The sequence below is a fragment of the Helianthus annuus genome, chromosome 8 (assembly GCF_002127325.2).
Source record: "Helianthus annuus cultivar XRQ/B chromosome 8, HanXRQr2.0-SUNRISE, whole genome shotgun sequence".
In the NCBI taxonomy this organism is placed as follows: domain Eukaryota; kingdom Viridiplantae; phylum Streptophyta; class Magnoliopsida; order Asterales; family Asteraceae; genus Helianthus; species Helianthus annuus.
This window is the reverse complement of record NC_035440.2, coordinates 36,191,842-36,263,930: the sequence shown is the minus strand read 5'-3', so window position 1 is coordinate 36,263,930 and position 72,089 is coordinate 36,191,842. Positions and strand designations below refer to the sequence as shown.

General features: G+C 37.8%; 4 protein-coding genes and 1 long non-coding RNA gene across 7 annotated transcripts; 4 read left to right on the top strand and 1 right to left on the bottom strand.

Moving 5' to 3' along the window:
- Positions 1 to 633: 633 nt before the first annotated feature.
- LOC118481252 lies at positions 634 to 1,236 on the top strand. Its single transcript, XR_004865040.1, has 5 exons — positions 634 to 692; positions 786 to 842; positions 920 to 976; positions 1,064 to 1,111; positions 1,194 to 1,236. It is a non-coding gene; the product is annotated as an uncharacterized LOC118481252 (long non-coding RNA).
- A 126-nt stretch (positions 1,237 to 1,362) lies between these two features.
- On the top strand, positions 1,363 to 4,851 carry LOC118480946. Its single transcript, XM_035975965.1, has 12 exons — positions 1,363 to 1,379; positions 1,495 to 1,551; positions 1,627 to 2,386; positions 2,483 to 2,686; positions 2,779 to 3,037; positions 3,142 to 3,180; positions 3,598 to 3,672; positions 3,748 to 3,810; positions 3,889 to 3,951; positions 4,173 to 4,235; positions 4,525 to 4,663; positions 4,782 to 4,851. Exons 3-11 carry the CDS (start codon positions 1,964 to 1,966, stop codon positions 4,629 to 4,631), a joined length of 1,296 nt encoding a protein of 431 aa, XP_035831858.1. The 5' UTR covers positions 1,363 to 1,379; positions 1,495 to 1,551; positions 1,627 to 1,963; the 3' UTR covers positions 4,632 to 4,663; positions 4,782 to 4,851.
- On the top strand, positions 4,805 to 6,604 carry LOC110869879. The gene is made up of 8 exons (XM_035975964.1): positions 4,805 to 4,853; positions 4,944 to 4,982; positions 5,079 to 5,262; positions 5,427 to 5,489; positions 5,585 to 5,765; positions 5,927 to 6,193; positions 6,287 to 6,429; positions 6,475 to 6,604. Exons 1-8 carry the CDS (start codon positions 4,805 to 4,807, stop codon positions 6,602 to 6,604), a joined length of 1,056 nt encoding a protein of 351 aa, XP_035831857.1.
- An 18,930-nt stretch (positions 6,605 to 25,534) lies between these two features.
- Positions 25,535 to 27,820, bottom strand: LOC110869878 (protein FAR1-RELATED SEQUENCE 5-like). Its single transcript, XM_022119083.2, has 4 exons — positions 27,293 to 27,820; positions 26,957 to 27,215; positions 26,303 to 26,872; positions 25,535 to 26,203 (listed from the first exon to the last, which is right to left on the bottom strand). The coding sequence occupies exons 1-4, from the start codon at positions 27,610 to 27,612 to the stop codon at positions 25,535 to 25,537; spliced, it is 1,818 nt and encodes a 605-aa protein (XP_021974775.2). The 5' UTR covers positions 27,613 to 27,820.
- Positions 27,821 to 51,037: 23,217 nt separating this feature from the next.
- On the top strand, positions 51,038 to 53,197 carry LOC110872650. Of its 3 annotated transcripts, none has more exons than XM_022121494.2 (7): positions 51,038 to 51,314; positions 51,515 to 51,722; positions 51,940 to 52,038; positions 52,147 to 52,236; positions 52,329 to 52,483; positions 52,567 to 52,668; positions 52,873 to 53,197. In XM_022121494.2, exons 3-7 carry the CDS (start codon positions 51,949 to 51,951, stop codon positions 53,030 to 53,032), a joined length of 597 nt encoding a protein of 198 aa, XP_021977186.1. In that variant the 5' UTR covers positions 51,038 to 51,314; positions 51,515 to 51,722; positions 51,940 to 51,948; the 3' UTR covers positions 53,033 to 53,197. The 3 variants fall into 3 exon arrangements, with proteins under 3 accessions (XP_021977186.1, XP_021977187.1, XP_021977189.1); XM_022121495.2 differs by having other exon boundaries at positions 51,419 to 51,722; XM_022121497.2 differs by lacking the exon at positions 51,038 to 51,314 and having other exon boundaries at positions 51,321 to 51,722; positions 51,947 to 52,038.
- Positions 53,198 to 72,089: the final 18,892 nt, after the last annotated feature.

The window sequence follows — 72,089 nt, the reverse complement described above, 5'->3', positions numbered from 1 at the left end:
TTGTTGTCTCAGTTACAACAGACAGTGACTTGGACACACCCGGGAAAAACATGGATAATATACAAAAAGGTATGTTTTTTCTTACGTATAAAAGTTTCTTTGTTACATTTTTTTAAAATCTAATATTTATGTACTTGCACATTGAAAAAACGTTCTGAGTTGCAACGATTCGAGTGGGCACACGCGGAAAAAACATGGAGAATATACAAAAACTATTTTAGATGTGATCTTAATGTTTGAGACCTTCTGAAGCAATCTGAGAAAATAAAAAAAAAGTACATATGAAAATCTTTGAAACAAAAATATAGTTTTAAAGTGTCAAAGAGCAGTTTTCAAAGTGCTCGGTTACTTCATACATCTGGTTTTCTGTTAATGACAGGGGTGACATTAGGGCTTTTTCGGGATGAACACATGATCAATTTGGGGTGGGGGGGTGGGGGGTGGTTTGTGGGTTAATTTTGATTGAGAAAAAAAAATTATAGTGTGTACTTGTTCATTCTAAGGAAACAAAACTCTGCTTGCTATAAACTGATCTGGGCCATAGTGATCTACTGTTGATTGGAGTCCTATATTTGTTATCTACTGGTGATATGTGGTCCATATATTGACTGCCTCTTTATCTCATACTTTTGCAGGATCCGTTGTAACAGCTAAGAATAGCAAAAAAAATCCGACAAAAAAAATGACCACAGGTGCTTATAAATTAGATAAACTATGATCAATTATGCTTACAGATTAAAAACCATTTTGTATTTATTGATGTTGACTACAAATAAAAAATGCAGCTAAAAAGGTTCGTGATACCCCGGTGGTTGAGAAGCGCAAAAACAGGCAACAAATATGTACGTAACTACTTTTAATTCATTACATGTTTGTTTGTCATGTTATGTCTAATTTCCATAAGCTTTCTAAAAAACAGTGACACCGGATACTAATACATGCGGACCAGCAATGCGGACAAGGGGGGCTAGAAAAGGTTTAAAATTACTCTTTTTTTTTAATAAATATTCTGGTAAAGGTTGTTACTAGTTCGTGATCTATATAAAACTTGTACAAAATGTAGTTAAGGATGCACATTGTGAGGAGAAGGTACGCAGGAGAAAGCTAATAAGTACGTAAAAAAGCATTTTTTTTCTTTCGATTGTCTAATAGTAATGCTTTATATAAATAATAAAACAAATATGGTGCCACAGTTTTACCAGATAGTGACTTGGACACTCCGATGGAAAACATTGAGAAAAGAAATAAAGGTACATTTTTTAATGTATGGAAGCTTTGGTTACATTCTTCTTGAATCTAATATTTATGTGTACATGACTTTGTAAAACATTTGTAAGGCGAGGGCGATCAGGACGGGCCGGCAACACGTACAAGAGGAGGTACAAAACTGTGCTAGACATGATCTTTGAGAGTCTAAATAAAATGAATATATGTTTCAATACTTGGCTTAGGTACTTTAATGCTAATTATTTACAAAAAAATGTATATTTACAGCTCAGCGATGGCGTGAAGATAGCAAACCAAAGAAAAATGTCAAAAGGAAACTAATAAGTACGTAAACACACCCCACTACTACTTTCCTTCTTTATGAAATATGTAAATCTTAACCAAAAGTTGTTATCTTAGTTTCAGCAGATGGTGACTCACAGATGACTGCAGATACAGCTCTACCAAAACAGGATGCAATTGCTGTTAAAAAAACAAAAAAAGTAAAACATGATCGGGTGGAAACCCGAAGTGGCAAACACGCAAAAACGACGCATAAGTGGCCTAAATTAAAAACACGTTCGTCACCTATGCAGTTGTTCAAATGCATCAAGTCTCTAACGAGGAACCAACGAGAAGACGTTAATAGGATGGGTTTTGGAAAAATGTTGTCATTCAACATCAGTGGGATACCTCTAAAAATTGCCCACTATGTTGTGGACCACTTTAACCCAGAAGAAATGGCTATTGAATTGCCATGTGGGCAATAGATGTTGATGTTCAGTCTGTCCATGACCTTCTAGGGATTCCTAAGAAGGGCATAGACATGCAAAATGTACGAACATATTCAAAGCTTGATGTTGCTGTTGAAGCATGGAGAAAACGATATCGTAAACGATTTGTGGCACCAACGAACCTGGCACGATCTATACTCACAAGTGATGAAGCCAACAGTTTTCATTTCCGACTGGACTTCCTGATGTTATTCTTAACCGTCATGGTTGAGTGTAACAAAAATGGGCGAATGAAAGAGTGGATTTTGAAAACTTTTACAGGAGACACGGATTTTAGTAAAATCAATTGGTGTGCCTATCTGATCCAACAAATCAAATCATGTAAAGATGGCTGGAAGAGTTCTGATCCTGAATCTCCATTTTCTGGACCACTCACACTTTTGGCTGTAAGTGGCCTGTTTAACAAAACTTACTAACAATATAGGCATACAACATTTGTTTTGTTATCTTACCGCTTGTTTTTTTTTTTCGCCGTTACACAGTTGCTATATGTCGACAGAGTTAAATGCACAGGATTTCCAGTTGACCGGACAATATACCCAATCGTATTCTGGAGCAAATACGAACTGAAAAAAAGAGAACGGTTTGAGATAAAAAGAGGTGGCTTTGGTGGAGAGGATTTGCATGAAGTTGGTGTGGTTAGACGGGATCCAAGAAAAACAGAGTTACATGCTAATGATGAAGTTGTGAGTGTAAGATTAATAATTACAACCAATTACAAAATAATTATGTTCTTTCGAAAATTGGTTAAAAATGTATTTTATAACTTTGTTTGTAGAATGAGATTGCATTGATAGAAAAACATTTGGACGTGATGGAGGCGAAAAGAGTTACGGTGCAAAAAAAATTGGAAGTAGTGTTCAATGCTCATCCAGACAACGAGCAAGTTAAAAAATTGATACAACGATTTGAGAAAATTGTACACTCAAAAAAAACAAGGGGATGGCTGTGGCCTGATTCCCCAAGGGAAAAAATTGCTGGGGTGCTCATGTCTCTTAACAAGACAGTCCAAAACCCAGATAATGATTACACGGAAGGTACAACGGGAAAACGGATATGTATCACTTCATTGAATATGTACTCAGTTTTTTCTACAAGCTGTTACCAATTTGAATATTTTTTTTAAATGCATACCCTGAAGATGATGTGCCAAACGCGGCTGCAGTGGCAAAGATCAATGGTATGACCTTTTTTACAAAAAAAATATTTATCTTTTTTTATTTTGCAAATAATCGTTTACACGAAAAAAGTATTCATATGTATTTGTAGCTCAAAAAAAATAGAGTTCGAGATAACTTTTTTGGTAAGACTTACTGGAAGAAGAATATACTTATCGTAATTCGTTCAGATTCGTTGAGCCATAAAAGTGCTTTTTACGTTCTTCGTACAATCAATTTACTCCTACACGTTAAAAATTTATTTGAAATATGGATTAACAAGCTCCATTTTGATTACATTTTCCCGAAAAAAATAACAGTGCCATTAGAAATGCCTATGTATAGTAGTCAAAAACTTAGGGTACATTTAATGTATCGTGGTCATGTACTGACTCTTTAAACCCATTCATTTCTAACACAAAAATAATGAGAATTGACAGATTCGAATAAACCGAATCATGTGGATGTGCGAAATAAAAAACGCAGTGCAGCGAGTGATGATTTACTGAAAAAAGGTAAGGTGCAAAAAAAAAGTATAATACACGCACGTGTGATAATAAACTGATACAATTTTTTTTAAACATATATAGCATCTGGCAATGATCGGGGGAATGGCAATGGTAAGCGAATGAAGAATGATGTGTCGGCAAAAGGTAACTTTAGTGATGACAATCCTAACAAAAACGTCTTGTGTGATAATAAACTGATACTATTTTTTTTAACGTATATAGCATCGGGCAATGATCGGGGGGATGGCGATGGTAAGCGAATGAAGAATGATGTGTCGGCAAAAGGTAACTTTAGTGATGACAATCCTAACAAAAACGTCTTGTGTGATAATAAACCGATACTATCTTTTTTAAACGTATATAGCATCTGGCAATAATCGGGGGGATGGCGATGGTAAGCGAATGAAAAATGGTGTGTCGGCAAAAGGTAACTTTATTGATGACAATCCTAACAAAAACGTCTTGGGTGATAATAAACTGATACTATTTTTTTTAAACGTATATAGCATCTGGCAATGATCAGGGGAATGGCGATGGTAAGCAAATGAAGAATGATGTGTCGGCAAAAGGTAACTTTAGTGATGACAATCCTAACAAAAACGTTATGTGAGGAAAAGCTAACTTTAATTTCTTTATTTGAAATAGAAACTCCACTTTAATTTCCTACACGACAACATACACGTGCAGTAATTGTAGATGGAAAAATAAAAAAAATTAATGACATCAATGTTACATTTCTCTACAGATGAAAAAATGTAAAATGTTTAACTAACTATAAGTAGTAAACCACCAAATGTATGTCCTAAAATTGCAAACTAAGCGTAACATGTGTGTATGTGGCCACATTAAAATAAATAGATCGGGGTAGGGCTGACAAAACACCAGAGATGATAGATGGAGAAAGGTGCGGAGATGCCACTACAAAAAAATGCTACATGTGGAGACATAGGCAACAAAGAAAATGAGGCAAAAGATCAAGAGACGATAACTACAACAAGTAAGTTTTACATCTTACATATAACCCGTCACAAGTGTAGAAAAGTCAATAAAACCAAATCACACACAAAACAAACTAACACGTATGTGTCTGTGTACATGTGAATGAATATAAAAAGACAAGAACAACGAAACACAAAACATGCAAGGATTGTTTGATGCGCCTACCTTTCACCTGCTCACACAAGAAGGTGACTCATAATTCCCCAAAAAAAATGAACATGTGTTATTTCTGTACACAACGGATAACCCGACTTATCAATACGAAAAAAAAATTGCAGGTGATGATGTCGATGATACGCATGACAAAAATCAAGAAGGTGAGTTCTACATGTTTTTTTTACTTCTTTCGAAGATTATAATAAACTTGGCATTTTTTTATTAAAAACTAACAAACAATAACTAAAATTGAACAGGGAAGGGAACGGCTGAAAAGGATATCAGACGTAATGCTTTGATAAAGGAACTCGAATCAAGACGAAGAAAACCAGTTGGTAGGTTCGCCCGCTCACGTGATGACCATGAAGACGAAATGGGAATAGACATTACAACGGAAGAACAGCGTATTTGGGATTTTCTATTCGATGTGAAGTACTCAATGTAAGCTTCAGTTTAAAAATATTAAAAATATTACTTGTTACATTATGCAAAACTTTGGTCCTCTGATAGATTATGGAATGTTTTTGCTCCAAATAGTATGTTTTTTTTTTAAATAGTCTATTATGTTTTAAATGTATAACTGCATATGATTTTTCGCAAAACAGGACACGTGGAATGGTCATCTCCTTGTCTAGCGGGGTAACAAAAAAATTTGGTCAATCTGCTGGGTAAGTTCACCTATAAAAGATATACATAAAACATAATAGGCCTAGTTTCTTGATATCCAGAATCTAATCTACATATCTAACATTGTCTTGCGCAGAGATGTTATCTTCGAGAGTATATACGGCTTAGAACTCACAAAAACGCTGATGCGCACTTTGAGGGAGGAAGTGAAGGTCTGCTCTGATGTAGTTGATGCTTGGGTAGATGTGATGAATTTTGAAGAACTTGACAGAACCGACGGCTGCCCAACGCGGGTTTATTTTAACACAACTGTGATAGTAAGTATTCATACTATATTACTTGATCTTTGACTGTGATTTTGGATTTATTAAGTCTTTGGGAACGTTGTAAGTATGTCTATCTAAATGCATCTTTTGAATTATGGTGATTCGCGGCTTGCACCACCTTATTGACACAACTTATTTTGGAGAAAAAACAGGACAGCTGGCTTTTGACGGATTCTACTTGTGATGATGATGAACGTATGCAAACGTTCGGCGAAAGGATGGTCGTAGGCGGCGCATATGATTTCATTGGGATCAAAATGGGTTTCTTTCCAATCCTCGAGAATGATGAATATTACATGCTTGTTTTCGATCTGGAAAACGGTGAAATAACCGTCATAGACCACAAGCCTGATCGCACACCCTTAGCTGGCATTAGGGATCATCAAGACTACTACAAAAAAGATACACCATACAAAGTGGTTAGTCATTTTCTTTTCCCATAAAAACATTAGGATGAAAAACAAGAACTCATACAAAAACTGATTAGTTTATCGTTTTTTTTTTTTTTACAGAAGCATATGCTGGACAATTATTTGGAGCATTGCAAACATCCGTTAAAGGATAAAATTGCACCAGCCAAGATTAAAAGGTGTGATATCCATTGGGCGACAAGTGCACATCCAATGGATAGTGCAGTATTCCTTATGCACCACATGTAGAATTTTAACGGCGTTGGTAAACACTTTGAATGTGGTTTTAGTAGCAACTGGAAGCAAAAGCAAAAGCAAAAACAGATTCTTACCCTCCGAAAAAAATTCGCTACACGCATACTACTCTGTGATGTCAATGTGGTGAAGGGAAAGGTTCGTGATGCTGCATTATCAGTGTAAGTTGCTGCTCCGTATGGTAATGTTATGTTTTTTTGTGGATGGGACTATGGTGTACAACTTAAACAATTTAAACTCGTACTTTGTCAGTTGCCTATATGTATCTAACTATTAATGTCTGTCGTTGATCCGGACATCTTAAACATTTGGGTGAACCATAAGTAAACTACTGGAAAGTTTGACAAGCGACCATAACTATCAATATGTGTGTTCTTTGCTATAATAATTAGCATTAGTCAAGCGGCCATAACTATCATTACAGAATTGCTTTGTTACAAAAAAATATCTTTCTTTGTACAAACAAACAGTACCAACAAAAAATGTAACAATATATATTAAATTGAGGGGCGAGTTACCTGCTATGCAAAACCTAACTACTCATTATAATATATTTTCATAAATGCCAGCTTTGAATTGTCAAATCTGCAAAAAAAAAAGTACACGCATGTACCCCAAACCATATCCAAGAAATATTTATAATAATATATATAAAGTAGTTGTTATGGGGAATCTAAGATGGACAAAAAGCCATGATAGTTCTCAGATTGTACTTGTGGGAAACGTTGAACTTATATGTTAACTCAATTGAAATACTATTATAGTATTTTTATAAAGAAAAAAAAGGTGAAGTCTTACAAAGTAGTTGTGCCAACTTGGAAGTGACTGCATAAGTACATACATATCGAACACTATATCCAAGAAATATATAAAAGTACAGTCTCATTAAATGCCCCAATATGGGGAATCTAAATTGGACAAAAAGGAAACTTGTCACTTATTAATGTTTACACCAATGAAAAGGCATAAATAATAAAAAGGAAAAAATATGTGTACTTCTAGCTCTTTCTTATGTCCAAATAAAAAAGGAATAAATCACTACTTCTATCTCTAAGTATATTCATTGTTAATGTATCTCTGTCATGATTTCGTAACTACAGTACACACATCTAATAAATTCCAAATTGACTCTTTGCATGTAATAATAAAAATATAAAATATATATATACACCTGTCGCATTTGGGTAAAACAAAAAACGATGCAAAAATCAAAAGTCCAAATCTTTAAAGAAAATTGAAACTCCTTAAATCAAAAAAATAATTATCTCCTATGTTGGTCAGTGTAGTACATTTAATGTTGATGTAAACTGATGTAAACAATATAATTAATTTTTCCACCTAACATCATTTGATTGTCTATAAAAATAAGGTGAAATGTAAAATTTAGTTTCATCACTTGTTCACCATAAAAAAGAACTAAAAAAAACACCTTACTATGTCTAGTCCATCATCACCGGCGAACTCAAAACGGGTTACCAAACGATTACGGAGAACTCTTTCATTCGAACTCCAAACTCCAAAATCGGATTGCAACCCAGAGTGTTCTCAAATCACAAAAACCCCTTGCATTCCGTCAATGCCGCCCACTGTTGAAGAAAATCTGGATATCGATGCTAAGCTTATAAGTGATCTCCTTACTAACACTAAAGCTGAAGGAACAACACATGATGAGATGCCGCTAGATGATGAACTTTTGGATGTTGACTGGGGATCATTTTACTTCACCACACAAGTTACCCCCATCAAAAAAACTTCATCTGTGGTGCTCGAAGACCAAGCAAAACCAGTCAACGGCACCCAGGAGACCTCCCCGGCAGTTGATCAAAAAACTATCGATGATCCTGAAGATGATCCTATAGATGATGATTACTCTTGTTACTCTCAAAACACCCTTATCTCGTGGGCCAACCACAACCCCTGGGAGAGTGAGCTTAGCCCAGAACCACTTAGCACTGAAATTGAGTATGGCACACCAAGATCGTTTCTTGACTAAATAGTGGTGTTTACATCATGTTGCTATTATCGGTGTGAAAAAAAATGTGCCCCAATTTTCCCTCTCTCATGCAATATAGGGGCTACTTTACTTATCCTATGTTGTTTACCATATCTAGTGTTGAAGTTATTATGTACTCAACTATTGAGATAAATCTATGTTTTTCCCAGTGTATCTTATTCAATAATTCGTGTCATTATTATATGATTTTAAAAAAAATTGATATCTTAAAAAAAAGGGCATACATAGGTTACACACTTTAGGGAAAAAAATAAATAAATAAAAAAGAGTCAAGTGATCAAATCTAAAAAAACATACAATGTTGTTGGGGAAAAAAAATACTCAAGGAAGGTTCAAAGGCACATGATCAAACACACATATAACAAAAAATGTACAAAAAAAACTCGCTGAAAAAAATGTATCTCGGATACACCAAAAATTTACAAAAATCATAGGCAAAAGAAAAATGTAACATGGTAAAGACAAGAACCAAAAAAACATAACATAAAAAATTCTGATTCAAAATATCAAAAGTCTACATAAAATCTTAGTGGGAAAAAAATGTAATATGGTAAAAACAAAACCCAAAACCCCATAACATAGAAAAATCTCAGATTCAACCAAACATCACCAAGTACATACTAGAAAATGTCATTAAACATACTAATAAGCATAATCCAACTAAGTACTAACTAATTCTTAATCATAACAAACAATGCTAACAAGTAAGCTGCCAAACACTAACGCTAATATCAGTAACCATATAACCCTATTCTTCTTCCGAATTTCTTGTTCGCGGGTAAACAGTTCAGCTTGCAGGTTGTTGATGTTCCTCAAAAGACCTGGTATGATCCTAGTTGACCGTAAGCACATCGGTGGGTCGACCCAACCAATGAAAGGGCAGTTGCTAGGCTACATTAAAAAAAAGGGCAAAAAACACGATTAGAACACACGTTTACTTAATAAAACCAGGGTTTGAATCTTTTACCTTAAATGGACATGAATAGAACCTTCTTCCTGGGTTATCGTCGGTCCATGATGTCCGAATAACAGCAATCCTCCCACATGAACACCTTTTCATCTTTTTTGAGAGATAGATGAATATAGTTTGGGTAGTTGGAGATGGAGATAGTTGGAAGCTTGTAGTTGAAATGATGGATCTAATATAAAGATATGAACCAACCATTTGTGGGTCCCATGGTAAATATATCCTTTTGTCATTACCCACGTCCATCTACTTCCTACTTTTTTAACTTTTCATTACTTTTTTTAAAATAAACCAAAAACATAATACATCCCAAGAAATAAAGTAACAACACACAAAGTAGATAGTTTTTTTTTCCATTACATATTACACCACAAAACATTACAAAAACATTAGACACATAAATTACTCCTTACATAATGTTGATAACCTGATACTACACCTGATTTCTAATTAACCTAAAAACATACATACATCTTAAAAAACAACATAATTAATAAAACACACCAACAACACCTAATTTCTACTTGAGCTTGTTCATGTGAACCATTTTTTGCACTTGCAAGGGTTTGCTGGCACAGGGGAAACTGATATGTTTATTGGGAAATATGAATCCCACTCAATTTCACACATCCATGAGACATCATCAACCCAATCGCTGGTTGTGGGATCTTCAACATCTCTTTTTTTTGGGTATGTTGTAGGCTCACCCTTGGGCACTACTCTTGGCTCCATCTTGACTGTGGCGTTAACAGTAGGCTCGTTTTTCGGTATTGCTCGCGCCGTAGGCTTCACATCGGGTTCAACCTTGGGGGTCGGGAAACTAGTTCTCTTCCCGCGGGGGTGCCCATCACTGGTAAAAATCTCCCTAAGCTTGCGTATGGGCATAACGGGTAGAGGGGTTGTTTCAGGAATATCGCCAACGCCGACTGGAGTCGATGCATACTTTCGAAGTCTCTTGCCAACATTAATGAACTCATTTTTTTCAGGCTTGAGATCGATCGCCTCAACATCCGGAACTTTGGAAACCAAACATGGCCTCTTGTGCATTGTTATGCTTTGTGTGTGATAAGTAGGTAACAATGCTTTGGGGATATACACATTGGGGGGTGCTGAAACTTATTTATAATGAAAAAGGATGGTGGTGATTAGATATGAAAGTAAATGACAAATTAAATGCATCACCAGGTAAAAAAGGGAAAAAGTAACAAAAAGATACATCTTGTTCTATGTATTATGGAAAAATGTATCTACGGCTAGTGTTTTGTAAAAAAAATACAAACTGTCACACCCCGATTTCCACGTGTCACCGGTGGGCCCGGTGTGGGGTACAGTGACGTAGTTGGCATCGTCATAGACAATCAACACAATATAATAATGCACAGCGGAAGCAGAATAGAAACATTTCAACTTTAAATAAAGTGCAATAATAAATATCACGGTAGTTGAAATGGATCCACAGGCGGATCAAATAAAAGTAGAAATGAATAGTTCAACAGATAAATGTCGTCCGAGCTTGCGAGGCTATAGTGGACGCTCTTAGGAAACAACCAGCCTATTTCCGTATAGTACCTGCACTTAACCTTTTGGGAAAAATACGTCAGTTTACACTGGTAAATACAAATCGACTGACTCATTTTGAAAATGATTGAAAATCTATTTAAATGCACAAGGCATAAATATTTATTAACTTGGGATAATTATATAATATAAACTTGTGAACGAATTACATGCACTTATATCTCTGGTGGCCCGGGATCTGCTGTCCGGGCTAGAGATTAAATGACACACCACATTAAAGAGTTATACACGTCGGGTGTACGCCTACACCCCGTGCTCTGGTCGTGGCCATCTCGTAAGATAATGCCAAGGATATCCGGGACATGGTCAATAACCCCCCAAAGCCTTTAAGTAAGACAAAACTGTTTAAACGAAGTCGCACAAGCTATTCAAGACTGTACACCTATAAGGCGCAGGACTTGTGCGCCCGATCAAGCGGTATTTTAAATACCGTACCCCAAGCCCGTATAGGGAAAATAAGTCAAAATGTATTTACCTGAGCAAGTATAAGTCACAAACGATAAGTGGTGGTAGCTTTTACCGGGCTTCCTAATCTGGAACAAAGGTTTATAATTAACCTATTAGATTCCTAACGGCCTTTTATTTAAGCTTAAGCTTTGACCGGTTAGTTTTAGGAATGATACGGTTTACGCACGATTAAGCGAAAGACCGGATAGAATGTGATTTAGACCCGACAAGTTTGAATACTTGTATAATATGGGTATACTAAATACATTCTGGATTTTGAGATAAAAATGATGACGTTTGACCCGATTCGGTCAATTTACGCAAACTAGTTACGTAAACCGAACCGAACGCGATAAGGGCGGTACGGGTAGCCAAAAGATTCAAATGCAAGTTCCCTGAGGTAATATGCTTAAAATATGATATTATATCAGTAAGTTATGTTCTATATTGCCCGGGATAATTTTAAACTCAATTTATGCCTTAGAAGGGCATTTTGGTCATTTAAAAGATAATAAAAGGGTAAAATTAGAAATCTGAGTTTCGGGTCTGGTTCATACAGTAAATATACTTAATATAACATATTATATCAGTAGGGTATGACCCATATACCAAATATATCATTTAAAACCAAACTATGCACCGTAGGGGTATTTTAGTAATTTCACAAGGGCTAAAAGTGCCAAAACTGGAAACCTGAGTTCAAAGTATTATACTTACTGTTATTATATGAAAATATGTAATTTACATCAGTAGGTATAAGTCTTATAGGTTTAAAACAAGTACAACGCTTACTATGCGCTTAAAACGCTAAAAATACGATTTAAGGGCGTTTTCGGGTTTTCAAATTAAATCTGAGATTTTTATATTTCCAGAAGTCTTATAATAATTTATTCATCCTACAAAATCAGTAGAAAAAGGTTTCGGGTCAAAAGGAGGTGTAAAGCTCATTTTATGGCTAAAACGGTCAAAACCGACATAAGCCGAAATGACTAGGTGATCTAGGATCCGTTCAGCCAAAAATTAATTAAAAATCATCAAAATTCCCAGAATATTATATTACATCTGTTGGTAAAAAGTTTTGTATCAAAACGTGGCCAGAAACGGGTTCTACGCGAAAAGGACCGTTTATGTAAATTTATAATGTAGTTTTACGCTAATGGCCATAACTCACAATCTGCACCACCAACTGATCCGAAATTTTCGGTGCAAGTTCATATACTAGAAATAAAGATTTCTATCCTTTCATTTTTCCAAAAATCCCGTTTTAAATCAAAAAGGGCAAAATAGTCAACTTTATGCATAAATCGGAAACATGCATTCGAATAGGCTAAGCATAGACCCAATCAAAGAAAATTCCAGAAAGTTTAACTAAAATAAAAATAGTCAAAGATACTTTCCAATACAGATCTCGAACATGCATGTACGAATCCGAATCGATAGTCTACGGAATAATCGTTTTATAAGACTTTCGGTTCCGATTCGTGTCTATACTATAGATTGTCGAGTTGATGATGATTAAAACACATTCTTATATGTAATACAAGTTACTTATGATGATCAATCAGATTGCATGTCATCTATATCATTAATCATGTCATTTTTCACAAAAATCGCTTCTGTTGACTTTTTAGAAATAGGTTTGACTCGACATTTAGCATGCATGTAGTGGGAATCAGAGAGTACCCTATAGAGGGTTTGTTTCCCACATAAATACCAATCTATAACAAGTTTCAATTCGAGAAATGACTGAAAGAAATCCGTTTAATCGGAAAGTCAAAGGTTATGAACACCCAGTTTGACTTTTATCAATAATCAAAGCAAAAACGGATTATAGAACGAATTGAAAGCTTACAAAGGTCCTATAGATGTTTAAAAATCACTAGGAGTCGGCCTTGTTGCTCAGATTGTCTCCAGGAAGCTGCCTTGAAGTTCTTGAATGTTGAGAGCACTTGTTTACTTTGAGAATGTCCAAGAAATGTGATCAAAATCTGATTTAAAGCCATAAATTCGAGGTCACTGTAGTAGTAGCCATGCAAGGCATGTTATTGGGTCATTTGGAGGTGCAAGTGAGCTGTAAACAACTCAAATTCGGACTCAATCCATCCATTTTGCGAATTCTGTCGCTGGGCAACCCACGCGGCCCGCTTGGGCTTTCCCAGGCGGGTCGCCTGACCCTCCTGATCAGCCAACAACTTTCATATATTGACAGCTTTGACCCCTGAACTAGTACGCGATGTTTCGGCTACTTTTCTCGACCCGTAAACCCCCAAACTTGGTTTCTAAGAACCTTAGGACTTTTACCAACATGGTAATGCCCTCGGATAACTTTGCGCTCAACCGAAAAGCCCTGAAATTCGACGTTGACGCTTTTAGTCCCTTAAGTACGGTTTTGGCCATAACTTTCTCATACGTTGACGAAACTTCATGAAATTTTTACCACATATTCTAGTGAGTATATTTTAGCTATACAAAGCTTCGGGTCTGCCAAAAGTTCACTCAGAGGTATAAATTGAACATGTTGACACTTTTGGCCCCTATAGTTTACAATACTTCACTTTCGTGCAATTTCCGCGTCGTATGATCCATGAACCATCCGTTTAAGGTTATAAACATTATGTGGGGTTATCATAGAGTCTATTTATCCATTGTTGACACTTTGGACCCTTACGTTCCATAGTTTTCACTGTTTGTCACTTTTAGTCCCTCTAAAGTATGTTTTCACATAACGGAACCTTATGACACGTGTCAAGACATTATTGGACGAAATTTTTTTCGAGGTGTTACATCCTCACCCCCTTAAAAGAAATCTCGACCCCGAGATTTATTCCAACAAATGGGGATATTTTTCTTTCATCGTGGATTCCACTTCCCACGTGTATTCGGGACCTCTACGGGCATCCCACTTGACCTTTACAATAGGCACGTGCTTCCTTCGAAGCTTCTTTACCTGTCGATCCTCAATCGACAAAGGTTTTTCAACAAACTTTAGACTTTCGTCTATGTGTATATCTGTATGCGGTATAACCAGTGAATCGTCAGCGAAACACTTCTTCAAATTACAGATGTGGAACACATTATGAATGGCACTAAGCTCTTCAGGCAAGTTTAACTTGTAAGCGACTGCCCCGACACGTTCGATTATCTCGAAGGGTCCTATGTATCTCGGGCTTAGCTTGCCTTTCTTTCCAAATCTCATCACACCTTTCCAAGGTGATACCTTAAGCAACACTTTTTCACCTACATCAAAGTGAAAATCTTTGCGCTTAGGATCCGCATAACTTTTCTGCCTATCCCTGGCAGCTTTCAAACGATCACGGATCTGAAGGATCTTGTCTGTCGTCTCAAAGACGATATCTGGTCCAGACAACTGGACATCTCCAACTTCTGCCCAGCAAATGGGCGATCTACACTTTCTACCGTATAGGGCCTCAAAAGGCGCAGCTTTTATGCTGGAATGGTAGCTATTGTTGTAGGAGAATTCAATCAGTGGTAAGTTCTTATCCCAACTACCACCTAAGTCGATCGCACATGCTCGAAGCATGTCTTCCAGAGTCTGAATAGTACGCTCACTCTGACCATCAGTCTGAGGATGATAAGCCGTACTAAAATTCAAACGAGTGCCCAACGACTGTTGGAAACTCTTCCAAAAATGCGACGTATATCTAGTATCTCTATCGGAGATAATAGATATAGGTATACCATGTAGCGCTACTATCTTATCGACGTATAATTGAGCTAACATATCTGAGCTATACGTCTCTTTGATGGGTAGAAAATGGGCTGACTTAGTCAGTCTGTCTACTATGACCCATATGGTATCATTTCCCTTTTTCGTTTTTGGCAACTTGGTGATAAAATCCATTGTCACCATTTCCCACTTCCATTTGGGAATTTCCGGTTGCTGAAGCAAACCTGACGGCTTCTGATGCTCAGCTTTGACCTGCGCACAAGTCAAACATTTGGCCACATACTCGGCCACGGACTTTTTCAAACCAATCCACCAGTAGTTTGATTTCAAATCCTGGTACATCTTATCAGCTCCAGGATGAACGGAGTATTTAGAGCTGTGGGCTTCTTGGAGGATAACATCCCGAAGTCCTCCATATACTGGAACCCATATTCGTCCGTTTAGTCGTAGCATCCCATCTTTGTCGTGGGATAACTGCTCCTCAGTCACTCCCAACTTTTCTGCAGGATAGTTAGCTTCCAGCACAGCTTCCTTCTGTGCAGCTAACACCCTTTCATTCAAATTATTCCTTATTTCAATGCGCTTGGCATTGATTCTGATCGGTTTCACCCTTTCCTTTCTGCTTAAGGCGTCGGCAACCACATTTGCCTTGCCTGGATGGTATCGTATCTCGCAATCATAGTCATTGAGAGTTTCCATCCATCGCCTTTGTCGCATGTTCAATTCCTTCTGATTGAACAGATGCTGAAGACTCTTGTGATCCGAATAAATTATGCACTTGGTTCCATACAAGTAATGTCTCCATAGCTTCAAAGCAAATACAACCGCACCCAATTCCAAATCGTGGGTGGTGTAGTTCTTCTCGTGCACCTTGAGCTGTCGAGAAGCGTAGGCAATGACTTTGCCTTTCTGCATGAGTACGCAACCCATGCCAGTATGTGATGCATCACAATACACCACAAATTCATCTATACCATCGGGCAATGTCAACACTGGCGCATTGCTCAGCTTCTGCTTCAGAATGTCAAAGGATTCCTGCTGCTTAGGGCCCCAATCAAACTTAATCTTCTTACGGGTCAACGAAGTTAGGGGCGCAGCAATTCTCGAAAAGTTCTCGATAAATCGCCTATAGTATCCTGCCAATCCGAGGAAACTGCGAATCTCGGTAGGAGTCTTCGGCTCCTGCCAGTTCATGACTACTTCTACTTTAGCGGGATCTACTTGGATACCACGCTCACTTACAACATGTCCAAGAAATTGGACTTCTCGAAGCCAAAATTCACACTTCGAAAATTTGGCATAAAGCTTCTCTTGATTCAAAAGTTTGAGAATACAACGAAGGTGTTTCTCATGGTCAGCTTGGCTCTTCGAGTAGATAAGAATGTCATCAATGAAGACGATGACGAACTTATCTAAATAAGGTTTGCAGACGCGATTCATGAGATCCATGAATGCGGCTGGTGCGTTAGTGAGCCCAAACGGCATCACTAGGAACTCGTAATGTCCATAACGAGTCCTAAACGCGGTCTTGTGTACGTCTTCATCCTTGACCTTCAACTGATGATATCCTGACCTTAGGTCAATCTTGGAGAAATAACTTGCTCCTTGCAACTGATCGAACAGATCGTCGATCCTGGGTAACGGATACCGATTCTTGATAGTGACCTTGTTAAGCTCACGGTAATCGATGCACAGACGCATCGAACCATCCTTCTTCTTAACGAACAAGATTGGCGCTCCCCAAGGAGATGAGCTAGGTCTAATAAAACCTTTAGCTAATAGATCATCCAACTGCGTCCTCAACTCCTTCATCTCCGTTGGTGCCAATCTGTATGGTGCTCTTGCTACAGGTGCAGTGCCTGGAATGATATCTATCCGAAACTCTACTTGCCTATCCGGTGGCAAACCGGGTAGTTCTTCAGGAAACACTTCAGGATATTCCGAAATAACAGGAATATCTTCAATCTTCGGCTTCGGCTCATCAATGGTAACTTGTGCCATATAAATGACACATCCCTTCTGCATGCATCTGGATGCTTTGAGCATGGACACTTGCTCCGGCAATCCATGCTGGGTGTCTCCTTGAATAGTAAGTGACTCACCAGACGGAGTCTTAACTATTACTTGCTTCCTATTGCACAGAATCTGGGCTTGGTTACTCGACAACCAATCCATGCCTATTACTATGTCGAATCCAGCTAGCTTAAAGGGAAGCAAGGATAACGGGAAGGAATGATTCCTAATGGATATAACACACCCATCTAGAACAGTCGAGGCGGTTTCTATGGTTCCATCGGCTAATTCCACCTCATATTTCACACCTAAGGTTTTAACAGGAAGGTTCAACCATTTACAAAACTTATTATCTACAAACGACTTATCAGCCCCCGAATCAAACAAAACTCTAGCAAAAATATCGTTTACAAGAAACGTACCGGTAATGACGTTATCATCAAGGACTGCTTCCTTTGCGTCCATTTTGAAGACTCTCGCATTAGTCTTCTTCCCTTCCTCGGCCTTCTTTGCAAACTTTGGGCAGTTGGGCCGAATGTGCCCTTTCTCGTTGCAACCGAAACAGGTTGCATCCTTCATTTTCTTGCAATCCACAGCTTTGTGATCTGTGGACTTGCAGATTCCACATCGTTTCTCCGAAGACTGGGATTTTGTTTCTAACCGACACCTCCCAAAGTGGTGTCTCCTGCAAACCTTGCATCTGGGTTTCTCACCCGACTGATGATCATTTCTCCTAGACCCCGACCCTTTCCTGTGGTCGTTGTTCCCTCTATGTCGCTTTTCAGATCTTCGTGAGGTGTCATCCTCACGTTTTCGTTTGTTCTCCTCAGAGCTCTTCATGGCTCTCAATCTAACCACGTCTTGAGTGAGGGAGAGGGATAGATCTGCTACGGATCTAAATGTAGTGGGTCTTGAAGCTTTGACGCTGGCTTTGATCTCCGGTGCCAGACCCCCAATGAATCGAGCAATCCTACGCGGCTCCGGGGTCACCAAGTAAGGCACTAAACGAGACAGCGTGTTGAACGTAGTAAGATACGCTTGACAATCGAGGTTCTTCATGACTAAGGATACAAAATCCGATTCAATTCGCTCGACCTCGTGCTGCGGACAGAAGTTCTCTTTAATCAGGGCCACAAACTGTTCCCATGACAAACCGTACAGTGTGGCCTTACCGGCAGCTTTTAGGAGTGACTTCCACCATGCTAACGCATCTCCTTTGAATGATTGGGACACGTACTTCACGACGTCCCTATCAGCACACCCGCTGATATCAACTACAGTGTCCATTTCGTCAATCCACGTCATGCAGTCGACGGCTCCTTTTTCCCCAGTGAAATCTCTGGGCTTGCAAGATACAAAGTATTTGTACGTACAGGACCTGCTGTACGTGTCATGCTTCAGCTCAATCTCCTGCTTTGGGACGCTGCTGTGGTTGGAGGAATGATTATCATCCTCAGCTTTCTTCGGCTCACTCTTTTTAGACGGCGGCTTACTATGAGCCCCAGAATGAGTCTTAGCCTTGACATGCGTCACTGAGCGGGTTCTACTCTGAGTACCACTAGATTCTTTGAACTGCCTATCCATAGCCTTGGCGACAGCATTATCAATCAGTGCTTGCAATTCTGCACCGGTAACGTGAATCTTTGCATTATCTGAGCGTTCCCCAGAATGACTGTTGGTTTCTTCCGATTTGGCCATCGTAGCTTTAAGCTACAATAAAGGACAAGGTCTTATTTAGAACCTAACAGTATTATCGTCCTAGACGATTTATTAACCATGGTATCAAAAACCTTAGCAGTTAATTTAATAAATTTCATTCAGGCTCTTATTAGCAATCAAGGAATGAAAATATATATATTGGCACCATAGGCCTAGTCACAAGGACAATCACTAAATTATAAATTTAGATTTTTATAGGACTATAAATTGTATAATTAAACAAATAATCCTTTACTAGACAGAGAGTCATAAACCACAACTGTCATTATATAACATAATTATAACCCGTAGGTATCAAGCCATTAATAGACTTGTGTACAGATATAATCTGTAGATATTTCTTTTACTAGGCAGGGAGTCATAGACCACAACTGCCACTATATGACCTAGTCATAACCCGTAGGTATCAAGCCATTAATAGACTTGTATACAGATAGAATCTGTAGATAATTTATTAGAAGGTGGGTCGTGTGATTCTACAGATCACGCTTAGCCCAGAATGTTAACATGTTCTCAGATGTTAACAGGGAGTTGAATCCTTTCAACCAGGTTTTACCATCAGGGCCAGGCCTGTTAATAAGGCATTCAGGCTAGGTTATACCTTACTAAGATTCTTATAAAATGGCAAATCAAATAAAAATTGATATCTTCCATTATTTTAATATTATTCATGCATATAAATAAAATGAGAAATTCAAATTAATCATTTCAAATTTCAAATAAAATACCAGTACATAATTGCCCTAAACGGGACTTTGAAATAACATAACTAGCATGAATAACATGCCCGCGCAGGGGCTAAACAAGTACAACAATAACAAAATAAAACAAACCCACGCAGGGGTTAACAGGATAACATACCCGCGCAGGGGTAGAGAAAGACAGATATACCCACGCAGGGGTAGAGTACTGGAATAAATGTCCACGCAGGGACATGAGTACATGAAATGATAATCGAAGGATTCAACGATCCTTCTTGCTCTTACCCTTGAGCAAATCGAATACCTTCTTAAACATGCCACTGGTGCGTCGGCGATCCTCTCGCATATTGTGCTGAAACTCGCGTCGCATGCTATCAATCCCCTGCAGGATCTCCTGAACCTGCGGCGGCGACATCATAGGCGCCGGCGGAGGTGGTTGGTACTGCTGCGGCTGCGGCGGCTGGTATTGCTGCGGCTGCGGTGGCTGCTGGTAACCCGGAGGGTAACCAAAAGTAGATGGGCCAGCAGCCCAAGGGTCTCCAAGTGGACCACTATGTGGGAGTGAGCTGAAGTTGGCAGCTTGCCAATAAGGGTCTCCCGTGTAGTCGTAGCCCTGAGGATAGAGCTGGGCGAATGGGTCGAATGGCGCTGAGCTGGCGAAGGCTGGAATCGGCTCCCCGAAATTCTGCGGCGGCAGAGGCGGGATCGGAACAGAAGTAACCTCCGATACGGGATGCTGAGACTCCCCTGTCTCAGACTCCCCGGGTAGAGACGTGTAGCGGCTGCTACTAACACGTGGAGGGGTGCCTATGCGAATCCCTCCGCGCGTAGACATGCGCGCGTTCCTCCTTGGCCTCTGAGGCGGAGGAGGTAAGACTGGTGGCGGCGGTGGTGACGGAGTGATCACGTCACGCCACAGGGCCTCAGATAGGTCCTGCGGTAGAGGCGGCTGCTGCTGAAGCTGCTGCGAGTGGTGCTGCGAGTGCACCGGTGAACCATGGAGCGATTGGAGCATCGGAGTACCATGGAGTGATTGAAGCATCGGAGAGTTGTGGCTAGGGGTGAAGTACCAATCATGCTGCTTAAATCTCTCCTGAAAACTGTCCCCACCATTATAGGGTGATCCCCTAAATGGCGACCCATCCGATATCTCAATCGGATGGTTAGGCGTACCTGATGGTGGTAGCGAGGGGTCCGTATCCTCGTCGACGTCCATCTCGTGACCACCAGAAAAGTGGTCCTCCTGTCCAAGTGGGTTATGACCCACTGGCTCATCCCCAAAAGCATCAGGGTTATACAAACCCTGGTAGACTGGTGCTGGATACTGGTGCGGTGACTGCTGCAAAGGTATGTAGGATCCATGCGAACCATGGGGCCCATTCTCTGAGTGGGGCCCAAACGAGTGGGGTAAAGACGGTGAAGTGCTGGCGGATACCGAGTGTCTAGCAGGCTCGGCGAAAGACCTCCAAAGGTCGTTGGCGGCTGTGTTGTGCGTGGCGGATGGTGCTCGCCTATGTGAGGGCCCTGCCTCATGGTCGTGAGACGTAGCAAATCCTCCTCGACCTCTCATTCGTGGCGGCATAGTGATCCTGTCAAAAGTCAAACAAGTTGCACAACAAAATATATAAGACAAAGCAAAATAATAAAAATAAATTAAACGAAATGTTGAGCATTTCCTAAGTTCTTTGTCTAGACTCGAAAATCGAGGAATGTGCAATTGTGTAACTGAGATTAAACACAAAAGACTAGTGTTTAATTCACTCAGCGTTGGCTCTGATACCAACCTGTCACACCCCGATTTCCACGTGTCACCGGTGGGCCCGGTGTGGGGTACAGTGACGTAGTTGGCATCGTCATAGACAATCAACACAATATAATAATGCACAGCGGAAGCAGAATAGAAACATTTCAACTTTAAATAAAGTGCAATAATAAATATCACGGTAGTTGAAATGGATCCACAGGCGGATCAAATAAAAGTAGAAATGAATAGTTCAACAGATAAATGTCGTCCGAGCTTGCGAGGCTATAGTGGACGCTCTTAGGAAACAACCAGCCTATTTCCGTATAGTACCTGCACTTAACCTTTTGGGAAAAATACGTCAGTTTACACTGGTAAATACAAATCGACTGACTCATTTTGAAAATGATTGAAAATCTATTTAAATGCACAAGGCATAAATATTTATTAACTTGGGATAATTATATAATATAAACTTGTGAACGAATTACATGCACTTATATCTCTGGTGGCCCGGGATCTGCTGTCCGGGCTAGAGATTAAATGACACACCACATTAAAGAGTTATACACGTCGGGTGTACGCCTACACCCCGTGCTCTGGTCGTGGCCATCTCGTAAGATAATGCCAAGGATATCCGGGACATGGTCAATAACCCCCCAAAGCCTTTAAGTAAGACAAAACTGTTTAAACGAAGTCGCACAAGCTATTCAAGACTGTACACCTATAAGGCGCAGGACTTGTGCGCCCGATCAAGCGGTATTTTAAATACCGTACCCCAAGCCCGTATAGGGAAAATAAGTCAAAATGTATTTACCTGAGCAAGTATAAGTCACAAACGATAAGTGGTGGTAGCTTTTACCGGGCTTCCTAATCTGGAACAAAGGTTTATAATTAACCTATTAGATTCCTAACGGCCTTTTATTTAAGCTTAAGCTTTGACCGGTTAGTTTTAGGAATGATACGGTTTACGCACGATTAAGCGAAAGACCGGATAGAATGTGATTTAGACCCGACAAGTTTGAATACTTGTATAATATGGGTATACTAAATACATTCTGGATTTTGAGATAAAAATGATGACGTTTGACCCGATTCGGTCAATTTACGCAAACTAGTTACGTAAACCGAACCGAACGCGATAAGGGCGGTACGGGTAGCCAAAAGATTCAAATGCAAGTTCCCTGAGGTAATATGCTTAAAATATGATATTATATCAGTAAGTTATGTTCTATATTGCCCGGGATAATTTTAAACTCAATTTATGCCTTAGAAGGGCATTTTGGTCATTTAAAAGATAATAAAAGGGTAAAATTAGAAATCTGAGTTTCGGGTCTGGTTCATACAGTAAATATACTTAATATAACATATTATATCAGTAGGGTATGACCCATATACCAAATATATCATTTAAAACCAAACTATGCACCGTAGGGGTATTTTAGTAATTTCACAAGGGCTAAAAGTGCCAAAACTGGAAACCTGAGTTCAAAGTATTATACTTACTGTTATTATATGAAAATATGTAATTTACATCAGTAGGTATAAGTCTTATAGGTTTAAAACAAGTACAACGCTTACTATGCGCTTAAAACGCTAAAAATACGATTTAAGGGCGTTTTCGGGTTTTCAAATTAAATCTGAGATTTTTATATTTCCAGAAGTCTTATAATAATTTATTCATCCTACAAAATCAGTAGAAAAAGGTTTCGGGTCAAAAGGAGGTGTAAAGCTCATTTTATGGCTAAAACGGTCAAAACCGACATAAGCCGAAATGACTAGGTGATCTAGGATCCGTTCAGCCAAAAATTAATTAAAAATCATCAAAATTCCCAGAATATTATATTACATCTGTTGGTAAAAAGTTTTGTATCAAAACGTGGCCAGAAACGGGTTCTACGCGAAAAGGACCGTTTATGTAAATTTATAATGTAGTTTTACGCTAATGGCCATAACTCACAATCTGCACCACCAACTGATCCGAAATTTTCGGTGCAAGTTCATATACTAGAAATAAAGATTTCTATCCTTTCATTTTTCCAAAAATCCCGTTTTAAATCAAAAAGGGCAAAATAGTCAACTTTATGCATAAATCGGAAACATGCATTCGAATAGGCTAAGCATAGACCCAATCAAAGAAAATTCCAGAAAGTTTAACTAAAATAAAAATAGTCAAAGATACTTTCCAATACAGATCTCGAACATGCATGTACGAATCCGAATCGATAGTCTACGGAATAATCGTTTTATAAGACTTTCGGTTCCGATTCGTGTCTATACTATAGATTGTCGAGTTGATGATGATTAAAACACATTCTTATATGTAATACAAGTTACTTATGATGATCAATCAGATTGCATGTCATCTATATCATTAATCATGTCATTTTTCACAAAAATCGCTTCTGTTGACTTTTTAGAAATAGGTTTGACTCGACATTTAGCATGCATGTAGTGGGAATCAGAGAGTACCCTATAGAGGGTTTGTTTCCCACATAAATACCAATCTATAACAAGTTTCAATTCGAGAAATGACTGAAAGAAATCCGTTTAATCGGAAAGTCAAAGGTTATGAACACCCAGTTTGACTTTTATCAATAATCAAAGCAAAAACGGATTATAGAACGAATTGAAAGCTTACAAAGGTCCTATAGATGTTTAAAAATCACTAGGAGTCGGCCTTGTTGCTCAGATTGTCTCCAGGAAGCTGCCTTGAAGTTCTTGAATGTTGAGAGCACTTGTTTACTTTGAGAATGTCCAAGAAATGTGATCAAAATCTGATTTAAAGCCATAAATTCGAGGTCACTGTAGTAGTAGCCATGCAAGGCATGTTATTGGGTCATTTGGAGGTGCAAGTGAGCTGTAAACAACTCAAATTCGGACTCAATCCATCCATTTTGCGAATTCTGTCGCTGGGCAACCCACGCGGCCCGCTTGGGCTTTCCCAGGCGGGTCGCCTGACCCTCCTGATCAGCCAACAACTTTCATATATTGACAGCTTTGACCCCTGAACTAGTACGCGATGTTTCGGCTACTTTTCTCGACCCGTAAACCCCCAAACTTGGTTTCTAAGAACCTTAGGACTTTTACCAACATGGTAATGCCCTCGGATAACTTTGCGCTCAACCGAAAAGCCCTGAAATTCGACGTTGACGCTTTTAGTCCCTTAAGTACGGTTTTGGCCATAACTTTCTCATACGTTGACGAAACTTCATGAAATTTTTACCACATATTCTAGTGAGTATATTTTAGCTATACAAAGCTTCGGGTCTGCCAAAAGTTCACTCAGAGGTATAAATTGAACATGTTGACACTTTTGGCCCCTATAGTTTACAATACTTCACTTTCGTGCAATTTCCGCGTCGTATGATCCATGAACCATCCGTTTAAGGTTATAAACATTATGTGGGGTTATCATAGAGTCTATTTATCCATTGTTGACACTTTGGACCCTTACGTTCCATAGTTTTCACTGTTTGTCACTTTTAGTCCCTCTAAAGTATGTTTTCACATAACGGAACCTTATGACACGTGTCAAGACATTATTGGACGAAATTTTTTTCGAGGTGTTACACAAACAGAAAAAAAACACAAACTACTATATGTGCTTATAATTTTTTTTTTGTTACTGACTTTTGTAACGAAAAGGGACATTTTCTAGCTAATTATATACATAAAATGGATGTAACGACCAAAAATATGTAACATGGTATAAAAAAAAAACAAAAAAACCATAAGATTGAAAAAACTCAGATTCAAACACAGCAAAGAATCTACAAAAATACTCGTGGTAAAAAAAATGTAACACATTAAAAAAAAAAAACTAAAAAATACATAGCATAAACAGGTACATACTAACGAAAATATCATTAGCATACTAACAAAAGATAAATCCAACTAAGTACCACCCATTTCTTAATCTCAACAAACAATGCAACGTTTACTTCTAACACAAAACATTAGGGATATCATTTCATAATGCAACTGATCAGTTAAAACATAGTCATTAAACTTAAAACCATACGACATACCAAAACCACATACATCCTAACATGCAAACATATGCATATGCATCGACTTTCAGATAATCTACACATGCAAACATGTGCATGTCCAAAAGGGGTGATCAAAGTTTACTTGCGCTCCACTAAAATGGAGACCAAAAAGCTGGCGTCATAAAAGTTTTCAAAACACGCACATCACACACATCAACATAAAAATACCAAATCAAGTGGACTCCTGGCTCGCAGAGCTTGAGTCTTCGTCCTCGTCCTCGTTACCTGATTTATTCTTGTTCTTCTTTTTCTTGCAATTTCTTGAATCATGCCCAGTCACGTACTTCATACAGGTTCGGCAAAGCCTGGGTGTTTTGGGAGGTTTGACAGCAGAGTTGCTCGTTCCATCCTGAGGTGCTCTAGACAATCGCCGGCGTTTGCCGCGTCCTTTGTTCCTGATCCCGTCTGGGTTGTCGAGAGTTACGTCCCCATCTAAAGAAACACCAAGCAATTCTTCAACAGCAGCATAGTTATCATTGTTGGCTTCGTCATCAACTGGTCCTCCATTTAGTAACTTGCATTTCAGTTCCTTTATCTGCTCAGCGAACGAGGAAAGTCCTCCAACATCGCTTCTTAATGCGTCCACACATTCAGTTACGATCTCAAGGATCTGACTTCTAGCAGCAGCTTGTGGACGAGTGTCAACGCCATATCGACTCTCAATAGAAAATAAACTTTTAGGAAGCACGTCCCTAGTCCAACGCTTAACAACATACTGCGCCGGGATTCTTTCAATATTGTTTACCCGGTAAACACAAAAAATGTGCCTACACAAATATCCAATACGGATGAAGTTGTTGCATGAACAGGATACCGACTGGTTACTCAACTCAAGTATAACCTATAAAAACACCAAAACACATAATTAAGCTTCTATGAAAAAAAGCGTAATGAATAACTTAAAACAAAAAATGCAACTATAAGGATACATCAAAATTACCGTAAATGTGTTGGTTGCATTGTTACGTTTGTCCAAATGATTCACATAGTAAACACAACCTTCCTCACAATCCTCCGTGTTTACAATGTAACAAAACAGCTTCCCCTTGTATATCTCTTTTCTTACTTCCGTAGAAATTGCATGTGTATACAACTCAAAAGCATGCTTCTCAATAGCTAGGTCAGTACTGTCCATGAATACACTAGATGAAGTTTTAAACTCTGCAACGCGTTGCTTGTAACGCTGATTGTCTATCCTAGTCTCGTAACATAGCATGAACTGAACTAGTGTGTTAGCACTAGAAGAGTTGACCTTGAAGCTTGAGTTAGAGCTTTCACATCTTGATGTAGTCTTCATCAAACAACACATTGGGATGTCACGGAAGTAGGCAGGTACCCATTGGTCCCTAATTGAGTACATGTCCTTCAACCAGTCGTGATCTTGTAACCCATATTCCTCCATCAAAAGTTGCCACCGCGTCTCAAATGTAGATGGCTTCATGTGAATACTCCACACCAAACGATGCATCAATGCTCTTAGCTCAGAGTTTTGAAACAAGTCTCCAGCAATCTATACAAATGAAAACACAAAAACTGTTAAAATAAATGAAACAAAAAAAAACTTCTCAAAATAGATTCATAAATTAATAAAAACCTTGGTGGGAAGTTTCTTCATAATATGCCACATGCAAAGGCGGTGCCGAGAGTCTGTGAAAACCTCTGAAATGGCAGCTTTCATTGAAGGATCCTGGTCCGTCAGAACTAGCTTTGGTTGCTTCTTGTGTGCCTTCAGAAATGATTCAAGTAACCACTTGTAAGACTCAGTGGTTTCGTTGAATAACAAGCCAGCACCGAATGTCACACATTGTTTATGATTATCAACGCCTGTGAAAGGAACAAAAATCATGTTGTACCTGTGCGACAAAGAAAAAAAAACAAAAGTTAAATAATATGTTAAAGGGAAAAAAAGTGCAACTATCAAAAACCTTACTTGTTAGTGTGATAAGTCGCATCAAAAGCTAACACATCCCCAAACACCTCGTAGTTTATCTTGGAAATTTCGTCTTCCCAAAAAATCGATCTCAATTGCCCTTTCTCAACAACAAACTCATAGTAAAAGTCTGGTAAGCTCTCGGATCTTTCTTTGAGACGATCTATAACAAGTTGCGCATCACGATCGCCAATATAAAGCCTAACCGACTGGCTCCAGTTCTTAAAATCAGTTGGCGTGCCACGTACATTGTGATGTCCACCCATCAGGGACACTAAAACTCTGTGAGAAACAATCGGACCAATTCTGTTCAAACTCATGTTATGGATAAACTATTTGGATGCAAATGGTAGTTTCCTTGAAGTCCTACTTAGGTCACGATTGAAACGCTCAACAAACGGATGATTATGGTGCTCATTGAACCCTACCACTGTGCACGTAGAGCTGCCCTCACAAAACTTAACCAGTATACTAGCCTTGCAATCTGTCACTGTGAAATTACTTTGCCTAATAGTCAAGCTTGAATGCTCCAAAGTATCGGTTTTACGCTTAATCTGTGGTTTTGAATATTTAGTACACCTATGTACTGGTGAGTGACAACCCCCTTCCATCTCTTGGTTTGCCCCTTACGAATAGAAAACCCAGAATACACAGCATAATCCTTGTACATACTGAACACATCCTTCCACGTTTCATAAACAGAACCAACAACAGGCTTTAAAACAATAGGAACATTAGGACACCGCATTCTAGTCCCATTGGGTGTGTGGTGACCATAAAATTCCTCGTCCGCATGAACACCTAGAAAAAGTGTATTGATTAAAATAAATCATAACACGTATAGGTTAAAACACAAATTTACTTGTAACATGAAAACATAACAAACTGATACTATAGTTTCCAAAAATACAACATTAACACCTTTTCCAAAAAAAATTCAAATAAAACGTGGAAGTACATTTTATTGATGACGCCAAAAAGTGTAGATGCTATTGCATTTTTTTAATGGTGACCATATGTCATACTTTGTTAACGTATACTTACTAAATTATTATTATGGTATGCGATAGTGTCACCTTTTCAATACATACTATCATATATAACCTAACCATAGTACCAAGTTCAATACCTTGGTTTCCAAAAAAATATAAAAACTTAATACAAGTGTAACGACATGTTTTCTAAAAGCTTGTTTCTTAAAAAAAATGGTTACACTTGTTTTTTGCCTTGGAAAAAAAAATACCACATTTTCAACCAAACTACCCAAAACATCATCTGTTTAATAATAATAATAATAATAATAATAATAATAATAATAATAATAATAATAATAATAATAATAATAATAACAATAATAATAATAATAATAATAATAATAAAAATAAACTACAAACAACAATTAAACTATAGATAAAAACAATGACCTGTTGATAACAACTGAGTAAAAGTACAATCTTGAACACCATCTTCATCATCATCTAGTCCATTTTGATTCAGAATTGAGGCTACACATAAAAAAAAAAAAATAAGCAACAAGAATCCAATGTACAACTAAACAAATAAATCCTTATTTTACACAACAGAAAAAATAAAGGAACCAACATGAATCGAACGAATATCTACACAAGCATTTAAAGCTGTACATTTAATGAAACAGAAAAAAAAATCACTCACGTGTCATCGCTGAAGAAATAGGTTCAGGATCTGGAGAAACTCTACCCTCAACCAAAGCATCTTCATCTTCATTAAATGCAAAATGAAGTGAAAGATTATGTGGGACAACATTTAATGGTGAACCGGGATCATCATTGAGGTTGGCTACCTCCGTACCGCCGGCAACAGTTAGATGTTGTTGGTTGTTCAAATCAGCCATGTTAAATGCAAGTTCTCTTCAATGGTGAGTAAATGAAGAGAAAGAAACTGATGAGAAGAGCGGCTTGTTTAACACATTCTTTATGATATTGGAAGGTTGTGATATTAAGAAAGGAGAGAAGAAGAAAGTCTCCAAGTACAAGCATTTATTAAAAGCATGACAAGATGAAGGTAGGTTTGATACAAGGAAAGAAGTCTGCGCTTGCAGACATCACCATCGCCATCTATAGATGTCAAAAGTGAGACATGCAAAATTACTATCATGCCCCTCCTTCTTCAAATAACAATTTAAACGTGGATGAATCCTAGCCACATATTAGAGTTTTCAGGGTTTATTCAACTGGACTGAGTTTTCTCATTATAATTAGCCTATATATATATATATATATATATATATATATATATATATATATATATATATATATATATATATATATATATATATATATATATAGGGGACCGTTAAAATGAAAACCACCTCCAGTTGTAAGAACCATGAGAGCTTTTTGATCCGGGGCGAGTTGGACCAAAATTTTTTTCATACACGTAGATGAGTGTATTATAAATATATTTGTAAAAAAAATTCAAAAAAAAAATGTCGTGATTGTAGTTTTGAGCACCACAAGTTTGTTTTTACGGGTACCGTAAATTTTATTAAAAATGCCAAAACAGCCAAAATGCTTGTTTAAACGATATCATCCCGTTAAACGCCCCCAAAAACTCCCAAACTATAATAAAATTATTTTGAAAAAGTATTATAAACCCCCCCCCCCCCCCAAAAAAAATAAAAATAAATAAACAACAAAGTTGAAAATGTAACTAGAAACAGTAACTTCAAATCAGAAAAACTGAAGATAGGGAAAATTTATATTAGAATCTAAAACGCCAAACTTGAAAGATGGGACGTGTTACAGACTTCAGAGTTAAAGCTTGTCAAAAACAATAATTACAACCAGTAACTGAAAAGACGAATACTTTATTATAATAACGCACTGCCTAACTTAGGCGCCAAAAAGAGATCCTATAAATTGATACGTCTCAGCAACTTCCATTTGATCAAACAAAAAAAAAACAAACGCCAATACTACTAAATACCACTCACTGTAAAACGCCAAAAAAAAAATCAAAGATGGCTAATATGTTTTCTTGGATATTCAGTATTGTTATTCGTCAAGTTTCACTGAATGAATTGTTAGCGGAGGCGAGTAACTCAGTAAGATTTTGCTGCATGAGATGGACAAAAATTCAAGAAAAAGATACTGATGCCAGTCATATGGCATTTTGTATTTTTTGTTCTTGAAGAAGGCTTGGATGAGGAGAAGAGATCAATGACACTGAAGAGTGGGATGATTATAAAGATGAAGATCAACATGAAGAAAAAGCGAAAAACCCACCCACACATCATAGATCTATGTCCCCAAACATCCACAAAAAAACCACTTCAACAGACGAGGCAAAATAATCAAACCGATGGGTTTGTTAAGTTTTACATAAAACACCATATTTTGGTGCCAGTTCTTGTACTATTAAAGAACAAAGAGACTGATGACAGTGAATATTGTGAAGAGAGATCCGATTAGGATTTTTAATTTATTTTCTTCGCTTGTATTTTTTTTACTGTGGCTGAAATATAATCCAACAATTGTAAAATGCCAAGATAACCCAAACGCCAAAATGTTTATAAAAAATAATAGAACAATGGGCCAACTTGTTTAAAACGCCTTGAAAAACGCCAATCAAATAGATTTCATGACCCCTAGGTTACAATTGTATATGATTTGAATAAACGCCAAAATGTTAATACGATGAAACCATTAAACGCCATTAATTATTGAATTTGGTTAACGCCAAAAATCTTAAACCCCAAAAATTCAAACAATATTTGGAAAAGCGGAACTGGAAAAGCAGAAGATGAAAGGACAAAAAAGCCCCTCCGCCCTTCTCTATGCCGTGTGACACGTGTTGGGTCAGGATGCGTTCTCACCGTTCTCACACTTTTGAGCGTTTTCTTCTGATCCCGTTTCTATATATATGTATATGTATATATATATATATATATATATATAAACGAGAGCATTATATTATTTTTAATTTAAGTATAGTATTGCTATAGTTTTTTCAACTAAATATATTTTTAACATGCTACATGACTACATATGTGATTACATACGAATATATGATTACATAACATGACTTGTTTTCAAAACAATTATATTATTTACATCGGGTATGTGATTACTTATGGACGATTATGCACATAGCCTAAATTGTTGGTTTCATATTATGGTGATGTATGGATGAACATGGTACCCGTTCGGTATCGAATGTACCGATACCGAAAAACGAGGAAAATTGATACCGATACTGGTACCGAATATACCCGGTACGGTTCACTACCGATTCGGTAGTGACAGGACATGCAAAAGTACTAAAAATAAATACAAGACCTGCAAAAGTACTAAAAAACATACGAGTGGTAAAAAAAATAAAGCTTTAAAGGCTTCGCGGATTTGTTGCCGACACATGTGTGCTAGCATCAAGGCGTCTCCTTGGAGGTGATCGATCGGTTTAGACAAATACTCGATGCCTCTATCCATTTTCCTCGTTTCTTGGATCGCGAAGAACCTTTTGTTTTCGCCGTTTCTTTCTTGCAACGTTTGCCAAAGACGACTCCGTCCTCCCCCCCCCCCCTTTTTCCCACTTCTTCTGCCAGGAGGCCGGGGAAAACCCATTTCCTCCACATCTTCGTCCTCATTAATATTAATAGGATTCTTTAAATCGGCATTTCATGCATCGGAAGTGGGTGTTTTTGGATCAACTGAATAGGTGGTTTAGACCGTTTGGTTTTACGCCTACTACTAGACATCATGGGTGGTAAGTTAGCCCATTTAGGACTTCCATAAAGAATTTCCCAACATTTCAACTATGCGAATGTCCCTCGTGTTGCGTTGAACTCCTCCAACGCTTTTGATAATATGCCCGCATTGTAACGTTTCGCCTTTTTGTACTTTCCCTATTTAGAAAGTATTGTTGTAATTATATTTTTGGAAACTTGTACTTGTGTTGTATTCTATTTCGTTTCAACTTTGTAATCCGAGACTAGTGATCATAATGAAAATTCAAGTATTTTACTCACATTATTATTATCCATGTTAGACTTGTTTGCATGTTTATACTCAAAATCAATGTTTTAAACACCATTATACATGCACATTTGCACGATACACATTTATGTTCGTTACACGTAAAACCGACTAAAACGCACAACATAATCAAACTCGAAACTTCGAGAGGACGGGAAGCCCCTCTAGGACGAAAGGGCCCTTTCGTGTGAAAGCGCTTGTCGCCCGAACTCCCCTCTCGCCCCAATTTCATCCTAAACCTATAAATAGGCACACTACTTCACTAATTTCTCCTCCCAGTCGCTCAGAAACACTCTCAAACGCTCTGAAGTTTTCTCCTACGATAAGAAACTTTTGGTATCGATTTCCTTTCTTTTTCCATTCATTTTTCTCATATTTCCTTGCATTTTATGTTCCATTTCTTTAAATTTTACAAAACATTTGGTTTGAATATGTCTAATGGAAGGTTTTCACGAGTTCGCTTGGGCAAACTAATGTTGAAACCTCACCACATATGAGATTCAAATCAAAGATCTTCAAACTTTGATGTTTTTTTACAATTTGTTCATACGTTTCACTTATTTTCTGCTACGAACTTGGTGGAATCTGGTACCCACCAGACTCACAACTCAATCCATAGTTGTGGGTTTGTGTTAGGGTTGGTTTCCACCAAGAACTGATCTATTTACACATATCAAACAAACATTTTTTTGACAAAACAGACACTTGTCGCACGAAAGGAGACCCTTTCGCACGGAAGAGTATCCCTTTCGCGCGAGAGGGAACTGGTTATCATGTTTTCGTTTTTGATTTCGTCTCTGTTTTATGTCAGTTCATCAGTGATGAACCCCAAATAGTTTGCTAGTCACAAAGTAAGTTAACCCCGTCCAGCCTCCAACACTTGGCTCACGCCTTCCATGTTTTGTTGGCACACCTGGGTTGTCCTTACTTGACTGTTTGGTCATTCATACTTTCTGTTTCCAATTTGTTGAACAACTACTATTACTATTTTATGTTTAAATCAGTTTACGATTAAATTTTATGCACAAATCCGCGTTTAAGACAGACCAGTCGCACGAAATGGGCCCTTGTCGCATGAAAGGCTACTGCCTTTCGCACAAAAGGATCCCTTTCGCACGAAAGGGTTTGTTACTTGCTTATTTCATATTTCTTTCGTATTTCAAAGTCTGATCCGAACCTTTTCACATCAGGATACTCACACCTTCATTTACCCATTTCAGGGTAACCTCGATGTACTAATCCCCATCTAATCCGCTCGCGGTTTCGTGTTATCTACGCAAAATTGTGAGTATACTCGATCCCTTTTTCATTTTTAACACTTTGGGTGAAACATGTACATATATACAAAAATACGCAACACTATTAAATATGTTTATCAAATCACACTCTATCTACTATTAACATGAGACTTGTTAATCTCATATGCTATGTTTACATGTGTCTATATGCTCATTAACTTTGCAAGCCTACCTTAACAATTGTAGTGCTATAGGTTAACGCCCCGCCCGTATTCTTGTGGTATTGTTAAGTAAACACCATTACACCCTCTTCGTTTCGACGATGTTGGGTAATCACCGTTGCGTTAAACTCTCGTTTGACGTATAGCTTACACTAGTACAACATTTTTGTAACATTGTATACATTTTATCATGTTGGATATGAGCACTGTTACAATGTTTTCTCTATTATGCTATGTATTCAAACCTGTATACTCGCCAACATATTTGTTGATCATTATTTTAATGCATGTTGCAGGTTGATAGGTGATGATTGAAGAAACAAGTTTAAGGTGGACTTAGATACACACCTAAATGAATAAACAATTATTTATGTTTCATGTTATTTTTGCTACAAATTGACTTGTTTGGTTTAAAACAATGTATTCCATGATTAGTATTTATGCAACTGGAATTATTTAATTATTGTCACAATTTAGTGTTATGATGTTATGAACAATCATGTTTTCGTCTCACTCCTATGTTTCCGCCATCGGTTGGGGTGTGACACGCATTACTTTGACCGCTACCCAAATTTTCCTTCATACGTTGGAAAACTTCTTGAAACGCATGGCATTTGGCATTTATATCGGGTCCATTTACTTGATATTGAATCCTTGTCCCGATATTCCCCTTTACACGTGACCGTAAAAAGGTTTCTCGAATTTCAATCCAAAAAAGGGTAGTGTTTGATAGTTGGCTACAAAAATTAGAACATATATATTATACTTTATTTTTTAAATAAATACCATTTAAAAAAAATAACACTTACCAACGTCAGGATCCTCCGAGATGTCGAGCCAAGGACGTGCGAGCTTGTACTCCTCGTCTTTTTTCCAAGCTTCATAGTTCCTTCTCGCACGAGGAGCGGTAGGATCTTTTTTTACGCGAGCGTTTTCCACGTTAAGAGCCCTCGGGGTTCGCGCTCGGTTTGTGTCTCCGACACCGTCTCGATCTCGGGCTCAGCTTCGTCTTGGGAACCATACGTACCGCTCGTGGCTATGTTCATACTTGATGCAAAACCGAGTGGCCCTTGAAAGTATTGTGGGGGCATTTTTAATAGTTGTGTGTACCCCATCATATTCGGATCACAATCTTGGTAGTTATAGGTTGGTAACGGTTGGGTGGTGTTTGGGCGATACGAATTTGTGTTGCTTGTCCGAGACGGAACACCAAGGGGGGGGGGGGGGGGAAGGGAATGGATGCATAGTATTCTTTTTATAAAGTATAAGGAAAGAGTTTATAAGAATGAGAGGAGAGTGTATGAAAATCGGGTTGAGTTGAGGTTTAAATAGGTGAAAAAGTGCATTAAAATTTGATTTTTTTTATTACCGTTACCCAACGGTAACATTTCTGAAACCACGCAAATCTCCGGCGTTTTGAAGGAAACACCCCAGGGGCGGATCTACTTGAAAAGACTGGGTTCCCAGGAACCCATTCGGTTTCGAATTTTTAGTGAAAACTTATATAAAAAACTTGGAAGGAACTCATAAATATATTACGGGTGAACCCAATATCAAAACGAATCCTCTGTTCCGCTGGTATAGCGCCTGCTTTCAAAGCTTTAGATCCCCGGTTCGATTCCACCTCTTAAGTTTTTTCCCTTTTTTGGGGTTCACTTTCTCTTTTTTTAATGTGAAACTTTGTCTCTTTAGGATGGGAATTTGGTATTTCTAAAGGATAAACAACCAACAGTGACAAAATAAATGAATGTTTGTGGACTTAAAATCAACATAACCATTTCTTATGTGACTATTTTGTTTTTTCGCAAATATTGAACCACCGAACCACTTTGTTATTCTTGTAGCTAGTTTTAGGGCTCTTACTTGGTTTCGTATTTCTGCTTCAATTTCCACAATTCTACAATTACAAGGTATGTTGAATTTGACTTATGTTAAATGTTTATATTCCAATCTATTGACGAATTATTTTTATTTTGTTGATTAGTTTTAGACTACATTGCTTATTCATTATGGTGATACTTAATTGATTAGGTAATTTATGTTCCCGACCCGACCCGAAAATTCTAACATTTGGTTGTGAGAAATCCGACCACCGGAAAAAAGTGAACCCATAAGGAAAAAATCCTGGATCCGTCACTGAAACGCCCAACCCATTTTTTGAACGAAAACGCCGATGGGGGCGGTGGTTGGGGCGTGGTGGGCCGTTTTGAGGCAAAATAACGCCCAATTCCTTTTCCACAACAGGTCGTCTTAATCCTCTTAACAAGAATATCGTTCGATGTAATCCAATCATTTTATCACCTCTAAATTTTTTAGTTTATTTAATCTTCAGTTACGACTATTTGACTACAATCCAATTACAAAAAAAATGTTGACTTTCTAATGATGATAGGTGTGTATGATGCTGGATTTTTGTCAACACTAATGAAACATCAATGAACCATGTTAGGAGTGTGAGGTTCCTATGGTGCTATGTAGGTCCCACACACACAAACACAAGAAGAAATAGGTAAAGATATTACATATTTATAACTATCAAAAGAAGGGCAACAAAAATGTGGTGGGTTATGGTGTCTGATGTGAAAGGGAAGCATGGTTTGTTTGTGTATTGGTTTTAGGCCCATTATGAGAATGCACCCACACTACTCAGGTACACATGTCCCTTCTTTATTATACATCAAGATTGTATCCACTCAGATTTTGTTACCCAACATTAGAATTTGCCATTAGTAATTTCTACACTTGTTTAACTTAGTTTTTATCTATGATCAACTTAAAATATCATGCTCCAAGGTATATTTTTCTTCTAAAACTATCAAATAATACAACTAATATTATAAGTATAACCAAGACACTTTTTATTCATTATATAAAAATTAAAATTTATAAATGAAATATTGTTTTTTCAATCATTCAAACATGCTCTAGAATTTATAATAGTGCCTAACTTTTGTCTTGTTGCTATTGATTTTATCCCCACAAGGCCCCAACTATTGATTGATTTTCCCAACTTCTCTTGATGAAAAGAAGCTGTAAAGTTTTCAATAACCCTAAGTAGATTGGAAGATTGTGTAACTAACAATAATTACAAAAGACAAATGATAGAAGAAGAAAGTCTTATGAAGTCAACCCTAAGCCGTTTTACCTTGAGCATTCTCAGGCTACTCGGTGTGGAGGAGGCAAGTCCTTGGAGGATGCCTCTCCACGTCAGCGTCACGTCAACATCTAAGGAGGATGCCCCTCCAAGGATGGACCAAGAGAAATAGAGGATGGGGCCTATATATGTATATATATGTGTTGTATGTATATGTGTGTGTGAGAGAAGGGGGTGGAGTGGCTTGAGCAAGACGAAGAGGACGCCGACGAAGCAGGGGAAATGGGAGGATGGGACGGCGCCGGGTCTGGACGTGGCGGGGACGTCCCCCACACCGAGTGCCCTAAAGGAAGTAGATAAAGATCCATTGGTAATTAGCACATACATGTTGCAACCTATATTCATGAAAACATTACTCTTTTACTTAAAATCTATCTATAATTTCTAAAGGAAATACTATGCTCTTAGAAGTGAAGTTCCACAAAGTTTTGAAGCTCAAAATACAAGGAAATGAAAGACTATGGATAGTGGATACCCTCATTCAGGGAAGGACCCACCCTTTGGTCACCAGGGTCAATATGTTGCCTATATTTACCCTATAATATAATAAGTTGTGTTACGGAATGGTTACAAACCCTACACCTATTACGATAGCCAACAAAGGAACTCTTAACATCACATGCTGATTAGGGATGAGCATGGTATTGAAAACTGAAGAAAATTGGTACTGGTATCAAATATACCGGTACGGTACCGGTGTTTTACCCGTAAATACCGGTATCGTACCGGTACCAGTTTCGGAAAACGGGGGATATGGGTACCGGCATCGGTACCGAATATACCCGTTACCAAATGCTCATCCCTAATGGTAATAGTGGTTGGTACGTACATATAAGAGGGCATCGGCCTTCACTACCAACCAGTTCTCTTCAGTGATTGTCTCCTTGAGGCATGTCATTATTGACCATCAGGACTTGAGGATTGATGATAATTACACCGATCACCAACTGACCCTTTTCAACTTTATGCATTTTTAGTTGTCTACATGATGAATTAGAATGTGAAGAAGGCTGCCTCTAGCTAGCTGTCACATTGGATCCATTACATGTAGTACAATCAAAACCTTAGTGTGAGCTGTAATCACTGTGCTCTTTTGACTACTGCTAATTGAACTGATTAGATCTTTATGGTTGTGTACCAATAGGTGGCCCTCAGATGTACATAAACACTACATAGCTAGACCAAACTTGTAACATCCCGTTTTGTGAACAAATAAAATATATGTGAAATTTGTATTTCATATACAAGTAAGTTATGGTTAGAATGACTAATTGAAATATGTGATATCTAGACGAGTAATTAGTATTATAAGAGACCGTTTAACAATAACAATAAAATATATTATATTTGACTCTGTTTCGTTCTAAATGAGACATCTCATGCACATGTATCTAATTTTTGTTATATATTATTATTATTATTATTATTATTATTATTATTATTATTATTATTATTATTATTATTATTATTATTATTATTATTATTATCATCATCATCATCAATTAAGCTGCTTTGTTTGTTTTTCTATCGTATAACTTTTGAACTATAGCTTAAAAGAGTACTGTTTTCATGAATATTGGTTGCAACATGTATATGGCTATAGTCCAAAAGTTACTAGAGAAAAACGAGCAAAACAAGTGTATTAATAATAATAATAATAATAATAATAATAATAATAATAATAATAATAATAATAATAATAATAAAACACAAAAATTAGATACATGTGCACGAGGTGTGTGTAGTCTCCATAAAGAAGATTCAATTTTACATATATACAAAAACCATGGAGAGGAATAGTGTTAGGCAAGCTGCCTGACACTTCCTCATTAACCCGAATAAATTAAGATTTTACTCCACCTTAGAATTATGATTTTGTCCCTAGTTTAAAATTACAATCTTGTTATCATTATAGATTTTGACAAATTACAAATTTACCCCAGACAAATTACGATTTTACCCCCGGTTCAAAATTACAGTTTTGCCATCGCTGTAGCTTTTGATAAGTTACGATTATTCCAGTCAAACTTACGATTTTCCCCCGGTTCAAAATTACAGTTTTGCCATCGTTGTAGCTTTTGATAAATTACGATTATTCCCAGTCAAACTTACGATTTTCCCCCGATTCAAAATTACAGTTTTGTCATCGTTTTTTTCCTTGCAAACCTATGATAGTGTTTTTTTTTTAATTGGCCGATTCAGTGTAATTTTTATTTCATAGCACTCGCTTATTGGTCATGACAAATTATAGTTTTGCCCTCAGTATAAAATTACAGTTTTCTCATCGTTTTATTTTTTTCTAGCAAAATTACGGTAGTGTTTTGTTTTAATTAATATAGAAATATTTGGCCTAGCGCCTCGCAACGCGGGCAAGGCATACACTAGTTTTAAATACAAAACCGACGTAAGTGGGATAGATTTTAGAAATCGGTGTATAGTCGGCAAACTACACAAAATGATTATAAATAGAGAGGTCATTTTAAGATTCGTCACATTTGAAACTTCTTTCGACAGAAGCAACTGTTATGTATCAAACTCCTCACTTTCAATTAATTTGTAATTTAGTTATATTAATATAATATTAGAAATATAGGTAATATTATGAGTAGGATTTAGGGTTATAGTCGTGTAGGTATTGATCAGTAACTCGATTCTAGTTTAGGCATGGACCATGTACAATTTAATAAAATTGTTGTGGTACATGTTCAAGGTTAAAGTTCTGATCGATTAATTAGCGTATCACCTAAACCTAAGTTGAGTTTCACGAATGCTTTCTAAACACGACCGTGCTTGTCCAAACTCTAATTGTTATACATGTACTGTCAAACTCATGACTTGGTGTACGCATGTGATATATCATTAGTAACTTCCAGGCATGCATACACATGTATATATACGTGTCGCTATAGCGGGAATGATTGGCAAATTACACCAGTACGATGTAATTGAATCTGATTGCATGTGGGGCTAAACACCGATGGTCCCGTAGAGATTTCCGGTGTAGGGAAACATTATGAATATTATATGGGTGGGTACAAGTCATGAATGTGTTAATGTGATATTTATAAACTGTTGATATTCGTGAACTCGCCAGCCAGCATAAGCTAACATCTGTTTTAAGAATGTGTCGCAGGTAACAAGGCTTGAGGGCTAGTTGCCATAGGTTCCGAACCTGTGTGGCCGGAGGAAGCGTTGAACACTAGACCTGTAGTGTCTAGTGAAATTTTGTGGACCACATGATAGTTAGTCTGATGTAATGTTGTATCATTTAAGTCTCTAACTTTTGTACCCTATAATTATGTTAATGTAATAAGCTTTTTATGTTTAAGTGGGTATCACTTGTGTACTTTTCACCCTCATTTAGGTGAGGTGTCACGGTTGGTATCAAAGCCAAAGGTTTTAGCGAATTAAATATGATAATTGTTATAAAAACTCCACTTCTAGATTATTTATTTAAAAATCATATTACAAGATTGGGATATTATACTATGATTTTCTTTTATTTTTACATGAATTTACTAAACTGATATAACAAATTAAAATTGTCCAATAAATCCATACAAGATCCAATAATTCTCAAAATTTCCATAATCTATACTAACATATTCAAGATCAGTTTAGGATATTCAGTTTCATCAAAACACAACTCTATATTGAAAAGCCCCAAATTTGATTGTCCAAGAACCCTTAATCAAGATATTCAAAATTCGGATTTGTTTGCCCTTTATCACAGAAATGGATAGATGAGTTTTGTAGAGCATGAAAAATTAAATGGAAAAGGCTCCAAAATTACCTAATTTCATTGAGGAATGAAGGAGAAAACGCGAGATGAAGTTTCAAGCTCTAGACCCTTCTTCACTTGAATTCGTGGATTAGAGAGGTTGTTTGCAGGTTTTGAGCGTGGAGGAAGTTGTGAAAAGTGCAGAGGAATCGTTTAGGATTTAAAGTCCTATTGTGAATGAATTTGTCAAAACCTTTCACGTTCTTGAAAAGCTTTAATGGTGTATTTAATCTAGTTTTAATTATATGTATTATGAGGTGTTAATGAGTGATTGATGATTGTAATAAGTTTCTCCATCAAAACCGATTTAAATGGGACAATAAAGGAGTCGAATGGTCAAGAATTAAGCGTGTTCAGGGTGTTCGGTTTAGCGGGTTCACGTTTGGGAGTGATGGGAAGTTGCAGGTGAATGTCGTTTGGAAGAGAGGGTGCTGTCATTTGGGTTTTGCGCTATGTTGGTTGGGCCATGGTGTTTGGGTTATGGAGGATGTCGTTTGAGAGGGGTTGAGTGACATCGTTTGAATGGTGAAGTTTAAGTGTGGTGTGTTATTAATTAATGTAATAGACAATATAAAAATAATAAAATCAATAAATAAATAATTACCAGTAATACAAATTTGCATCTTTATTTAGTATGATTCGAATCCGGTTTACAAACGGGTCGGTTTCTAGGATCCGTTTCGGCGGAACTTACAAGCTCCGACGTTATTACGGGTATGTTCCTTACAACAACTTTTATGCCAAGATCCTATTGACACTGGTGCTGATAAAAGCTTTTTGTATGAGCCTTATCAAACAAGTAAATCTCTCAAACTGTTGAGCTAAGGTATCTCCCTTAACATGACTGAAGGTCTCATATTGGTGGTTGAGAATTTCATAGGTGTTTTCAATCACATCCTTTGTTCCACCGAATTGTTCTTTTAAAGCATCCCACAACTCTTTTGCACTATTACAGTGTAATAGGTCGGCAAAGATTTCATTTGGTAGAGCCATAGCAACAATACCGAATGCTTTTGCATCTTACTCAAATTTTTGAAAATCCTGCTCGGAATAGTTTTTTGGTTTCTTTAGCTCTTGAACTCTTGGATCTTTGGTACTAGGTACCATTAAACATGTGGTCCGAATATAACGGACTTCCAACATCAAGTGTTCTGTTAAGCTAGAACATGTGTCATTCGACGTTGCCAGATATTGTATTCTGATCTGACAAACATTAGAGGCGTATTACTGAAACCAGTGTTGTGGGGATCGTGTTTGTTTTGCAAAATCCTTCTGATCTTTGAAAAAAACAGAGTATCATTAAAAAAATTTGTGAATTTAATACTTCGACTAAGTAATTCGATTAAACTAACAGTTGGTTATCAATTATATGAGCTGATCTTTTTGTATTAAACTGATTGTGAAATCAAGTTTAATGTGACCAAGCTCTGATACCAATTGTTAGGATTTGAGTTTCAATTTATGTGTGTTTTTGTGTGAAATGATGAAATGTTAGTGAATTTAATGAATCATAAATGAGAATGAAATGAATTGCTGCGAAATTAAACACACACAAACTTGGAAAGTAATTATAACTTTTTCCATTTATAACCAAAAGATTACGAATTACAAATATGATCCACTCCCCCTCAGCCTAATCACATAATTTTGTTCGTACAAAAGATTTCTCAGATATTAGAAACATCTGATAGATCTTAACATCTATTCTAAGACTCCCAGACACTGTTTTATAGACATTGTTACATTGATATCATCTGTTTTGGAAACCTGTGTTTATATGTACTAAACATCTGTTCAGGCCTTAACCGATGTTTAGTCTTCTAATTAGTGCTTTATCACACAGAGCTTCAGTCTTCATCAATAGAGTCTTCATTTCTTCAACAGATCTTTGAGTCTTCAAATAGATGCTCTGTTAGTGTTTAAGATTTACTTTCTTTGGGGGGGGGGGGGGGGGGAGATGAACTTCATAACTTGTTTATTTCTTGATCAGAATAGTAATTTTGGCTTTAGCAATCATATGTTCTTTTACAGGTTCGACTCAGAGAGTCATGGCCAGTGAGTTATTGGCTAGAAAATTGACCACTCTTGCATCACACGTATGTTAACCTTGTTTTCCAACAATGCAGATCTAAATCTCGTTAATCTAGCTTCACAGATCTGAACCATTGCAACCCCAACCCCCTTGGAAGCTATCCTTATTAAGCACTATTATGATGGCGATGGTGGCTACGTATCTAAGCACAAGGTGGGTGGATATATTCAACAACGTTGGCGGTTGGCCGAGGGAGAAAAAAGTAGCTCACTTCTTTAAACTCCTCGCTATTAATTTCACATATGAATTATTAAATAAAACTTCATCTCATCATATGCCCTGATAGAATCTTGTACACTAAACTATGATTAGTGGCAAACCTTTAGTGAATCTGATCGGTGTCCCTAAGTGTTAAATAAAACTTCATCTCCTTATGTGCCGTGATAGAAGCGTGTAACACTTTGGTAAAGGTTGCAGACCTTTAGTGAATCTGTCACTCAACTGTCAAAAAACGTGTGAAAACGAGTATAAATACTATATAACATTTTTTATCAATATCTAGTATATGGGTTAATGTGACTTTTGGTCATCAAAACAAAGTCGTAAGCCAATGGAGGTGAAACCGACAATATCATTAGTGTGATGGGTGTATTACACATTTCAATAAGCAATATCTAGTTACCTTCGTGGTTAAACATACCAATCTTGAACCCCATCAAAGCATACCCGTGAAGGAAACATGTGATACATTCGTATTCACTCAAGCATGTACTCATGTCATGGATTTGATGTAAAATTTGGAAATGTTCAAGTGAAAGAAGACAACATTCTATTGGTATGATTCACGTTGGTCTACCATTATAGAGTCAGGAGCCAGTTCTTTAATATTTTGTTGGTTTCTAGCTTTTATTTCATTCTCAATTGAAAGATTATTTCCATCCACCGATTGATCGTTAATCTTTTCTGATAGAATCTTTTGACAATTTATCCACATGATTACAATATATTCCATCAAATTCCGTTTTTCCTTTTTTTTTTTTTTTTTGAAGAAATGGTTCTTTTTTTTTAAATAGAAACCAAATATTGTCTCCTGTATAGAGGCTAGCATATCATATCAGACATGACCTGTTAAGAAACATGTAAACACCAGTACGACACAAACTCGTATCGTGTCAGTTTTTTCCAATCACGAACAGGATAATAAACATGTTACATCAAAACGACTTGTTAAGACACGAAAAAACTTACTAGCATATCATATAACATGTTATGACATGAACACGATCTGTTAAGACATGAACACGCCCTGGAGTTGCGATGTTTGATGTTTCAAAATTTGGGTTATGTTTTTCCTTTGTCCAGGTCGCGTGTATCAAAACCCCACTTCCTTTTTTTAATAAAAATTATTACCATGTCAATGGGTTTTTAACTTGTAATAGACATGAAATATAACAGGTCTTATCGTGTAGACCTGTTTAAGACACAAAACCTGTTAAGGGTCAAACATAAACCTGTTAAGGTTCTGTCGTGTCATTTCGTATCATGTTTTCATGTCCGTGTCTGAAATTACCAACCCTACTTATAGAATGGTACAATAGACAAAACATTGTGTTCTAACAAACAAAACTATAGAGCCTGAAATTCCACTAGAGGAAATAACTTTGATCGATGGAAACTTGCTGTGCGGTATTTGTTATGTATTTATTCAAGGCTCCCACTTACATGCCCTTGTGACGCATCACATTCATCATACTGAGATAAGTTCTCACAACATTTTTGTTCTATTTTTTAACGATAAAGAAACTCACGTGTAAATCCATCTTGCTCGGGGCTATGTTCAAGATCGACTTCTCGACCGCAATGAGACTGTGCCCCCCTGATGAGTGGGAACCGGATGGAATCCGTAAACCCTCACCCCCTGTTAGGTCCCAACCCGGGATTAAAGCCGATTCGTCCCTTCATCCAGATTTCCCTCGAAAATAACCCAAGCGTGAATCAAACATACGACTCAACTATGCAGGGCAGACCTTTTGATCACTGAACCAACATCTCACGACTCACAACATTTTTATTCTAAACACACACCACTTTAAGCATCGACATCCAATCATCTTACATTCGTTTTGGATACATCTTGTGAATCTCTCGTCAAGAAGATCGCAAAACCATCAAATAATAATAATTATTTGTGCTCAAAAGAACAAAAACAAAAAAAAAAAAAAATGTAAAATTGTTATGTAGAGACACTTGCTTTTTGTTGTGTTTAAAGGAGACAAAATCTTAACTCACCTATCGTAGAAATGGACATAGATTTTGGAAGTTTGGCAGCTGGTGTCGTCACTAAATAAATACTATGAATTATTTGAGGGTTGTTTATTGAAATTTCAAATCGAAATTATGACATCTGAAGTACAATTATTAACATGCGTGAATAAGATGTACATGTGGGGATTGTAATTTGGTGATCACAGAGGACGAAGATCTGTCGGCAAAGGCCCCAATGGTCCTCGCAATGGAGGGCATACACGACGTGACTTTCATTTTAAAATTTAGAGTTTATAAAAGAATATTAATGGATTGGTTACTAGTGTTAATTTATTTTTCATTAAATTACTAATGTTAAATTAGAATAATGTAATTGATATTGTTGTGAAATACAAGTCCGGATAGATGCATAGCATTTAGTTGGTGAAAGTGTGATAGGAATGGTTTTTTAGCTAAAAGGAACCGGGTCTATATTCAGTTAGTTGTGTCATGGAATCGTCATACGAGGATCATGCAACGATCTTGAATCTACAGGGATTGTTCACTTCGTTTGCGTATGATCAACATTCTTCCAAATACATTCGACTACTCTTCACCTGGTATCACCCTTCAAACATTTGGTCCGTCACGTTCCACTACATGCATTCAACCCTAGCGTGCAACATGCATTTTTTCCTTGGATTGGTTATGTCGAAATCCATTCAATCCCCCCCTGGGTTGACCAATTATTCTCTTGAGAAAGGTTCCAACAGGGGCGGACCCAAGTGAAGGCGTGTATTTTATAGGCAAAAATCCTGATCGCACCTCTTGAAAGGTTGGTTGAACTCCTCGTTCGCACCCACATAAAATAATTCCAGCATCCACCATTGAGTTCCAACCCTTTGGCAACCCTACAACGCGACGACATCATGTATCCCCATGTAACATTCCTAGCTAGGATATTGATCTTGCCCATCTGCTTAACTCGCATGCATGGGCCGAATGGGCCTTATATCATATCCACTAGCAAAAAGGACGCGAGATTGACATGATTTATCACCGGTAAAGAATTTATTCTACGAACTTTCTTGTCCATAACATCTAAGTTTGTGGTTGCTAAAGTATAACTATGGAATAAACTTGTTTTGGAAAGAAAAAAACATATAAAAGTATTTTGAGGGGTTTAAAATCTTAGAGATAGTGTTATCTTAAAAGCTAAAAACACCGTTACAGAAATCTTGTTGAGACTTGAGACCACCTCTTCATCATGTAACGCTATTGTGGGCCTTTTAAATGAAGCATAAGTGCCTAACACCGAAACATTCAAGCCCACATATCCCATTCAAAAGAGATGGGCCTTTTTAAAGGGTATTTTGATGGACTATTTGTGTAAATGGGCGTTGTTCATCGGAACAAAATCTTTTTTCTTAATTAATTCTTTTTTAACTATATTTGTCTTTTTTTAAATTATTTCTTTTTTAACTATTTCAATAGAATAATATCGATTTGGATTTCTCCTGCGAACTTCACAAATACAATCTATCCATAGGGAGTTTGTTTTTTCAGTGTTGGTGAAAAAAATCAGAATCTTTTTTTTCTTAGATATTTATCAAAATAGTGTCTAATCCTTTACCCAAAAAAAAACTATTCATATTCAGCCTCCACAAATGTTACACGCTCCAATACTTTCAGTCAAATCCTCGGCAACTTACTATATTCATGACATTCGGTGCGGGTTCAATCAACCCAAGTGTTAACGGTTGTTGAAAGCTTTACCATTTGTACAGTATTCGAGTTATCTTCAACACATTCACAACATGGTATTGTCTCTTTCTCTCCGCCATGGATACTAACGCCTCTAAAGCTCGAAGATTCTTTCATTTTCAATATTGACGCAATTAATATATTCATTTTGTTGATTGAATATATTTGTCATCTTCTCAGCTTAACCCGTTTCCTCACAAGCGGTACAAGAAACGCCCTGTGATTTTTTAATAGGTTTGAGGGATATGTTTCATGTACCATAAATAATTGCTTGCTAAAATAACTCTTAACGTACTTTTGGTTCGTGGACTTCAATGGAATTAAAATAATAAGAATATGAATTACATCTCTGAATGTGTTTCGTTCGTGGAATTTGTTGAAATTGAAATTTCATTTCCATTTTTATGAGCTTGGTTAGAAAGGAATTGAAATGAAAACTGTTGGATTGTTGCATAGCCGCACCAAATCAATCGCACATTTAGTTGCAACCCAATATGTTAACCATATGTAATTTTTAGCTTAACTAGTACCATGATATTATATCGAGAAAAATATGTCGCTATTCAACAAGTTATATTTTACTTAGGTTGCGGGGATGGTGGTTTGGACCATGGGTTGTCACATAGGACATGATTCGCGTGGTACCCCCCCCCCCCCCCCCCCCCGCTCAAATCCATGCGTGGTGAGCATGGATATTTCCATGCCGACCATAACCCTACTTGAATTAATTGGGGGGAATGTGATTGAAGGTGGATGATGGTTGGGGTCATGGACCATACCATATAGGGTGGTAGATGAGGATGGAATGATTTAATGTCTATGTAGAGGGTGATGGTGACGATTAAGAATATCACCACACCACATAGACTTACTAACAACCATTGTAGATTCGTTGGTTTGTTCTATGTATCCAAAATCTCCGGGATCTTAAGATTTCTGTTTTTTTTAACAATAATTATTAGATTTTCTAAGATACATACACTTTAACCATTAGGATGTCCTTTAATATTTTTCACTTGAACACTTGTTGTATGAAATTTAGAATTACTGTTAATCAAACAAAACTGTATCCCCATTTGGATCATTAGCCGTACAAAAACAGGGTCAACAATTAGTTTTGATAATATATGATCAATAAACATGTGTAAATATATATTTTAACGAAATCTATCACTGAATATGATATCCGACACCGGTAAAAGGAAAATGAAAGGACAGAAGAAAAACCTAAGTGACATGCGTTGGTGACATGCAAATGCAATAATGATGCATAAATTACCTCTTTATCTTTTGGTACAGGAATATCTTTATCGCTTTCCTTGACTATTGTGTAAGGGTGAAGGGAGTGATTAGGCACTTAAAATAGGTAAACTCCCAAATTATCCAATCAAACAGTGCTACGTCATTTTACATATTTTGTTTACCTATTGTTCAAAAACGTTGACGGTGGTTTTACCTATCTTGGATTAGGTAAACTATTATTTAAAAAAAAAACATAACAAAATAAACCATCCAATCATCGCTCCCCAACAGTCAACTCATCATCTTTGTCAATCGGTTAACAGTTCAAAAAGTGTAAAAGCCAATTACAAAAATAGTGTAAATACAATGTGTAAAAGACAATTACAAAAAAAAAATGTAAAATACAATGCGTAAAAGACAATTACAAAAAAGTGTAAAACACAATGCATTAACATTTGCAAAAGCAAGAGTAATAGTCTATGGGTTACAATTGCAATTTTTTAATGTTGAGCAGGTGTAAAAATGGAGTGATAGTGCAATGGATAAAAATGTAAAGTCTAAAATTCTAGGGAAAATAGAAGTAGTAGGTTAAAAAATGGAAAGTATAAAAGTAGAGGGGTGGTGGTGAAAATGTGTAAAAGTTGAGGGGGGAGGGGGTGGCGGAAAGCGTTGGGAGATGGGTAAAAAAGGCAAAGTGTAAAAGTAGAGTGGTGGTTGAGGAAATGTGTAAAAGATGAGGGGGTGGTGATGGAAATGTAAAAGTAATTGTGTGGTGACGTAAGTGTGTAAAAGCTGAGGGGGTGATGAGGAAAAAGTAAAGTAGCGGGGTGGTTATGGCAAACTTTGAAAGATTAGGATGTGGTTGTGAAAATTCAAAGTCAAAGGGGTAGTGGTGGTGTAAAAACACTAACTTTCTCCTTTAAGATTGTATTTTCAAAGTAGAAGGGGTAGTTGTGACAATGTCCAAAAGTTGAAGTGTTGGTGGTATAAAAACCATCGACTTTCTCCTTTAAGTTTGTATTACTATTTCTCTTGGAATTTAAAAGATATAGTTATCAAGAGTAAACTGCCAAAATGGTCCCTGAGGTTTGGTTATTTTAGTCCAAAACTTAAACCTTTTGAATCTGAGTCCCTGTGGTTTCAATTTTATTGCCATTTTCATTCAAAAGCAAAATCTGGTCAGATTTTTCAGTTAATATCTAGTTTTTTTTTGTCTTTTTCCTCCCTTTTAATGAATGGCAAAATGGTCAATTTTTTTAATTTGTTATAATAAAATGTTAAAAGACCATTTTGTCCTTCATTAAAAGGGAGGAAAAGGACAAAAATCTGAATGTTAACTGAAAATCTGATAAGATTTTGAATGAAAATGACAACAAAATTGAAACAAAAGGACCCATATTAAAAAGTTTTGAGTTTTGAACTAAAGTGTCAAAAGTGAACAAACATCAAGAACCATTTTAACAGTTTACTCTAAAAGATATCTTAAACAACCCTCGAATTTACTATAAAACAAAAAAAAATAGACTTAATTTATCTACAATTTCACTTGAAAGATTTTATTAGTTGTTTTTTACCATGTTCCAATTAGTTAATTAATCTAATTTAATCTAAGTTTTATTAAAAGGTTTTCAAATTAATGTCAAGTGGCGTTCTCTCTTTCAACCTCACAGTTTTAACTTATTTTTTAATAATTAATACATGTATATTTCAACCTCACAGTTTTAACTTATTTTGATATATTTTTTTATTTTGATATACTTTGGAGTGAAACAGAGAACTCCAGTTTCCGACGAAGACGTACTCCGGCGACGGTGGATGGAGGTGGTGGTTGATTAAGGTGATGGACGTGGTGGCGGCGGCTGGTGGTTCATCTCATGGATGAGCCTGACCAAGGTATTGCATTATTAATCCTAAATTGGTTCATTTCGTTAGAAATGACAATCAGAGAGAGAGAGAGACCAGGTTTGATGAAAATAGCAATTAAAGAGAGAGATTAGTTTGATGAAAAAAGGAAAGGGTAGGGGTGGGTCCCACTAATATATTTTTTCTTTTATTTTTTCAATATAAAAAAATGGATCAAAATGACAATTTGAAAGATTTAAATTGAAAATCCCTAAAATACCCCTGGTTAGAAATGAGGTTTTTGGATGGAGTTAGGCAATGTGATCAAAATGGCAACAAAAGGGAAAAGTCAGGGACCCAGAGAAGAAAAAAAAAACTATTTGAACTAAAATGACAAATTTTAACAAACCACAGGGACTAAAATGGCAATTTACTCTTTATAATAATGAATACCAAAATTCTTGGTATGTCAAATATTCAATATCGTATTGTATTTTATGATAATTGATATAATTTCATATTTAAGTTCATACCCAAATTATTTCCAAACTAGTTTTCGTTATTTCTATAATTTTAATTATATGATTTAAAATCCTCCTATAGTCCGCCTTTACTACTAAACTATATAACTTAAAAAAATTAATAACTCAACAAATATGTATTTTTTTTAATTCATATTGTATCATTTATTCAGCTCCAGTGTAATACACGAGAGCAAAAAAGACAATATTCTTTCTCTTTTTGTGTTTCACGATGACGATAAATTAATTTCAATTAATGCATAATTGGATTGTTTTTAAAATAACCAGTATTTTTATATGGTTTACACGTAGTTTTTTTAGAGTCAAAAGTAGAGATAAACTTAAATCGTTAAGTGTTGATAAAGATGATAATCTTACAAGTTTGACATTCAGTGTTGCCTATAAATAACCTTTTTGAGATTTTTAATTTGTATATTAATATTATTGCATATTTTTGATACCCAACCCATATACTACACAGGACTATATATAAAATAGGCATTAACAGGAGAACTTGAAAGTAAAAAGAGCGTATATGCATGATCCAAAATATAATAATTGCACTGAGTTGGACATACGTCATTCGAATAAGGTTTATACTCAATAATAACAAGTAAAATATTAGTAAACATTAAGGTTTATATTAAATATATAAACAGTTGGAATTATATATATCTATGGATCCCATTAAGTCTAACCAACTTGTAAATCATTCCTAGCCCTTAGATCTTGCTGAGATGAAATCCTGACCATTTAAACTCACTTTTTTAACTGCTAGATCAGCAGTTATCGACGGTTTCCTTGCCAGTTAATTAGTTAGCAGGTTTTGCCCCACGTTTTCCACCTCCCATGATTTTAGGATGCTATCTCCTCGTCACCCATAAAACTACCATCCCACCTCCACAACCTGGCGACAATGAGGATAATTTCTATGGTTCCAAGAGTTCGAGGCGTGATTTCATCCACAGGTAAGTTTTCAAAAACCTATGATTAAAGTCCCTCAGTCTTCATCTCCCTCTCCCTCTCCCTCTCCCTCTTTTCTGAATCCCTCTCATCTGAATTTCATCCACAGATAGGTTTTATCGATCAATTTTGTGTTTATCTGCATCTCTAGGATGTTTAGGGTCAGAACACTGTCAATTCTGCGATTTTTTGGCCATTCTTGCAGATGAATCTGGTAACAAATTGCCTTATGTTATGTGTTCAAGAAGCAACTCCACGAAGATGTTGAAAAAGGGAAAGGCAATTGGGATAATTCAAGAACCACTCTACAAAACATACCCTACCATCGCTACAGAAAGGAAGAAGAACACGAGATTGGGATTTGGGGGATTCTAATTTCTGGTCTAATCGGAGATACTGCCACTACTCTTGATGTATGTATTTGTTTTATTTGAATTGTTAATCAGATAATGTCTTCTCTCATTTCCTGTATTTGTTTTATTTGAATTGTTATGGAGGATAGCAGTTCATTCATTTATCCAAATAGTTTTACAATTTTATTGTACTTTTGGGGGACTTCTTTTATTAACTTAATGATTTTATACCATTTTATAAACATCTTAGTAACTGCAAATATTTGACGACTTTTAGGGAACAGAAATGCAGCTTGCTTCGGCTGTTGAAAGTAAAAACGCCACTTTATCAGTTAAAAGAAGACTAGCGTGCGAGCAATTAAGTTATTTCAGCCAGGTGCATTGTTTATTATTAGTATTATTAATATTATCATTATTATTATTTTCCTCAACTAAAATCTAAATCTACTAAGCAAACAGTTAATCATTCTTTTTTCTCAATCAGGCTCACTACTGCTTGTCAACATGTGACAACCTTAATAGACACGGAAAGAAACATCTGTCGTTTCTTAAATGGAAATGCCTCGAAGCAAAGGTTTGCATTTCTAAACTTACTGTACGCATAAAACCATTTTCACACGTCAACAAGTTTAAATCAAGATAATGACGTTTGACATGTGTAATCAGGCTGCAGCATATTGTTACCATGGTCTGATCACAGACAAAGGTACTGAACCATCTTGCCACATCAGTGCGGTATGTTGTTTTCTTGCGGCTGAAGAAATTTTAAACGAGAGCAAGAAGGCCTGTTTAAACTTTTGCTTAACAGTTCCTATAACAAGGTTTGATTCATGGAACTTTTTTTTCTTTCTTTTTGGGTATTGAGTGATTAATATTTGGATTATGGCCTGATGATCGTATGTAGGGCTCCGGTTGCATGGGGTGCTATGAAACATTTGAATAAGAAAATTCATGAAATTGCAGCTAAAAAGTCCCAGATGTATGCATACCTTTTGGAGGAAAAAAAGTAAGCAATCAAAAGTAGTTCTCATAATTATTTTGTTTTCTTTTTTTATCTCTAACAAGCAAAATAAATAACTAATAAAGGAAGGGTATAAGTTTATCCAAAACATTTAAGAAGATTATTTAAGTATTATGATTTTGGTATATCATATTTTACACAATAGTTGTTTATATAAATAGTTATATGACGTGGCGGGACTTGATGCAGGAGTCTGGAAGTGTTGCCGGAACTCCCAGAGTTCGAGTTGTCATTAAAGGCAGAGGAGTATGAAATGGCGGATAAAGATGGAGCATGGGATAGTGAAAACTGGAAGATACCTAACCAGACACTTAAAATGCACTTAACAGATGACGAAGAAGATGATTAGTGAAGCTATGTGCAATTTGAAATGGTAGTAGTTGATTGGTTTTCCTTCCACGAAGAACATGTGTATAAAAAGATGGAGAATGTTGTAATATTCATGTGAGTTTTATTGTAACAGACTTGAAACTAAATTATGAAATATATATTAATCACAAGTCATTAGTAACAACAACTATTCTTAATTATAACAAATTCTAGAAACGATGATGATGTTTCATGTTTCTGTAAGACAACGGATATAGAAAACGAAACAACATTTCTCTGCTTTATGCTTGCATCAATCAAATACGACAATTGTACAAGATGAAGACTTCAACAACAATGGGGGTGTTGATGGATACAACGGGTCAAACAAAAGGTGCTATGCGCATCTTTGTTCTTGGTCCATGTGTAGTCGAACGGGGTATCACGCCATTTGTGCACATAGCGCCCTATGGCGCTGCGCAACACCGCCCCGAGGGGCACCATACGGTGGAATCCAGCGAACTCACGAAAATTATAATGGGCGCTACACTAAGGTTTTTCACACACATATATGTATGTGTGTGTGTGTGTATATATAAGTGAAGGGGTTAACCACTACACACTCATGTTATACAACCCTCCTTTCTTATGCATTTGCCACGTGTTGTATAACCCCACATCGCAAGGGGTTATGAGAGGTTACCACTACGCATGGCCTTAGTACAACCAACATTATATGTCAGAAAATAAGCTTCCTTTCACCATTCAAGTTTTTTTTTTTTTTTTTTTTTTCAAAGGGGCTGCACCAGCTTCTGGAATTGTTGAAGTGGAACATCAAATATGGTTGTTATACACTACACATTTTGTCTTACAAGTGAATTTCTATGTACTTTGACTTTTAAGAGTCAAAGGATTAGTACTAGAAGCACAATTTATGACTTTGATTTCTAAAAAACCAGAATTAGATGGTAGTGAGAAATAGGGTTAGGGTGCAATTGTGTTGTTTGGATTGGTAATAATCACATTATAAAATATTCAACCATTAATGAACCAATGCTATATTGTTTAGTCTTTAAGTTACAAATATCACTTTGAATTAAATAATGTTCTTATTTGAATTTGTTGTTGTGCAGGTCAGTTTGAAGAATGGGTGATAACTTGATAAGAAGGTTAGTTTTAGCTCTTTTTTCTATTCATTAATTTGCTAATATAGCTATTGCTGCTACTTTCTAAATATCGTATGAAAAAATATTAAATTTACATGATGCTGTATGAAAATTAAACATATGATTCTCATAACTTTGTATCTTTTAAATTTGTGTAAGGGGTTTACCCTGTATCCACTAAATTCATGATGTTGTTTGTTTGCAGGTTTATTTTTAACCACTAGAATTAGTCCTGTTTATCAAATGCTTTACGCTTGTGGATCTTTTCATTTGCCACAAAGCACAAGTCATTAAAAAGTTAAATGGTTGTGACTTTTTAAAAAAGGAGAAAGCAATCCCAAATACCCTAAATATGGATTCTCTTTGTTTGTTACGTTGTTAGTGTAACCCGTCCATCGGACGGGTATTAAACTAGTTGGGTCTGAAGTCTGAACCACCAACAATCCACTTGCTTGCTTTTTTATTAAAAGGAAAAAGGAAAAAAAAAAAAAACTTCACAACGGATTTAAGGTGTTGAATGGAATACACAATTGCACATAAGTAGCCATTCATTACATTTTGTAAGCTTCAATAAGATAAAATACTGTTGCAAATACACCATATGGAAAGACACGTATGAAACATAACTATCACTATGATACTTGATACAATTGTGTACAACTAAAGACTAAAGTAGTGATTGTGGAGTTTCGAACTTCGAACCTATCATCTAGTATGTACAATGTACTGGTGTACATTTAAGACGTGTGATAATCGAAGACCCATGAAGGATTGATATGTATAATTTTATTACTTTAAATAAGTGTTTACTAATTGGTAAATTACAAAAATAGAACCTTATAGCATGTTTAAAATTAACATAAAAATAATAAATTAAAGTTGTCACATATATCGCATTTCAAGTCAGAGGTTCCTAAATGTTTAGACTGGACCTAAACTTATGGAAAAGTTAATTACAACGTAAGCTCTTAGTAAGTATGTTTTCAACTCGGTGAGCCAATAAATCATGCAACCCATTACACAGGACCAAATGCAACATGTTGCCAAACGAAGTATAAATGATTGCCATAGAATGAGACACATGAGTACATGACAATGTAACTCAAGCATGGTTGCAAAAGGCGTTAGGCGTTCTCTAGATGAAGTTGAGAGAACTCAGCCTATGAGGAAAGTACTCGGGCCTCGATAACCTATCTTGTATCGAGTACTCGGCCTCCGAAACCTTGTTTTATAACACTGAACTCAAGCAAAGATTTTATCAAGCCATGCTGTTTTAACAACATTGGCAACATCATTATATTGCACTTTAGTGCTAACACATGAAACAACATGTTCTCTTTTATCAAGAGACCATATTATCTACAAGGAATAAACAAAACCCACATGTGAAATGAGTGTCTCTAGACATTCCTGAAGAATGATATGGCTCAATTGCATTCTCTTTCATTGATACCTCAATATAAATACAAGATACAATCTCTTATCTTAGGAAACAAGTAAATACAAATCTTAGGGAACAAGTATCTTAGGGAACAAGTAAATACAAATCTTAGGGAACAAGTAAATACAAAATCATATCTATATTTACATAAGAGATATTCCATTACACCCCCGCAGTCGAAGCAAGAGGTGGGCGAATGTTGAGCCTGGAGCGGAAATCATCAAATAATACTCGAGGTAAGCCTTTGGTGAAGATGTCAGCAATCTGTAAACGAGTAGGCGTGTGAAGTATCCGTATGGTACCACGTTGAACATGTTCGCGCACAAAATGAATATCAAGTTCGATGTGCTTCGTGCGTTGATGCTGAACCGGATTACTAGATAGGTAGATGGCACTAATGTTGTCACAATATACTAAAGTGGCTGTGGAGAGCGGTCGACGTAACTCGAGAAGGAGGTTACGAAGCCAACAAACTTCAGCAACGACATTGGCAACCGCTCGGTATTCTGCTTCGACACTGCAGGGAGAGATGGTAGACTGACGTTTTGAAGACCAAGACAATAGATTTTGTCCCATGTAGACACAATATCCGGAGGTGGAGCGACGGGTATCCGGACACCCCGCCCAATCAGCATCTGTATAAGCCCGTAGAGAGATAGAAGGACATGGAGATAGAGTAAGTCCATCTTCTGCCGTGCCGCGAACGTAACGAATAATACGGTTCAAGGCTTGCCAGTGCTCGATACTAGGATTATGCATATGAATACATACTTGTTGAACGGCATAACTGATATCGGGCCTAGTGAACGTGAGATACTGTAGTGCTCCCGCAAGACTGCGATATGAAGTGGGGTCTTCAAAAGGGATGCTAGATTGAGCACTAAGTTTTGGTTTAGTATTAACAGGGGTGGCGACTGGATTACATGTAGACATACCTGCACGGTTGACAATATCCAAGGCATAAGAGTGTTGTGATAAAAACATGTTGTTGCCTGTGCGAGTAATCGTAATGCCCAAAAAATAGCTGAGAGGTCCAAGATCTTTCATTGCAAACTCAGCCGTGAGGCTGCCCATGAGCTTGACGCGAAGCGAGTCAGTTGAAGTAGTGAGTATAATATCATCCACATAAATTAATAAATAACCGATGTCACCCCCGTGATGATATGTGAAAAGAGAGTTATCACATCGACTTTGTAAGAAACCTGTAGAGGTTACAAAGTCGGTAAACCTTTGATACCACGCCCTCGAGGCTTGCTTGAGCCCATAAAGAGACTTGTTGAGACGACAGACATGATCCGGAAAATCTCGATGTCGAAACCCCATTGGTTGATACATATAGACAGTCTCATTGAGGTTTCGATGAAGAAAAGCGTTGGTTACATCCAACTGATGAATGGACCAAGACTGAGATAATGCTAATGTCAAAACAGTCCGAATCGTAGCCGGTTTAACTACCGGACTAAAAGTTTCCCCACAATCAATACCCACCTCCTGATTTCTACCATCACACACAAGCCGTGCCTTGTACCTTTCGAGAGTGCCATCGGACCTGTATTTGTGGCGAAAAAGCCACATGCTGCGAATAACGTGCATATCAGGGTGTCTCGGGACAAGTTCTCAAGTCTTGTTTTTAATTGAGGCATTAAATTCGGTCTGCATAGCGTTAAACCATTCCGGGTTGGACAATGCATCTTTGGGGTTTTTGGGTATAGGGGCGATGGTTGATGTGGAAAGGTTGAAAATATGTTTCAGTTTGGAAATACCAAACATGGCACGGGTGTGCATAGTTCGAGTGAGGGGTAAGGGTGGTGGAGGTGGTATGGATTCGGTGGGGTGCTAAAGGGGTGAGTGGGAGGTTGGGTCAACAGGTGTAGGGTGGGCCGTGGGTGATTGAGGGTGGGCCGAGGGAGGAGGTGATTAGGCCAAATGGGCTGGCGGAGTGGTGGTGATCAGCTGGTCGGAGTGGGCTGGTGAGAGGGTGAGAGGTGAGGTTGATTGAGCATGGGCCGAAGGAGGAGGGGATTGGGCCGAGGTGATAGTGGGCTGCGGTGAGGGATGTGTAGGTGAGGTGGGCTCAGGTGGTAGGTGTGGTAAGGAGGGAGGTATGTGATGTAAGTATGGGTGCATAGGATCATCCAAAAAATTGTAGGTTTGAGGTGTTTGCTTGTGGGATTTGGAAAAAGGGGAAATAGTTTCATCAAAAAGGACATGTCAATTGATGGTAATTTTTCGGGTTTTAAGGTCAAAGCATTTGTCTCCTCGGTGATTAGAGGGATAACCGAGGAATACACACGGGTAGGAACGGTAAGCAAGTTTGTGAATAGTTGTATGAGGAATAAGAGGAAAGCACATGCACCCGAAGACACGGAGGTGATTGTAAGATGGGAGGCAGTGATATAAACATTGGGTGGGGGTTTGAAAATTATGAATTTTGGTAGGTATAATATTTAATAGGTAGGTTGCGGTTTCAAGCGCGTGTTGCCAAAAGTTGGTTGGTGTAGAAGAGTGGGCCAAGAGGGTACGGATAAGGTTATTTATTGTACGTATTTTCCGTTCGGCTTTGCCATTTTGTGAGGAAGTGTGAGGGCATGAAAAATGGAAGTGCATGCCATGCATATTGCAAAACGTTTGAAATTGATGGTTGGCATACTCTCGGCCGTTGTCGCATTGGAATTGTTTGATTTTAGTGTCAAATTGGCTTTGGATAAAGTTGTTGAATTTTGTGAACATGATAAATACCTCAGATTTATGAGATATAGGGTAGGTCCATAAAAAATATGTGTAATCGTCCAAAAATAGGACATAATAACGATGACCCCCATTAGAAAGAATGGGAGATGTCCAAACATCACTATGAATAATTGTTGGATCTGAGTTTGATTTTGATTGTATTTTATGTTTGTAAATAAGATGAAGATGGATGAGTGTGCAGCGGAAATTAAGATGAAAACAAACTTTGCATACAATCAAACGAGAGTAATACTTTTATCAAACATCTTTACACAATGAACCGAAAGATTGAATTTATTTCAAACACGATTACAATGATTGATGAATGAATGCAAACTCCCCCTCAGCCAGAGCTCAGTAGTTTGTTCGTGCAAAGAAGACGAATGATGCAAGGAGCTAATAGAACAGTACAAAGTACTGAACTATTTATAGGCACTTGCAAACTACTGAGCATCTTAGCTGACGTCACCATGAAAGTGACATCTAACCTCCTAACAAACTCTAACCTCTGATCTATATAGACACTGCTTGTGTTAACTACTGCTAATACATTCTATTACAAAACAGACTTTAGAACAGCTGCTGCAACCTTCTACTGCTGTGAACCCAGCAGCACTTGTCCGGATCAGCAGTGCTTGACTCAAGGCAGTAGATTGAATCAGCAGGACTTTAGTCTCCCATCAGATCTTTAGTTGAGCAGCAGTTATGGGTCAGCAGTTTAGCAAGATCAGCAGATAGGAGGTCATCAGTAGTTGTAATCACTTTCAAGGGGAGAGATTTGTATATCAACATCTGCTTATTCAGGATCCACTGTTGTGATCCAGTTTTGGCTTTAATTATCTGTTCCTCTAATAGGGTTCAATCCTAACAATCTCCCCCTGGAACAGATAATGCCAAAACCCTTAATTATTTGTGGACATTTTATTGCCTCATTAACAGCTCCCTTATCTGACCTTTAAATTGTAATTCAAAGTCAAGGGCATCTGTATCTTCATCATCCCTGCTAAGTGGAAGATCAAGGAGATCCTGCAAATCTTCAAGACTCGGGCCAAGAGCTTGTTCCCTTGATATTTTCTCCACTTCTCCACCAGACCTGAGCAAAGTCAATACACAGGTCTGTTTGTCAGTTTCCCACTTTTGTATTTTTGAGCCTGGTGGGTTTCTTGGGAGATGCTTATTTGCAGAAGTATTTGGTGAGGCTGGCCTATTCATCACTGGCTGAGCAGTGTTTGCAGTTTGACCCAAGCCAAGAGATTCTATGATCATTCTCTTTATGCCTTCTTTTACAAGATCATCTCCTTCTATCATCTCTTGGATGGTTTCATCTCTCAACTGTTTGTGTATCCTTCTTTTATAGATGGCATTACCAGTTGGAGCAGTGGCTCTCCTGATTTGCAGCTTTGATGGTCTTTTTGAAACCGCTGCTTCAGGATGGTCAGATTTTTGAGGAACTTTTGGATCTTTCTTTCTTAATTCCTCCAACCTTTTGTAGGTTGTCCTGACCACATCTTCTTTCTATCTAGCAACTTGTCTTTTGGTACCATAATCAGCAGCAACAAGTTCTTCTTTCATTCTCTTCAGTTCCAACTGTTTGTCAGGTACATTCTTTTTGAACTTTGCCCAATCAGGAGGAGTGTGAGTGACTTTCCTTTTTATCATGTCTTGAATTCTTGCTGCTTCAACTTCAAGCTCAGGAACAGTCCACTCTTTGTACATGTGTCTCTCTCCTTTGTATCTCTTGTGAAACATAATGCTTTCAATGTAGTCTTTCTTCAAAGTTTCAGCTGCTCTTTCTGAAATTTGTTGACTGACATTCTTTGCAAAACATTCTAGGGAACTGACTTGTGTGAGCAGATATTGATAGTATCTTGAAACTTCTTTGTCAGATTTCCCTTGTGTGTTTCTTTTCGAGATATCTTCTGCTTGCTTGGCCTTTATCTTCAAATATTCATCAATATTTTTGGGCCAGGGATATCCTTTGATTGAAGGCAAACTCCTTTTGGCAGGGTCATCCTCAATATAAAAAGATTTTATTTCTTCTCTAACAGCTTCTAGTTCAAGAGGAAATTGAACACCTGCAGGAGGTAAGGGTTTGTGCATTGGAACTGAAGAAAGTGGAACTGATTTTGGTATATTGACAAGAGCTAAAGATTTTGAAGATGTTTGTGATGGTGAAGAGACATCATCTTTAGGAATTAGCCTTCTCCTCTTTATTTGAGGAGGGACTGATGATGTTTTGGATGGAAATGTGGTTATAGTGGCAGTGGTGGGTGATAGACTAACAGCTGTTGAAACAACTGGTGTTCCAACCAATGTTGTCTTTACAGCAGAAGTTATAACAACTGCTGTCTTCTGCCTTTTGACAGGAGGTGATTTTGATTTTGGTGGTGATGGTGGTAAAGCAGTGGATGTAGTGTGTGTTGAGGTGGTGTGTGTTGAAGTGGGAGCAGATGTTGAAACTACTGAAGTACCAACAGCAGTGGATACAACAGGAGTTACAACAGCTGTTTTAGGTGGTGGTTTTTGAGCAGACTTTGAACGTCTGTCTGGAATGGATTTGGGTAGCCTTACTCTTCTTGTAGGCTTCTTCTTTTCATCAATAAGATTTTCATCATCTCTTGATCCTGAAGTACCCTGATCCGGATAATCCACCCTGGCTTTCTTTTTGGCCTCTCTATCCCTTTTCACACATGCAAGTGCTTCTGCAAGTGCATTTGTGGTCACATCAATTTTCTTACTCCCATCTGGCAAAGGAATCTGTTTGGTCATATTTGAATTTTCTGGTGCAAGGTAGAGACCATCTGTTATTCCTTTCCTTCTCCACTCCTGAATTTTCTCCCCCTTTTTGGCATTATCTTCGGGGAGTTGATCAATGAAGAACACTGGTGGAGGAGCAGTGCCAGAGTTGTGCAGGATCTGAGTTTTGAGAGCCTTGAGATCAGCCTGAGTGTCTTTGAACCTAGACTCCATAGCATTTCTCAGCTCTTGAACATGTTTTTCATGTTGCTGATCTGCTACTTGTGCTTGATGATGGAGAAAAGGTTGAAAGAGATTATAGAGCTCATTTGTAGCAGGTGCCTGTTGGAGAGCAGGTGCTTGAGGTGGAACAGCAGTGGATTGTACCTTTTGTACCTGTAACAACTGTTGGAGCATATCTTTGAGCTCTGCAACAGAGTTATCAAGTTTTTCAACACGAGCCGTCAATTTCTGGTACTTTAAATCATCACCCAATTGAACGGGATCATCTGATTTCCCACTAACAGTGGTTTTATCAGTGGTAGAGGTAGGGAGTTTACTCCAAACATTAACCACTGATGCCCCTTTTTCTTGGTACTGGGGTCTTCTTCCTTCAACACTTGACAACCTTTTGATGTTGCCAGTAGGATAAATAAATCCACTGGTGGTTGGCAGAGATGCTATAAAAGGAATTGCCTCCAAGGAAGTCTTATTGATGTAACCACTGTCCAACTGTAAACCAGTGGGTTCAACAGTTGTAGTGGCTGCTTCACTTAGATTACCACAAAGAGTTACTTGTAACTCAATGGGTGTAACCTCCTCAGGTTGTGTTGGTGGGTTAGCAATGAATGATACAGCAGGCTCAGTCATTTGTTGAGGCATATTCTCATTGACAGGTGATTGAGAAGGACTGAGTAATGCCTGGTTCAAATCAATTGCATCCAACAGTAGTTGTGTTTTTGGTGGAATTGTGGATGTGATAGTTGGTGTAGAAGGCGGACTTGCTCCGGGCATTGAGCTGTGGATGATGGAAACGAGTGTATCCAGAGCATCATAATGTGGTGGCCCTTTGTGTACAACCTGTTCTTTTTGTGAAGAAGCAGGAGGAGTTATGGTTATGGGTTGAGATATTTGTACCAACTGCTGTGAGGAAGGAGCAGCAGTGGTTTCTTGTGACATTTGTGTTGTCACAGGCATTAACTCTGGTATCTCATCCTCCAGAGTTGCCGTTTTGATTGGTTTGGGGGGGTTTTGATTTTTCTTTTTGTAAAGCCTTTTGGGTTTTGTAGGTGTGCGTTTCAAAACAGTTGGTCTGTTGCTTTGATCACCTAGAGCAGTAGGCTCAGCAGCAGATACCTGAGGAGCAGTGGTAGCTGCTAAATTCTGCTCAGGTACCCCTGCTTGTGTTTTGCAAGGTGCTCACATACGTGAAAAAGTTTCAGATGTTAGGCAATTTATTACAGTTGTCTCACCTTGGTTTATTAAAGCTAAATCATCCTTACTGAATTTCTTTTCAAAATAGTAACTTAAAAACCTTGGAAATAGTAAGAATGATTTGGTTTCAACATTATTAACCAAATCTTTAAAGATTTCCCGAGAATAGTTATAATTTTCTTCTTGAAGAATTGCATATCCTAGATTTTAAATCTTTATAGGGATCTCATTAAAAGAAGTGGTTTTGTTTGAAATACATAGTAGGAGGGTATGAAATAGGAATCTGGGTGCAGGAGGAAAATAACCTTTTTCTAAGGTTAGTTTCTTCATCATTGTGGCTTCATACCCTCTTTCAATGAAGTCAATGTGCAACTCGTTTTTAGTGAAGGAAGTTTTACCTGCCTGATCATCAAGTTGAAAGACTTCGGAGATGGATTGTGGCGTGATTTGGACCTTTTTACCCTTTATAGAAGAGTGAATGGCGGTTGCAATGTCTCCTTGTTTTTCAAGGGTTGCATTCTTCCAAAACTCCCTTTGGGTCGCCAAACAGACTGGTGCATTGGCGGTGAGCAAAGTTTTGTACTTTGATTTTGCCATGATGTTAATAATGGAATCGAAAACATCTGTGGTTCCTGGTTTTGTGAGAAGACCCAGGAGATTGTGAGATTTTTTGAATGGAATTTCAGTGGAGATTGCCTTTTTAGAGGCTGTTTTCAATGATTTTGATGTGGGTTTTGCAGATGACTTCGATTTTGTCATTTTTGAAACGAATGATCGAAGGAATTTGTGAGAGATGAGAAGAAAAACTGCTTTGAGAAGAGAATTTTTAAGAATTCAATTCGACAGTAAAACCCTGTTTTGGTGGTGAGTGGGGAATTTTATAGGAAAAAGAATGAATGCTGACGTGGCAGCTGTTACAAAAGGTCTGACTGCTATGTACTGCCCACGTGACAACCACTGGTGAAAATGAAGGACAGTACTTTTGATGAAAGCAACTGATGAAAGCAGTGGAAAGGGGGCAATGGATGATTTTCACTATCAGTGGATAGCATATCAGTGGATAAGACACTGCTTTTGAACAACAGAGGTTATCAAGAAATGAGAGAACAGAGGTTGCCTTTCAGTAGTGGGCAGGCTTTTTGAAGTAGAGCAGACTTTTGAACAATCAGTGGTTATGGCAAACTTTTAAGGATTTTAATGAAATTTTCATTTTTAGCTATTTTTAAGGATGGATTTTTGATTTTCTGAAAACATTTTGTTGCTTTTATTCATAGAAAAACAAGATGTTGCTTGTTATTCCATGGTTAGCATCCCAATCCTAGAGACCAAGCTTTCAAAAGTGGCTGTATCAAGTGCTTTTGTGAGCACATCTGCCAGCTGGTCTTTAGTTGGGACATGATGCAGAGAAATCAAACCTTTTTCATAGCAATCCCTCACAAAGTGATGTCTGATGTCGATGTGCTTTGTGGTAGAGTGGGAAACTGGATTTTTTATGATATTTTCTGCTGCCTGGTTGTCCAACATGAGTGGTGTCTTTAAGGCAGTGATACCAAAATCCAGCAACTGATTTTGAAGCCACAGGAGTTGGGCTGTACAGCTTGCAGCAGCAATGTATTCAGCCTCAGCAGTGGATGTTGAAACTGCTGCTTGCTTTTTGCTTTGCCAAGAGACTAAGCAATCACCTAGAAATTGGCACCCTCCTGAAGTGGACTTCCTTGTGGTATGACATCCAGCAAAGTCACTGTCTGAAAAACCTGAAAGCTTGATATTCCCATTAGCTGGATACCAGATACCAAGTGTGGGAGCACCTTTTATGTATCTGAGAATCCTTTTTACAGCAATGAGATTTGATTTTCTGGGAGCTGATTGACTTCTTGCACAGACACATGTTGCAAACATGATGTCTGGTCTAGATGCAGTTAGGTACAATAAAGACCCAATCATGCTTCTATAAAGTGTTTGGTCAATCAGCTCATCCTTTTCATCAGACATGACCAGCTTATTTGTGGCCATGGGTGTGCTGCATGGTTACAATCATTCATATCAAATTTAGTTAAAAGTTCTTTAGCATATTTGCTTTGATGAATGAAGGTTCCATTTTGCAATTGCTGTACTTGGAGACCAAGAAAGCATTGCAGCTCACCCATTGCACTCATTTCAAACTCAGCTGTCATGAGTTCTCTAAACTCTTCACACATTTTGGTACATGTGCTTCCAAAAATAATGTCATCCACATAAATTTGGACAATCATTAAATCTTTCCCTCTCCATTTAAGAAACAGTGTTTTATCAATGGTACCTCTTTTGAACCATTTGAGAGTAGAAAGTTGGAAAGAGTTTCATACCAGGCCCTTGGTGCTTGTTTCAGGCCGTACAAGGCTTTGTTTAGCCTGTAGACATGATCAGGATAAAATGGATCCTCAAAGCCTGGAGGTTGACATACATACACCTCTTCTTGCAATGTACCATAGAGGAAAGCACTTTTGATATCCATCTGAAACACCTTCATGTTGTGGTTGACAGCAAAGGCCAGGAACAGTCTGATAGCTTCCAATCTTGCAACAGGGGTGAATGTTTCATCATAATCAATCCCCTCTTATTGTCTGTAACCTTGAACCACAAGCCTGGCTTTGTTCTTGACAACAATGCCCCTTTCATCTATTTTGTTCTTAAAGACCCACTTTGTGCCAATGGGACTAACCTCTTTTGGCAGTGGTACAAGCTCCCATACTTGTTGTCTTTTAAACTGTTGGAGCTCCTCTTGCATGGCTTCTACCCAGCTGTTGTCTTTTAGTGCCTCTTGGTACTTGACTGGCTGATGGAGTGATAGAAAACCAGCAAAAAGACAAATGTTTTGGGTTTGGCTTCTTGTGAGCACCCCTTCATTTATGTTGCCAATGATTTGATCAGGTGGATGAGATCTCAAGAAGATTAAATCTCCTTGGTATGGTATGATGGCATTTGTTGATGAAGGCTGCAAATGTGTATCATCTGAGCTAACCACTGTTGGTGACTTTGATGACCCAGCAGTGGCTTCAAAAGGTGGTGGAATGGGTGGTAATGAAGTGGACCACTGCTGACTTTTATCCACTGTTTGAGGACTTTTGTCAGCAGTGTTTGAGGATGTGGAAGCAGTGGTAGATGGGCTACTTTGGTCAACAACTGTTGAGGTAGTAGTGGTTGAGCTTTGACAGCTGTTTTGAACAACTGATGCTTTTCCATTTGTGGCAGACTTTTGAGGAATGATGATTTCATACCCATAGTCTGGTGTTGTATCCTCTGTTGGACCTGCACTGTTAGTCTTGACAGCACTATTTTCAAAAGTGAATTTTTCAAGATCAAACAGATCAGCAGGATTTGCTGGGATTTTCATTGAGGAAAGTTCATTGAACTTTACATTCAAAGTCTCCTCCACTGCCTTGGTCCGTGTATTGAACACTTTGTAGGCCTTGGCAGTGGCTGAGTATCCCAGATGATAACCACAAACAATTTTGGCTGCAAATTTTGAAATGGAATCTTTTAAGTTCAAAATAAAGCATGGGCAGCCAAACACCTTGAAGTATGAGATCAGTGGTTTAATTTTATACAGAATTTCATAAGCAGTGTTTTTGTGCCTGGGGTTTATTAAAACTCTGTTCTGGACATAGCAAGCAGTGTTTACTGCCTCTGCCCAGAAAGTTAGTGGCAAACCTGAATCTGCAAGCATGGTTCTGGCAGCCTCAATTAAAGTTCTGTTCTTTCTCTCAACAACCCCATTTTGCTCTGGTGTTCTAGGGATGCTGTACTGCCTTACAATCCCTTTCTTCACACAGAAGGCATCCAACTCCTTATTTTTAAATTCTGTGCCATTGTCACTCCTAAAGCTTTTCACTGGAAGGTCAAATTGCTTTTCAACCTTGGCAGCAGCCATCATTGCACAATCACATTGGGGATTTTCCTCATCTTCAGCTCTCTCTTCTTTCTCACCTGCCTTTTCTTCTTTGTTCTCTTCTGACCATGGATCTGTCAGTGGTTCAATCAGGGTGCCTGAACTTTCTCCCAACAGTACTTCATTAGCCACAGTAGTAACCACTGCTTCAATTACCTCATCCACTGTTTCAGAAACCAGCTGTTCCTCTTCAGATTCAACACCCTCCTGTATTGACTCTAATGCCATCAAACAAAATTCATCATGAGAAGAAACATTGGAGGCATAGAGTGCAAAATTTTCATCACTAAGGTCTTCAGGCATACTGCTCCAGTCAACAAACCCTTGAGTGAAAAAGCTTTGTTGATCTGGTTGTGCTGCTGCTAGAGCAGTGGTTTGAGATGCAGGTTGCACTTGTGCCTGAGGGACAGGGGTTTGAACATATTGGATCTGTGGAGCAGCTGTTTGGACATAATGTACTGGCACAGGGGCAACAGCATAGTGAGCAGTGTTCACATGTGCTGCTGGGGCATATTGGGCATAGTGCACAGTGTTTTGATTTTGAGGTCTAGGGTTTGAACTAGGATGAGTGATTATGGGGCCAGCAGTTTGACTCCTACATTCCCTAGCAAAGTGTCCTAACCTATTACACTTGTAGCACTTGATTTTCGATTTATCCAACCCAACCCTTAGATTCCCATGCAACCCTGGGAATTTTCGCCCTGTTCTTTTATAAAACTTGCTAGTTCTAACACTTAGCAAGGCCAGTTGATGCAAGATGTCCATTTCCTCTAAATCAGTGGGGTCAAAATGCTGTAGATCATTGAGTTCAAAGCTTAGATTGTCTGTCATCTGGTTTTCGTTTGCAGTGAATGCATAACTTGTAGAGTGAGGATCAGGGTTGTTAAAATTTGCACCAGCAGTTATGTCAATGAAGTGATCATAACCCTGATCCTTACCACTACTCCCAGATTCTTCTTGACCCAAAAGAGCAGTGTTACCGAATGTATAATCATCAACGGTTTTTCCTGACTCTTGTAACTTCCTTTTCTGGTTCAACTCCCTTTCGTAGGTCAGGAGTCGACCATGGAGTTGGGTCAAGGTCAGATCCTTGAACTCAGGTGAATTTCGGGTGACAAAAGCTATGGTGTCCCATTTTTCTGGCAGTGACCTGACGAACCAGCTATTTTGAGTTGAGTTTGTAAAAGTGGTTTTAACAAGCCTTAGTTCACTGATGAGACAACTGAAACGCTCAAATTGTTGCGTCAGTGATTCACCTTTAACATGACAAAATGTTTCATACTGTTGGTTCAGGATTTCCCTATTGTTTTCTATGACTTCTTCGGTACCCCCAAACTGTTCCTTAAGTGCGTCCCACAATTCTTTGGCACTGTTACAGTGTAACAGTCCAGCATATATTTCATTGGGCAGCGCTGAAGCTATGATGCTAAACGCTTTAGCATCTAGTTCGATCTTTTGAAAGTCGGTTTCGGTATAGTTTTCAACTAGTTTTGGAACAAACTTTTTAGTATCTTCAGCGCTTGGCACTGTAGGAACATGGGGACCAAAGACGACAGACCTCCAACAACCTGTGCTTTGTTGAGCGAGGATGTGACCCATCCTCCTCTGCCAGATGTTGTACTCATTTATTTTTAGCATAGGTGGTTTAAAAAGAGAACCAATGTTGTTTTTATCGTCCTGAGATTGTGACGTCATTCTTGTTGTTTTACAGGTACTGAGAAATCAACTTTAATGGTGATTAATCCTTACTCTGTTTTTCAACGACGAACAAACGATCAGTATCAACTGTTTTGAGCTGAACTATTTACGTCAAAATGATTGTTAAATCAAATTTGACTGTTCTAGCTCTGATACCAATTGTTGGATCTGAGTTTGATTTTGATTGTATGTTATGTTTGTAAATAAGATGAAGATGGATGAGTGTGCAGTGGAAATTAAGATGAAAACAAACTTTGCATACAATCAAACGAGAGTAATACTTTTATCAAACATCTTTACACAATGAACCGAAAGATTGAATTTATTTCAAACACGATTACAATGATTGATGAATGAATGCAAACTCCCCCTCAGCCAGAGCTCAGTAGTTTGTTCGTGCAAAGAAGACGAATGATGCAAGGAGCTAATAGAACAGTACAAAGTACTGAACTATTTATAAGCACTTGCAAACTACTGAGCATCTTAGCTGACGTCACCATGAAAGTGACATCTAACCTCCTAACAAACTCTAACCTCTGATCTATACAGACACTGCTTGTGTTAACTACTGCTAATACATTCTATTACAAAACAGACTTTAGAACAGCTGCTGCAACCTTCTACTGCTGTGAACCCAGCAGCACTTGTCCGGATCAGCAGTGCTTGACTCAAGGCAGAAGATTGAATCAGCAGGACTTTAGTCTTCCATCAGATCTTTAGTTGAGCAGCAGTTATGGGTCAGCAGTTTAGCAAGATCAGCAGATAGGAGGTCATCAGTAGTTGTAATCACTTTCAAGGGGAGAGATTTGTATATCAACATCTGCTTATTCAGGATCCACAGCTCTGATCCAGTTTTGGCTTTAATTATCTGTTCCTCTAATAGGGTTCAATCCCAACAATAATATCAAATGGTTTTAAAGTACTTGTATTAGATGCAACAAAAGGAAGTCTAGTATGTTTACCAAAAATACAAGCGGTGCAAACGTTTTTATTAAAAGAACCAAAAGAAACGAAACGAGAATTTTTTAAAGTTTGTAAAATAGCTGGGCCTGGGTGACCGAGCCGTTGGTGCCAAATGTCTTGAGAGATAGTTGCATAAGTGGAAGCGGTGTTGAGGTTCATGATGTTAGACGGACTGAGAGTGTATAGATCTCCTGAGCTATTGCACCGTAGGATAGGTTTCTTGGTCTGGAGATCCTTCACAGTAAAACCATATGGGTCAAATTCAACAGACAAGTGATTATCAGTTGTAAAACGACGCACAGAAATAAGGTTTTTGACTAAGTTGGGTGCGTATAAAACATTATTGAGTTTAAATGGTGGGAATGGTGGTGGGAGGGTTATGTTGCCTTGTCCAAGAACCGGAATCGTTGTGCCATTGCCAACTATTATGTTGCGAATAATGCCAGAATTAAAAATAGAGTGAAACTTATCAATTTGAGGAGACATTGTACCTGACGCACCCGTGTCCATGGTCCATGATGAGTCATTATTGTGAAGAGCCAAGTTTTAGAGAGCTTGGGCAATGTCGGTTGGAGAATAGCCAGTCGCATATGTTTGGGCCGTAGAAGAAGCTGCTGGTTTTGGGCCTAAAAGTCCCTGGGCCGAAGTAGAAGGTTGTGGTGATGGTGCATTAGTTGGGCTTGGGTTGGACGGGTAGGGACATGGCGGTGGGGTCCACTGGGTCCAATAGTTCATGGGCGGCTGAGATGAGTACCATGGTGGTGGTGGCGGCCAATAATTTTGCTGCTGCTGATATCGTCCGCCGCGTCCATAGGAGGAGCGACCGCGGCCACGACCTCGACCACGTCCCCGTTCAGAATTGTTGTCGGTTCGGGTGTGAGTGCAGCTGTTAGGAGATGCACGAGTAGGTTCTGTGGTGGCATGAAGAGCAGTGCTGGCCGATTGAGCCGAGAGTTTTGCTTGTGCAGTCTTTCGGTCTTCAACTTGGCATAAACGCGACCGAGTGTTGTAAAAATCTGGAAGAGGTAGTGTTTGCTGTAGGATGAGAGAGATGCTCTCATACTGATCCGTTAAGCCGGTGAGAATATGAAGAACCAGTTGGTTTTCGGAGACGGTGGACCCGAGACTTATGAGTTGATCATAAAGCAGCTTCATGTGTTGACAGTATTCGGTCATAGTGGAAAATTGTTCAAGGCGCGTGTTGAAAAATTTGTTTTGGATGGTGATGGTACGAGCCGCTTGGTTGTCAAGAAAAAGATTTTTAAGTCGACACCAAGCGTCGTATGCAGTGGTGTTGGTAATCATGATGGTGTGCATGAGATCCTGAGATATGGTATCGTATATCCACTGAAGAACAATGGAATCTATACGTTCCCATGACTCAAGATAGGTATGTTTGGGGGCGGTTTCTTTGGCTTTGTCTTTGTCTGTTTCGGTGGAGGAGGAGGTACCGGTGTCGCGAGCTTGCAAGTGGTCGAAGACATCATAGGCTTTACAGTGAAGAACGAAGAATTCAGCCCATGTGTTGTAGTGTACGGTTTGACTATCAAGAATCAGCGGGATGAAGTTCTTGATATTGTTAACCGTGACAGCAGGATGGATGGTTGAGGAAGACATGATCGGCCGATGTATGAGATTGGCCGATTATGAGAGAGAGAGGAAGGGGGGGGGGCGAAAAAAAGGAAGAAGATTTAGGGTTAGGGTTAAGCTCTTGATACCATGAAGAATGATATGGCTCAATTGCATTCTCTTTCATTGATACCTCAATATAAATACAAGATACAATCCCTTATCTTAGGGAACAAGTAAATATAAATCTTAGGGAACAAGTATCTTAGGGAACAAGTAAATACAAATCTTAGGGAACAAGTAAATACAAAATCATATCTATATTTACATAAGGGATATTCTATTAATCCCACCAAAGCCGCTCGGTGTAAGAAACAAAGGGATCCATAAAAGACAAGACAAACATAAAGACCATGTCCAATATTTCCCCGCAAGTAACATAGAACATATTTAATAGCAATCATATACGATTGAACATGTGAAGACAACTTTCACATAGAAAATATCATGACAAGTGATAGTGAGACACAAAGGGTACCTCCAAGAATGTTATGTGTAGTAGGATCCGGTTTCCCATAATTTGGACTCATGTTATAAGAGGATTTCATGCAACCATTTAGAACATGAGTAAGAACATCATACACATAAGTGTTTTTTTTTTTTTTTTGTTAAAATAGACCGGATGAACATGTAGGTACGAGCAATTCAAGAAACTAGAAATATATCTTATTATGGCAAACTTTGTAAAAGGGTAATTGTTAGGCCCTAAAGTGTGAGACTGACGCATCAAATTAACACAACGGGTTATGGTTACGAACTGGGCTCTACCGGGTTAGTTTATATTAGGTTGTGGACCTTTATAGGTCACTTGGGCCAAGCTTTAGGCCATGTGGGCCAAGCAGGCCCAAGGGGAGCCCATGTATGGAAGTGGGCTTGAGTTAGTATATAAACAAGTTATTAACTTGTTTTAGGGTTGGAACCTCTTGGAGCCTCTTGTTACGAAAAAGTTCTAGAGTTAGAGAGAGGCGATTCGATTGTGGTGTAGGAACTTGTACTAGACGGTTTTGCTAGTTGATAGTAATAGAATCGTGTGCATGTTTGAAAGGTGATTCGGTTTGTTTTTCGTGTTTCATATTTTCGGTTTATCTTGAATCATTTTGTGTTTGGTTTCCGCACTCTCACAAGATTAGGTTTGATATCATTGAAAGATCCGGTTAAACGGGACTTACAAGAGGTATCAGAGCCTTTAGAACCTATTTCTAGGCTCGGTTTGATATCAAAGATTCAAGATTTTCATTATTTTTGGGTTGGTGTTCTTCGCGTTCTTCGTGGTGTTCATCCGAAGTTTATTGAAAATTCTTTTATTTTGGTGTTTTGATCTTTTGAAAAGGTGTTAACAGATTGTACAAATTTTTAAACTTTACAAAATTTT

What these genes read in the sequence shown, in the direction of transcription:
- LOC118480946 (XM_035975965.1), top strand. Translation starts at nt 1,964, where the DNA reads ATGTGGGCAATAGATGTTGATGTTCAGTCTGTCCATGACCTTCTAGGG. An exon ending in TGCAGTGGCAAAGATCAATG is followed by an intron (nt 3,181 to 3,597) that starts GTATGACCTTTT and finishes GAGAATTGACAG; the next exon opens with ATTCGAATAAACCGAATCAT. An exon ending in TGATGATTTACTGAAAAAAG is followed by an intron (nt 3,673 to 3,747) that starts GTAAGGTGCAAA and finishes AAACATATATAG; the next exon opens with CATCTGGCAATGATCGGGGG.
- LOC110869879 (XM_035975964.1), top strand. Translation starts at nt 4,805, where the DNA reads ATGCAAGGATTGTTTGATGCGCCTACCTTTCACCTGCTCACACAAGAA. An exon ending in GCATGACAAAAATCAAGAAG is followed by an intron (nt 4,983 to 5,078) that starts GTGAGTTCTACA and finishes AAAATTGAACAG; the next exon opens with GGAAGGGAACGGCTGAAAAG. An exon ending in TTCGATGTGAAGTACTCAAT is followed by an intron (nt 5,263 to 5,426) that starts GTAAGCTTCAGT and finishes TTCGCAAAACAG; the next exon opens with GACACGTGGAATGGTCATCT.
- LOC110872650 (XM_022121494.2), top strand. Translation starts at nt 51,949, where the DNA reads ATGCAGCTTGCTTCGGCTGTTGAAAGTAAAAACGCCACTTTATCAGTT. An exon ending in GGAAATGCCTCGAAGCAAAG is followed by an intron (nt 52,237 to 52,328) that starts GTTTGCATTTCT and finishes ATGTGTAATCAG; the next exon opens with GCTGCAGCATATTGTTACCA. An exon ending in TACCTTTTGGAGGAAAAAAA is followed by an intron (nt 52,669 to 52,872) that starts GTAAGCAATCAA and finishes GACTTGATGCAG; the next exon opens with GAGTCTGGAAGTGTTGCCGG.
- LOC110869878 (XM_022119083.2), bottom strand. Translation starts at nt 27,612, where the DNA reads ATGAGTTTGAACAGAATTGGTCCGATTGTTTCTCACAGAGTTTTAGTG. An exon ending in GCGACTTATCACACTAACAA is followed by an intron (nt 27,216 to 27,292) that starts GTAAGGTTTTTG and finishes TTTGTCGCACAG; the next exon opens with GTACAACATGATTTTTGTTC. An exon ending in ATGCAACCAACACATTTACG is followed by an intron (nt 26,204 to 26,302) that starts GTAATTTTGATG and finishes GTGTTTTTATAG; the next exon opens with GTTATACTTGAGTTGAGTAA.